The following is a 72,089-nucleotide window of genomic DNA, read 5'->3' as shown; positions in this document are numbered from 1 at the left end:
AAAAGCAAAAGCAAGGGCAAAAGCAAAACCCAAATTCCAGGAACGCCCGACGTTGGGCTCCAAGTAGAAGGAAACCCCTCGATCTAAGTTGAATAGGAGCTACTAAAGATGACCATTCCTGGGCCATTCTCTGCAACTAGAGGGCCAACCTTAAGCCTTCCGATAGGGGAGCCATGGAAGCGCATCAAGGCTCCCAACATCGTCCTTTCTCCTCCCTAGGATAGAGCAGCCCAGCCTCTCTCAATCACCTTGCCCCAAGTGTTCACTGAAACACAGCCCTGCGCCCAAACCACGGTGGCAATTTCTGTTTTCCCGGATTCCCAGAAAGCCCCCAAGGTGTTTGCCTGATCCCAGGACCGAGCAGACATACCACTTGACGTGCCGATCCAGTCCATGTAGGGAGAGTGGCCCGGATTCCACGGAGGCTCCTGGACAACTGGGCAGAACCAGGAAGGACAGAACTTACGGATGCATAGGATGCCCGAGCCCTGCTCACTTAAATACCTTCCTGCCGTAGCCCTTCATTAAATATTTAAGACCTTGTCTGCGGGGGGTGGGGTGGGGATTGTGAGCGCCAAGAACACGTGAGCCGAGCAGAAGAGCACACAGACACGACAGCTGGACCCGGGCAATGGAGACTCCCGTTGCCGGTCCCCTGTCTTGGGAATGGACAAAATTCTTGCCTTCCCTGACCCCAAGAAGCTGGCTTGACGTATAAACCTGGCATTGAGACGGTCTGGGCTGACTGCTGACAGTCTGACTGAATGCAGGTAGCAATAAGGCCTCCATGTAAATCTTCGATTCCCAGTGCGGCAGCGCGCCAACATGCTCGATGTGTCTTGGGCCCACCCGACACAAGTCTCCGCAGGAACGCCCATTGCTGCTCCCTTGGGATCCGTGCAGGCCTGCCTCCTCCTTCCGGGTCTCCTTGCCAGGGGCTTCTGGTCACTGGGGTCACATTACACACGGGAGGGCGCTGAGGATATTCCCAGCACAACCTTGAAGGAGTGCGCAAGTGAAATGTTCAGGGAAAGTGGGGTGCCTCCCAGGTTCCTTGGCCAATTTCACAATCCTCGTCGCAGTACCACTGTGCTGTACGGCTGCCTAGTTCCCATACGCAGAGTGTCTTTGCCCTCAGTTACATTCCAGCAACCCCGGCTCCTCAGGACCATGGAAGGCTACCTTAGCAGAAATGGGGAGAGCCTCCCTTCGCTCTCTTCGTGTTGCACATTTCACTCCTCATACCCTGGAATGCATTTCCTTCCATCCTCAAAACAGTTACCTTGCTGTAGGGTCGGGAATTGACCCTCAGCATTCCTATGAGGAGTTTGATATCTTGGTTGATCCCCTGGGTCGTGATCAACTGCATTGAATGCTGAGCTTGAGACAAGCACATCACGTGGTTGCAAAGAATGCTCAAGCAAGTTCTGCTGACTAAACCCCAAGGGAGGAGGCGAGGCATACCTCCTTTGTGCTTGGACAGAAAAGGAAGCAGGTGATGTCTAGTTGCTTGCCCTTGCCCTGGGCAGCATGTAGTCGGGGTAACCCCAGCGATCCTTGAGCTCAGAAAAACACCTTGGGAAGAGGGGAGAAATTCCTGGTAATGCGGCAAGTACGTTGGAAGTGCCACGCTAGTAGAGTGAGATCTCTCTTTCCTTTCCACATCGAGTGGAGACAAAACAGGGACTGGAAGTGCCGACGTGCAATCCTTCAAGAAAGAACACCAGACTATTGACGGTGGATGTGTTGCGGGTGCTGGAAAGCAGGCACTGGCAGGCAAATGCTACCTGTCCCAGATTTCAATTGAGTTTATGGTTCTAGACGGAAAGAGAAAGGAAAGGGAGGTGAAAGGAGGAAAGGCAGAGAGACAGAAAGAAGAGAGGAAGAACGGCTGAAAAACCAGAAAGGAAGAAAGAGCGAAAGGAAAAGGAAAGTCAAAAAGGTAAGAGAGAAAGGAAGTAGGAAGGAAGGAAAGAAGGAAAGAAACGAAGAAGCTGACGGAGAAACAAGCTATGCTAAGAACTCCAGAAGAAAAACCGAAGACCTAGTGTATGTTTTCCCCACCCACGCCTGTGAAATTCGAGCCTGTGTATTCAGACGCAGACAATGGGGCTGAAACAGGAATGATTCTGGATGGGACTGACGATAGCAGGAATTGAAGGCAAGCCTTTAGGAACAAAGAGCGCTAGGTGTGTCTCTGCGTGCGTGCGTGCGCACCTGGGAGTGTGTGTGAGTGAGTAAGTTGGGGTACCAACGTGGCTTCGCCCAAAGGTAACACGGTTAGTTTCAACGAAGGGAATGCCTGGGGAAGCACCCGTTGCGTTTGGGCAGCTAGAGAGATGTTCTCTCCCGAAGGTGGGTCCCACGTACGGCACATTCCGAGAAAGCATCAAATCTGTAACGCTTCCGTGAGCGAGGTGGCCATTTTTTGGCTCCAGGGGGCAAAACAGCCATCCTGGGGGCTGGGGTTGGGTTTCTTGTTTTCATGCTGCACCCAAGGTGATCGCCAGGTGGCGCCCTTGGCTGCGTCTGCCGGGGTGCGGAAGCAGCGTGGCCCCTCCCAGGATTCTCTGTTGAAGAGCTCCGGATCCAGAGCCCCAGGTTCCAGGCCCGGGAGGTCGCAGAGCAGTGCCGCCATGTTGCTGAGTCACGGCGCTGCTTCCGGGTGGGTGCGGCTGTCCTGGCCTGCAACGGCCACTGGAGCCGCAGCCTAGGGGGCTCCGGCCTCCAACACGTGAGCACCCACAGGCCCGCCGGCTCCCGTTCTGACTCCTCCTCAGGCACTCATTGTTGCTGAGGGTGGCAGCTCTGGTTTGGACAGCAGCCAGAGCCCCCTGCCAGCCCCCAGATGTGATTCCCAAAGGACACCCACGGACAAGGCAGGCTCCAGGTCCCAACCGCAGGCTCCGAGAGTCATCTGGGGTGGCCTGCATCGGACCTGCGTTGGGGTTGGGGTCGGTGTTGGATCGATCCCCAGCTCTCAGCTCCCTCCACGGTCTCTGAAAGTCCCAACCCCAGGGGACCTGAAGGTAGATGTCCAAAAGCCCGAGGCACATGTCGGCCCATCTTATTCCGAGGGTGTTCCTTTGCACAAGGCACTTCCCTTCCCAAGGATAAGGTCTCTGCTCTCCCGCGGCCGACTCGTGTCTCAGAAGACCACCTGCTCCTGAAACAGACCCTTGCCCTCTGCCTGCAGAAACTATTCATAGGTCGCTACTTGCAGAGATATGCTGGAAGAGAAGCCCAGGGTGGGAGCGATGAGGAGGGACTCAAGGACTAGATATGTCTGCACGCAGATGCAACCTACACGCACATGGAGGTGCATGCAGACGTTGATAGCGATACAGACACGTGGGTCTCTATGATTTCCGGTGGCGCATAACACACTCCTTTTCTTATTTTCTTACTTGTAGACTCTGGTCACAACATGTTGCAGCCACAGGCAGAGAAGAAGTGAGTCCGGCTTCCTTGGTGTGTCCTAGGGAAAGAACCAGGGCACGACAGAACCGTCCAGGGAAGGAACCGCAACCCAGCCTATTGCTCCACGTTTCCCTTTCTCCCACACTCCTTTCACGGGACCTGTGTCCCAGGGGCACATGTGTCTGAGTGTGTGCATGTGTGTCTGTGTGCGCTGGTCAGAGAGAGAGTGTGTGTGCATGGGAGAGGGGGAGAGGGAGAGAAGAGAATGAGGTATCGAAACCTACGTAATCGAATCAGCTCTAGGAGTTGCCAGGAACACCGGTGAGTATAGCGTGGTACCAAAGAGTCTGGATGTCTCTGACACATGGGCTCAAAGCATACACCCTTGAGGATGGCTTGCACGTCCTGCACCCAGAATCAAGTGTATGGCGTGTTGGCTTCAGGACAGTTCTTGTGATTGCACTCGGGGACCTTTGTGGCTAGCAGGCCTGAGCTAGGGCTGGGAATTCTGGCCTCCTCACCCACCCCCACAGGCCTGCAACGGCCACTGGAGCTGCAGGAAACACCGCACTGAGGCAACTTCTTGAAACAAATCACAAGCCAGAAGCCTCACCGGGCTCTCAAAGATACTTTTATTTTACGAACAGAAAGTCACATACAGCTTGCAAACCCAGGGCGTATGTTTGAAAGGTACCGCGGGGCTTGAAGAGAGGAGACCCTGATGAAGGGAGGATGGCTAAGGGGCTCAGAGACCACTTGCACTTTCCTCATCCAACACCAGGAAATCCTGGGGCAAAGTGGGCCAGCCTGTGTGGACAAAAGCGGACAGGCTATGGAAGCAGCAATAGCCCTGAAGTTCCCAGAGCGGCTGCCCAGAGGTGCTCTCGCACCTTGGCCTGCCATTCTCTCTGTGTGTTCGATGCTCCAAGGGAAAAATCTTGTGCAAAGCCTTCACAAACTTCCAATGCATCCTGGAAGAATGGCCCCCGAAGTCGCTTCCACGTAAAAGACCCCACGCTCAGAGGCAGGAGAACGCTCATGATCCTGGGCCCCCGTGTTCATGAAATGCAGCAACCCCTCCTTTTCTTCACTCCAAGCTCATGTCCGACTGGACTTGCGTTCTTGCCAGATGCAAAGCCCTTGTGGATCAGTCCTTCCTACACCTGATCTCCTTGTCCTGTTTGGGTTCTGGTTCCCGGATTGTCCAGACGGCTCGAGAGATGGGTGGTGATGCGAGGGAGGAGGTCATGTGCATCCCGCCGAGGCTTGGTTTCTCTCAGGCTTGTGGGAAGGTGTCCGATGCCAGGGAATCGCTGCCCGCCAGACAGTGCAGAAACTCTCCCTTTGTGTTTCCAAGGGGTGGATGCTTCCTCGCACATGTTGTTGCTGCCGAACGCCATCAGGGTTCCCGTGCTCATCATCCTTTCGATCACACTGGCCCTGCGGCAGAGAGTATGGGGCCTGGATGTCTTTGGGCAGAGTGAGGCCTTCTTCCGCCTACCGCGGAGGCCTTGGTGAGCACAGCAGCATGTCCAGCAGAGCCTGAAATTCGTCATGGCTGAGAGGCACTTCTGGTGTTCCTAGTGGCTCGACGGGCTGCAGATCACTGCTCAGGAAAGGGCATGCTGCTTGCCGAATCTCCGTGGATGAGAGGAGTTCATCCAAGAGGCCCCAGGTTTCTGAAGAGCTCTGCTGCTGTTGCGGCGGTAGAGGAGACGACTCCTCATTGGAAGGTGCCTGCCGCTGCCACAGGTGCGTCTCTGTGGGTGCAGGTGGCAGGCCTGCCCCTTCCCGAGGCTCCCCTCCGGCCCCACCCACCAGGGGCACCTGGGCCCAGCCTAGAAGGGTGGGGGAGGAGCCCAGCTGACCCACGTGCTGCCAGCGGTGCCCATGATTGTCAGGGTGAGGCCGAGGCGAGCCTTGGAAGGGCACGGATGCCTTGCCACGGGGCTCCCGGCGTGTTCCTTGCTCCGGGGTCCAGAGTGGTGTGTGAGTAGGAGAGACAGCCACACCCACAGTCGTTCCCGTGTGTGCGCGCCTCTGGAGGTTCTGAGGAGGGTGAGAGATTGGCCCCCCACACACACCCTGGGTGGGCTGGAACAGCGTGGCCACTGGGCACAGGCTCCCACAGGCCCCAGAGAGCCCCTGACGGGCCGAGATCCTGGCAGAGAGATGAGGAGGAGGTGCTGCAGCAAATGGCAGAGCGCTCCCGGGAGGGTTCCATGGAGGACAGCCGTGAGAGCTGCTGGGGACAGGGGACAGGTGGACCGGGACCTGCAGATCGGTCGGCTGTGGCCTGGGATCGGGAACGGCTGCCAGGGCACTCACGGGCCCACTGCTGCTCTGCTGAGCTGAGTGCCGAGCTCTTCGGTTCTGAAACCATATCTGGGAGACAAACGGGGACACGTGGGCTTCACAGGAAGAAAGACATTCCAGCTCTATCCCTTCCCTGATGGAGCACGCAGGGGGCAACGACCTTTAGGCCTCATCTCGGGGGCATTGTGCCTATTCTTTCACGTGGCCCTTGAAAATTAGGTGTGCATTCTGGGCAACTGCAAACACCTGGCTGGCAGTGTCTCCCACAGTAAAGGCCAGAAGCTCGAGCTCAACACCGCCTGCCCCCAACCTCCCTTGCCACCTCCCTTCCTGGAGATCGAGGCCTCCGTGCCACCAGCCCTGGGTCTACTGGGGCACATAGGGAGAGAGATGCCTCCCCTCCCCCCCCACCTCCTGGGAGATGCCAGGTCCTCAGGTGTACAGGCATGCCTCACAACCCTTCCCTGTGCCTAGTGAACACCTGTGTCTAGGCCTGGCACCCTATATTCAGGGAGGGACCAGGTAAAGAGCTCTCCTGACCATGCTGAGCTTGGTCTCCACACATGGACAGGAGACAGAGGCCCCCGGGGCCCTGCAAGCCAGTAGAGGCAGGGTCAAAACTTGTTGCACTCCCTCGTGAGGCTTTCAGAGTCACTGGCTCTCGTGTACCTATGCACCTGCTCCCTCATCCGCATTACAAAAGCTACTCTCTCCACAGTTCACAGAGAGCAACCGTTCCCTCTGCTAGGGACGCTGCCATACAGGGGCCCCTCAGAAGAGGTAGCGATGTTCACATTCCCCCACTTTCTGTCCCACCACTTTGGCTACAGGCATGCGAGATGCTGACGGTGTCCTTCCACAAGTCCTCCTTTGGGCGGACAATCACGTGCCAGGCCGAGAGCTTCCCCGCCATGCTAATGCCCCGGATCACTGGCAAGAGCCAAGAGAGCCCCCACACATGCAGCACCACCTCAGCGGCCACTACCCCTTCCACGCGGGACCACTCGTGTGCCCCATGCTGAGGACTTACCTGAATTCTGGATTCTGGAATGCCTGTTTGTCTAGCCAGTAATTCCCTGGCAGCCATGCCAGGGAATCGGTTCTTCTCAAAGGCTTCAACGAGGATACGGGTTTGGGATGGAGAGATGGGTGTCCGCTTTCTCCGGGACTGTTTTTGGAAACTTTCTGGAGAAGAGGGAAGGAAGAAGAGGGGGGTTGTACGCCAACTGCACATTCGAGGAGGAGCCAGGTATCTCTGGTGGGACTGTCTTTCGGGTGAGGGGGCCAGCCTTGCCCTCCACGCCCTCTCCTCCCACTGGATCCTCAGAGGGGGCTCATCGAGCAATGCCTGCGTGCCCTTGTGGAAAGGCCCCAAGCCGATGGAAGAAGGGGACTCTGCGCTTACAGTTTTGGGACCAGAAGGCGCAATGCCTTCCTGGCCAGGGAATGGCCCACCGGCCAAACGGTGGCACAGTGTCTGCTCCCGGGATAAACACTAAGGGGCCAGGGCTAGATGTCGCCGGTCACTCTCCTAAGCAATCTTGGCAAACAATGAGCACCCGCACGCAGAGCCACCTCCTTCCCCAGGATGTCCTGCGAGGAAGTGCATTTGGAGTGCTGTGTACTCACCTTGAGTCCAAGCATGAGTTTGCTGCTCCTGCCAATTCAACTGCTGTTCCCCTAAGGGGCTCATGGGCCCCAGTTGGCTCTGCCTCCGCTGTCTTGTTCGTTGGTTTTGAAACCAAACCTAAGTGCACAGGAAGAATGGGCTGTCAGGCAACGTTTGTCAGCATAGTTATACTGCAGGGCAATCAAACTGTGCTCACACACACACACACACACACACACACACACACACACACACGCATTTGGAAACACACACAAACACACGCCCTCCACCCGCACAGAGGAAAGAATGAAGTCCCATAGTCGGCTGTGCGCCCCCCGTGGAAATGTATGAGATTCTAAGGCACTGTACTGAGGGAAGAAGGAAGCTCTCCTGTCCAAACGAGAGCACATGTGCCATCAGTGAGCTTCATTTCTTCCTTGGTCCTCCTCATGCTGTCCGAAGGAAATAGGCCTCTTTGAGGAGACAATTATTACTTTCCTGGTGGCAGAAGGAGCTCATTTACATGCCCTCAGTCTGTGTCATCCTCTTCACTTCACCTCTGCCAATTTCTCTGTCTGTCTCTGGGAGACTCTCTTTCCTCTTGCACCCCTGCCTGTCTCCCACTCTGTGTCCATCTCTCTCCCTCTCTCTTCCTTTCTCGGGGTCCCTGTGTCTGTCTCTGCCAGCCACTGCCCAACTCCCGTCTCCCTCACGTGCTTTCTCTTACTCTACATGCCTCCTCTTGGTGTGGGCGTGGTCAGTGCCTGATTGCTGTTTCTCGGCCACCCCAGGTGGGCATGGGCCCTACAAATCCACAACACAGCAAACATGGGGTACCGTCCCTGCACAATGCCGACGGTTGACAGTGTGCTGATCTGCCTGGGAAGTACTCACTCCACTCAACGTTCCCTCTCACTCAGTCCCGCCACAGGCTCTTCCGCATAAGGAGGCACCTAGGTCCCCAATACATATCTTGGAAACCAGTGTCATTCTCATTAACGATAAACCATGTGTTTGCTTCCTCCCTGTGGGTGACAGAAGACCGGTAATGCGTGTTTTTTTCCTTTCAATAATTCCTGTGTGTTTCATGTGGAAAATGGGATTCTTGTTACTCAACTCCTATTGCGGAGGACAACCAATATCGGGTGTCCTCTTCTAATGTCCCGGGCATTGTGTGCACATGTTACCAGTGCTTCCTTCACCACTTAATTCAACCCTGACCACAGAGGCCTGTGACTTCCGCAGAGGTGGCTGCTCGGATGGAACCAGTAGGGGAACTGACAGTACACCCCTCCCAGCCTCAGCATTCCTTGTCTTGTGGTCTCCTCCATGACCATCAGTTCAAGTGGGCCCTGACCTACTGGGTTGCCATGACCAAGGGCTCCCAGGGGACACGCATTCATTGCTCTTGCTCACATTGTCGGGAATACTGTCTGACACATGCAGAAGTGGAGCCTCCAGAGAAGGAAATGTGTCTTCTGCCCTGTATGCCCTAAGATCGAGCACGTGGAAGCCCATGGCTTCCTGGGCTCCATCACATGTGAATAAAACCCTGGCCTCGGGCCCTTCCTCTAGGACATCGCCTCAACTGATTTGGGGCTCTTCCTTCTTCCTTCCCATTGCATGACCCAAACAGGCCAAACCTTGTCAGCCAGTGACCTGAGCTGAGAGGTCGACTCCAAATGGCTTAGCCCGGATTGTCTCTGCACCTCGACCCATAGAGACAAGGATAGACAGACTCAAGCCTACCTGGATCCTTGATTCAGGGACGTCAAGTTGTTGGGCCAGTCGTTCCCTGGTAGTTATGCCAGGGTAGGGGTTCTGTCGAAACACTGCTTTCAGTGCATCCCTTTGACTCGGCTTCAAAACAATCCTCCTTCGTCGGGATCCTCCTGGGACTGGGCCTGATGCTCACAAAAGGCGCAACGCATTAGGCGGCTTCCATGTGGATGCAAACCCAAACTGGCAGTGCAAGCCCAGCTCTGCCCTTCATGCACGTCCAGGGACTACTGTACTGCCCCTTGTGAGCCCACCGAATCCGCCACGTGCAGGCTGAGTGAGACACTGGCCGTCCAGCATATACCCATTAGGGGGGAACATAGCCAAAGGCCTGGGGATCTATCATAAGCAATCCCTATAACTGCATGCAAGGGAACCTGAGAAGCTATAGAGATAAAGGGATCTTGTTGCAAATAAAAACTGTCACATGTATAAACAAAAGCAAAAGCAAGGGCAAAAGCAAAACCCAAATTCCAGGAACGCCCGACGTTGGGCTCCAAGTAGAAGGAAACCCCTCGATCTAAGTTAAATAGGAGCTACTAAAGATGACCATTCCTGGGCCATTCTCTGCAACTAGAGGGCCAACCTTAAGCCTTCCGATAGGGGAGCCATGGAAGCGCATCAAGGCTCCCAACATCGTCCTTTCTCCTCCCTAGGATAGAGCAGCCCAGCCTCTCTCAATCACCTTGCCCCAAGTGTTCACTGAAACACAGCCCTGCGCCCAAACCACGGTGGCAATTTCTGTTTTCCCGGATTCCCAGAAAGCCCCCAAGGTGTTTGCCTGATCCCAGGACCGAGCAGACATACCACTTGACGTGCCGATCCAGTCCATGTAGGGAGAGTGGCCCGGATTCCACGGAGGCTCCTGGACAACTGGGCAGAACCAGGAAGGACAGAACTTACGGATGCATAGGATGCCCGAGCCCTGCTCACTTAAATACCTTCCTGCCGTAGCCCTTCATTAAATATTTAAGACCTTGTCTGCGGGGGGTGGGGTGGGGATTGTGAGCGCCAAGAACACGTGAGCCGAGCAGAAGAGCACACAGACACGACAGCTGGACCCGGGCAATGGAGACTCCCGTTGCCGGTCCCCTGTCTTAGGAATGGACAAAATTCTTGCCTTACCTGCCCCCAGGATACTCCAGGTGCAAGCCATAAATTATGTCTCTTAGTGAATTCATTTAATCAAATACATGATGAAGAGAACACGAAGGAAATAAATTCATTTTAGTGATATATCTTTATTCTTTTGTAATTTCGAAGCTCTCTGCCATATTATTCCAACATATGCTTCTATATTTGCGGTATTAAAACACAAAACCTACAAAATTAAATTGATAAATTTTATATTTGGCTCATGGTTTTCAGTTCTCAATGGTGGGTAAAAGAAAGGTTTCTTTCATTTAAAGGAAGCTATCTATGCTTAGGTATGTATAAATAACATATTTTAAGACTTTAAGCTACAGAGAAAATTCCAACCAGGTTGGAGTATAGGAACTCATGTTTCAGTTATCTGTAGAATTTTTGACAATCTACAAAGCCTTGTGAAAACATGTGAAGTCCTTATATCGTGATATATTTGCACATACCATCACTAATGTCCTAGTTGATAAACACTCTAGCTTGGCAATAGACCAACTTTTATTCTCAGTCGGTGTCTTATCTATTTTAAATCCAAAATGCATTCTTGATGACTTTTAAGTCTACCGACACTGCACACAAGATGAACAACACGTGCCCTAGTTCATCTGGAGGTGAATGAAGTATAATAGTGGGAAATGAGTCACATTGAGAAATGACATGAGAAAGCACATGTCATTTGGGCAGGCAGCACTGTTAACAGTTCTCAGACAGCTTGATGAGGCCATGGAGCCAAGCACTTACAGGAGGATTGGTCAGGCTTCCTCTTCAAAACCACTTAACCGGTAGGAATCTGAACTTCAGTTTCATTACTGAAATTGGCCTTAGGCAAATATTAGGGTCATATGCTTCATTTTCCCAAAACTATTTAAATTGTATCACTTTTATTGGTTTCAATGTGGGAGGAAAATTTCTCTGACAGTAATTCTCATCTCTTCCACATATGTGGCCAAAAATATCACGGATTTTCACTGCTGATGTGTTCCTCAGCTCTGGTGTCTTGATTAATGTTTCTTAACCTTGAACTTGCAATGAATCTGCCTAGTGATCTTGTTCACATGGGTATTTTCATTCAGGGTATCTGGGTGGGGCCTGGGATTCTGATTTCTAGCAAGTTCCTTGGTGATGCCACTGCTGCTAATCCATAGACCACACTCCAGCTGTCAATTATCTAGACTTTAGTCCATTACATGTGCGGTCTGTGGTCTTTGAGAGAATGTCAATATAAATTATTTTGTAGTGGGTCTAAAGCTTACAGTAATTCCATGTGCTAATGTAAAGGCTAGCATTGAAAGCACTTCCATTTTAATATAACTCACCTGTGATAACAGAAGGATGTGCAAGTATTTCAAAATAATTAGAATCTATCACTCTGGTCACTGTATTTAGATATAAAGATAAGTATATATTTTCCTTCTCTGCAGAGTTTATCTCCTGGCTTACTGTCAGTATCCCCAACACTACCTTTGTCATAAATCATGCTGATTTTCCTAATCTACCTACATGATTCCAGCTCCTTGACTTCTCCAATGAGGCTCTTCTACATTCTACCTCAATCTCATCCCTCCATAATCACAGTTTCAGTCATCTCATTCTCTAGCCACCACCTCTTATTTTCCCCTCATCCATGCTAGTCCATTGATGCCAAAGTCCTGCAATCTAAGGGCACATATCCTGCATTTTCCCAGGATACTTACTCTCTTCTTACTCTCGCATCCCTCCTCATCAGTTGAATTCAGTGTCTATTATACAATCAGTCCCTTGACCCTATGTTGTTCATTACACCAGTTTGGCAAAAACTGTGCTTCAGGTCGTAGGCTGAACAAAGCTCCCAAAAATACCCAATTCCTCATGTCAGGAATCTGGGACTGTCATCTGATATGGCAAAAGAGACTTTGCAGATATGACTAAGACTCTTGCGAGGATGTGATATTCTGCATTATATGAATGGACCCAAATGCAATTGCAAGTATCTTTCTAGGACAGAGGCAGAGGGAGATTTGACACAGAAATCTGGAGATTAAATGACAATAGAAGCAGAGAGGCATTTGAAGATGCTCTGCTACTGGCTTAAAAGATGGAGAAAGGGGACATGAACCACGGAATGACTCTCTAGAATCTGGAAACTGCAAGAAAACAGATTTCACCAGAGTCTACAGAGGGAAATTCAGGGAAAATCCTCTGCCAGAAATTCTCATGTCTCGCATCCTGCAGATGTGGCCAAAACTATTGTGGATCTTTGCTGCTGACATGTTCCTCAGTGGGTACATTGGCTGTAGTTCTGTGAAACTGACTTCAGGCTTCTGGCCTCCCAAACCATAAGAGAATATATTTGTGTTGGTTAAGCTACTGAATTAGTGATAATTTGCTATTGAAACCATAGGAAAACAATGCACTGCTCACATCAACTCCCTGCCGACACTGTGCTTACACCTGCACAGCTACACATGGGAGGGCAAATCACACAAGCATTCTGCACCATCTCACCTCAAATGAAAGGCTTCACATGAGCCTTCAGCTCTGCCTCAAATCCTATCACTGCGACTCTGCCAGCTCACACCCTCTCATTATCTTAAGGGATGTTTCATACCTTCTCTCTCCTCAACTGTACAATGCTTATAATCCACTTTAACTTAGAGTTGATGAGTTCATATTTTACTGAAAACAAAAACAGAATTAATAAGAAACAAACTGGAAAGACTTCATCAAGCCTCTGCCACCTTCCTGAGTCTCTGGCCATTCAACAACTATCCCCCTTACTATAAATGAACTGTTCGTACTCCGATTTTATACCATATATCTTCTCTTCTCCCTATATTTCCCTCTTTTGTACCTATTTTTCTTTTTTTGACCTGATCATCGCCAACAGCCTAAAAATCCTATTACTCTTCCTGCTCCAATCACAGCCATATTTATTGCCTCCATTTTACCAGAAAACATAAAATGTGTATGTTCTGGCTGCCTTTACTTCTTCCAGTATCTCTCAATCCTCCCCAAATGGGTTTTTATCGTATCACCCAATAAAAGTGTTCATGTAAAAGTCACTAATGGTTTTCTATTTTTACACCCAAAGGTAAGTCCTCATCTTTACTTGTCTCACTAGCAGGTTTTGACATAGCTGATCACTTTCTGCTCTCTGAAGCTCTTTCTTCACTTGGTTTTTGGAACAGTTTCTGCTGTTTTTTCTCCTATCTCATCAGCCAAACTCTCTCCCTGAGCTCCCAACCTTGGACTGGTCTGGAGTGAAGTCTTTGGATCTCATTTCTGTACCCACACTCACCCTATTTATTTTCTCCAATCTCATAGCTTTAGCACAACCTCAATACTGAAGAATTCCAACTGTATGTTTCCATTTTAGAGCTTCTCTCCTAATCCCCAGCCACCTCAAACTTAACATATTGACTGAAAGACTTGGTCTTCTTCACAAAAATCTGGTCTTTCTACAGTTTGTCCAATCCCAATAGATGGTTAACTCAGTTTGCCCATCTTAGAACAAAAATATGAGTCATTCTTGACCCCTCTGTTCTCACAGTTCACAGTCACTGCATCAACTAATCTGTCAGTTAAAACTTTAAGATTTTTCCATAATTTGACCGCTTCTCATCACAGTCACTTCTATGATAGTCTTACCACCAAGAGGTCTCACCTGGGCTATGATTACACTCCAATATTCCCATTACCAGAGTTTATTGTCAAAGCATTAACCAGAGTATGTTTTTAAGAACCTGATACAGATGATGCCACTCTTCTGCTTGAAACCCTTGATTCTGATCTTATCTACACAACTTTAGCCAAGCCAGCCCCTCTGCTATTCCGGGAACACTTCAGAGACATTCACACTCCAGTCTTTATTCAGGCTCTCTCCTTTACACTCCTCCTCAGGTAGCCATGTGTCAGTCCGGGGAAAGGAAATCCCGGTGCAAAATACGTCTAAAAACCAAAATCAGCCAAAGGGAGAAATAAAGGTTAAAACCCATTTATTTCTCACAAACTGCAGTCCCAGGCCGTCTTTCTTCTCTGCTCCAGCAGCAACCACACCAGCCCTCCCCTTCACCTCTCAGGTACAGGTAAGCCCTCTGTTGCCCAGGTAATCACCCATTGACTTGGAGATGAACTTCTCCACCCCTGAGGATAGATGCAAATGCACTAAAGCCATACTTCTTTCCACCTCTAAACGCCTATTGATATGCAGATACACCAAAGCCAGGCAAGATATTCTGGAAATGCTACAATTTTACCCACATTGTGTAATACACACCCATGTGCCTTTCTGAAATGAATGAGTCCTTCTCTGATAAATCAGTTTAAACATGCATCCACCTCAGATCAATTTCCATCATTTTTTCAATAGCACTCATGACTATCAAACAGTTTGTAATATTTTTACTTGTTTATTTTCTTTCTCCTTTACAAAAACAAAAAGCTCTTGAAATCAGGATGTTGCTTATGTTTTTTGCTGCAATACTTCCATGGATTAGAACAGTGCCTGATATATAATAAGCACTCAATGAACAATTTTTCCCTCAAAGTCCACAGCACAGGTCTGGCCCTACTTTCACTGGTTCCCCTTGTGTTTTGGGCAGTTTGGCTTCAGCAACTGGGAGGTGGACCCATTACCTCCTAGGAAGGCAATGGGAGGTAACCCATGTGATCATTTCAATAAGTGCTTTTTTAAAAATAAGAAGAAAACATGCTGTTTCATTCAATGGGAAAATAATGGTGTTTGAATAATTAGCTAGTCATTTGAGGAAAACATTAAAACGAGATGCTCAAAATATATTGCAAATAGATTCTAGAAGTAAACATAAAAAATAAAATGGTAAATGTAGTACAAAAAGATAAAAGAGAATATATTTATTGTTAGGGTCTGGGCTTCCGAGGCTTCTCTAGAGAACAAACTACACAGGCATAGAGATGTAAATTCAAGCAAAGTCTTTATTCAGCCAGCTAGTTGGGGTCCAAGTCAGCCTGACGCAGCGGGTCTCAACAAGGACTCCGAGCACTCAAAGCCAAGGGTTTATATAGCATTTTCAAAACACTTAACTCATAGTAATTTTCCACAGCTGCACATTATTCTTGCAAGACATACATCCTGGGGTTAGGCAGGAGCAAGATAAGACCACTCCTCAATTGTCAGGGAGGTTCTGCATGATAAGCTTGGTATGTAGGATTAGCTGAACAAGGTTAGCTGACTAAAGGCCACAGCTGCCCACCATCTGGTGTTCATGATTAGCTTGTTTTTCAAGGCCTTACCCAGTTCCAGTTTTTCTTTCTAAGTTACATACTCAGAAAATGGCTTCTAGGCCTTTAAGATGGCTATGCTTATGCTAACCTATTTCTATTCTTACATTCCCCTCTTCTTCTTGTATCTATTTCAATCATGAAATTAGGGGTCATCTGTTTGGTTAACACTCTGATAGTTCTGTCTCAACACTATGATTTGCATGGTGCTAATGCGTTCTTTGATAAAGGTAACACATGGAGTGACTCCGGTTTGGCAGGCCTACTACTTGTTAGAATAAGCTGGGGTGGTGCTGATTACTTCTGTCTTGTTGCAGAGGGAGGTGTAAGTTTTAGGAACTCTCTCAATGCAGGTTCTTTGCCTACTTGCAGAGGATAAAGTGAGTCTCGGTCTTTGTCTTCTGTTAGGGTCCAGGCTTCCAAGGCTTCCCCAGAGAACAAACTACACAGGCATAGAGATGTAAATTCAAGCAAAGTCTTTATTCAGCCAACTAGTTGGGGTCCAAGTCAGCCCGACGCAGCGGGTCTCAACAAGGACCCTGAGCACTCAGAGCCAAGGGTTTATATAGCAATTTCAAAGCACTTAACTCATAGCAATTTTCTATAACTATACATTATTCTTGCAAGACATATATCCTGGGGTTAAGCAAGGGCAGGGTAAGACTACTCCTCAATGGTTAGGGAGGTTCTGCACGATAAGCTTGGTATGTAAGATTTACTGACCAAGGTTAGCTGACCAAGGGTCACAGCTGCCCACCACCCGGTGCTCATGATTAACTTGTTTTTCAAGGCCTTACCCAGTTCCAGTTTTTCTTTCTAAGTCACATACTCAGAAAATGGCTTCTAGGCCTTTAAGATGGCTATGCTTATGCTAACCTATTTCTATTCTTATATTCCCCTCTTCTTGTATCTATTTCAATCATGAAATTAGGGGTCATCTGTTTGGTTAACACTCTGATAGTTCTGTCTCAACACTATGATTTGCACGGTGCTAATGCGTTCTTTGATAAAGGTAACACATGGAGTGACTCCGGTTTGGCGGGCCTACTACTTGTTAGAATAAGCTGGGGTGGTGCTGATTACTTCTGTCTTGTTGTAGAGGGAGGTGTAAGTTTTAGGAACTCTCTCAATGCAGGTTCTTTGCCTACTTGCAGAGGATAAAGTGAGTCTCGGTCTTTGTCTTCTACAGATAGGGACTCTAGCTGCTGCTAGGGAAAAGGGGCGATGACCGCTCTGGCTGCTTCGTGCTGAGAAGGGGGTGCAGTAAAGGGTGCAGCTAGGTCTCTATTACTGGTCAGTTGAGAGGGCTTCAGAAGGCTGGCGCTTCTATTACTATTTGCAGTTTTGTGGCTTCTAGGCAAGATAAAACAAATTGTGTTATTAGGTTATGTAGCAACATCTGGAGTTGGATTTTCTATTCTGGAGGCTGCAGTTATTGAAACAATACTTTTCTCTAAAATCACCCTCATTTTTATTAGAAGTAACCAGGTTAAGAAAATAATTAACAGCTAGCTTGATCATTTGCACAAGTGCAGCAAGAAGAGCAATTGATTACACAGGCTCTTTTAAATATGCTTTGCTGGAACTTTTTGTAAGGAATTTCAGATTGAACTTTTAAAGGCCTCTTGAGGCCAGACAGCCAAGCTAGACTTGCCATCAGGCTTTGCCTGCAGTACCTGTAGATTTGGATGAATTCTTCTCTTCTCGAGGTCTCTGAACCTGCCAGGAAGTGACCTTCTTTACTCACCTGGTAAGGCTGCTGGGAACTCTGTAAGCAAGGTACCAGGCCAGTTCTTCCAAGGGGCTTTGTTGGCTTTATAAAGTCAATCTTAGTTCCTTAAAGTTGTTCACATCTGAGTCCATGCACATGTCTCTCAGGTATGACATTCCAGTCAAAGCCCTGGCAGTATAACCAGTGTTCTTAAGTAGTCTTCTCACAAGGAAAGCAGATTCTTATTGAACTCATGCAAATAAACATACTGCCATGGAATACAAAAACAGTCACTGAAAGTTTTTAAACTCTGGAGGGATCAGGTAGAGAGAAGGAAGTTTCAATTCTGCTCATAAAGATAGTCATTTACTAAACTGTTGTCAGTTTAAGAGAACAAGGTTAAAACACTTTATCAGCAACATTTGAAACAAAAAGACACAAAATCATTTTCTTTAGTTTATGTAATCTTATGTAACTAATACCTGTTCTGCTGAAATCTAGTTCTTTACCAGTTTAGGGATAATACTATAAATGACAAAAGACTTACAAATGACAATGGTTAAAGATCTGATGAGAGCTTACTGTAAGACAGTTGACATAAGGAAATTCTGATATTTCTGTAATACAAAACATTTAGTAACAAAGTTTAGCATCATTCTCTTTGACAGTGCTTTCCTGGTAAATAAATAAATATATATCAGATAAATAAGCCAAATTAGTCAAATACTTTCTCTAATGAGAAAAAATTCTTCTGACATGTTCCAGGGGCCCTCTGGAAAATATCAGAGTTAACTAGAGGTAAAAGCACTTTTTTTGAACTTAGCATAAGTGTCCAAGACCAGATACAAAAAAAGCAGAGAAAGTGCCTAAGTCTACAGGTCTTCTCTGAAAGCTTCAAGAATGTTTTACTCTTTAATAGTAGATATAAGCTGCTATGCAAATTCTATTAAAAGCTCTAAGATCATTTGCATTAAAAAAATATGAAGAGTCCTCTGAAAGACTACTACTAGTAAGATGGCAAACTTCCGGCTTCTCTTCGGGGGGGGTCCTTGGTTTCCGCTGGCGCGACCTGAAGCCCAATCACCTCTCGCTCCCCTCCCAATCCCAGCACCTAGCCAACAGCCACCAGCTCCGTAGAAGTGACACCTCAATCAATTCATGCCCCTTCCTATATAACCTAGCACCTTCCCTAATAAAGCGGAACTCTCCGGTTAATTGCTGCTATGTGTGGCTCCTTTCCTTTCATCCCCCATGTTTTTTTTTTTAAAACATGCAGCATATAAATTAAACAAGAAGACCTGGTGGTTGTCAAAAAAATCTATTACAACCTTTCTCAAAAGTGGTCACACGTTTGTCCATTTAAACTTTTACAGTGAAACTTGTTTTTCTGGGAGAAACATAATCTTGTCTAGATTCTAGTTTAATTTTTAAGAATAAATTTTGGTTTGCTAACTAAGTGCATTTAATCAGCTGAAAAAAGCTTTGTTACCATTCTGCTTAGGAGGATAAATTAAGAAAACAAATAATCAGTAACAACTTTAATCATTTGTTGGTTAGAGATTTTTCCACTTATAAAAATATATGGAATAAATAATTCAATTTCTCAGGCCATGCAATCGTTTTCAATAACAAAATATTTCAAAGGCAAATAAAGCTTATACAGTTGTTAACAAACTTTAGCTTTTAGTCTTTTTAATATTACTATTTCATTTTTTTTTTTTTTAATATTCTGGCAACTCACTGAGACTTTAAGCATGAGAAACTGCTTTGATCTTTCAACATTAAGAGCAGACTAACAGTTAAAGAAAACTGTTTAACTAGAAACGAGATTCTAATTTTTCTGTGCACTTGATATCAAGACTCACTTGCTTTAATTTCACTAGGCATGACTATATCTGTAAGAATATAGTAATTTATTCTTCATTTGCCCTATGGTACCAAGCACATAAGCCAGTGAGAATTAGCCTGGGCTTGCCTGCGGCTTCACTGGGTTTATCTCACTTAATCTCTAAACATCCTGACCCTCCCCCCCAAAGCAACAGGCTGAGCAGGTCTTCCACAACAAAAGGCACCACGCTGTTTTCTCTCTTTAAACAAATAGCTGTACTTTAGAACAAAGTTACTTTCTTTATCACAAAACACATTCTTTAGCATGCAGAAGACTTTTCATTCTTTATACTTTTTCTTATTAAAACATACATTTTTTAGCATAGAGAAATGTTTTATTACTTTGAGTAGTTTTAATTAAAACTTAAAACCATTAGAAACTTTAATTTCCAGTGAACACCGAGAAGCAGGCCATTGTAAACTGTTAAACTAACATTCTTTAGATTGACAAATTTATGAACACATTTTATAATTTCTGTAACCATGAGCTTTACAGCACAATCTCTCATAGAGTATATCTTCTTAACTTAGCAAAACTTTAAGGTTTTAGGTTTCTTCAAAGATTCTCAGGCAGTAGGTAGGTATACACACTGTAACACACAATTAAAAAGAGGTTCACTTGCTTCAGTCATTTAGTTCACTCATTCGTAACAACTATTCTAGATTACTTACAAGACCTTTACTGAATATTAGACAAAGCCAAGCCTTTAAGCATTTTATTTTTAAAAGATTTAGCAGATAACATGACTTAAATGACCTCAGGTAAATTTAGGCAGCTGATAACTACAAGGACATGCCCGCCTCAGGCAAACTCAAATTAGCATTAATGCTTAACACTTTTTATCAGGTTTTCTGGAAGTTTTAGAATACCCAATTTTCACAAGCGCTTGTCTTTAAATCAATTTCATTAATACCATCCGGAGGTAGAAAGATATATTCATTTACACACTTAGGGGGTCGTCTGAGTCTGTCTCATAGTGAGAAAGAAGGAAAAAGAATATGAGGGAGACAAAGGCGAAGGATGAAGATGCCACTTCAAACAAAATGACTGTTGTATGTGCTTGTGAACGAGTGCCTGTCGTTGCACAGTTTTCCTTCCATGGGGGACGCGAATTTATCTGGGATTCGCGGCTGTGACCCCCTTATCCTGTCATGGGAGTCTTCTAGCGGCGGGCGCCCTAATGGCTCTTAATTGCCCGACCCGTGCCCGCGGGGAATGATGTAGTGGCAGAAAGGAGGAACGGAGAGAGCAGGAGAACCTTAGAACTGTTAGGGTGCAGGCTTCCGAGGCTTCCCCAGAGAACAAACTACACAGGCATAGAGATGTAAATTCAAGCAAAGTCTTTATTCAGCCAACTAGTTGGGGTCCAAGTCAGCCCCGACGCAGCGGGTCTCAACAAGGACCCCGAGCACTCTGAGCCAAGGGTTTATATAGCAATTTCAAAGCACTTAACTCATAGCAATTTTCTATAACTATACATTATTCTTGCAAGACATATATCCTGGGGTTAAGCAAGGGCAGGGTAAGACTACTCCTCAATGGTTAGGGAGGTTCTGCACGATAAGCTTGGTATGTAAGATTTACTGACCAAGGTTAGCTGACCAAGGGTCACAGCTGCCCACCACCCGGTGCTCATGATTAACTTGTTTTTCAAGGCCTTACCCAGGCCCAGGGTTTTTTTTTTTTTTTTTTTCCTCTGAGTCACACTCTCAGAAAATGGTTTCTAGGTTTCTAAGATGGCTATGCTTATGTTAATTTACTAATCTTACTAATGCTTAGATTCTACATTTCCCCACTTTCCTTTGACCATTCCAATCATGGAATGTTTGTTTCTTCCTGCTGTGTGAGTGAATGATACTGCGGTCTCAGCATTAGCACCTGAACAGCACTCACTCTTTCCCTAACAAAGGCTATTAGCCGGTTTAAGATACAGGGACCTAAAGTGAGAAGCAGTATAAAAATAAGCAAGGGCCCTGCCAGGGTGGATATCAGGGTTGTAAACCATGGGGATTTAGTAAACTAGGATTCAAATAGCCCTTGGCAGGCCTCTCGCTCTCTCTTCCTTTGATCTGGTCTCTCTCTAAGTTTAGACATTGAATCTCTTACTATTCCGGAATGGTCTGCTGTTAAGGTTTAGCTAAGTTTTATTAGTTCTTTTTCCTGACTCTTAATGCTCTCTGCACTCCTTTACATTTCCCCCCTTTTCTTGATTAGACTGTGGAATCTTCCACAGCGGCATCTGGGTCCTGATACCTTTGACGAAGGACTAAGAGTTGGACAGTGTCAATTCTTTCCTGCACAAACTTAGCAAGCCTGTTAATTATGCACGGGCCAATCGTAAACAGCAACAGCAGGATAACGAGCGGCCCCGCAACGGCCGAGAGAAGGGTAGCAAACCAAGGCTTGTATTTGAACCAAGACTCAAACCATCCTTCGCTACTTTCATATTCTTTACGCCTCTTCTCTAAATATTTTTTCAGTTTGGCCAAGGAATCTCTGACTGCACCTGTTTTGTCTACATAGAAACAGCACTCTTCTCTTAAGGCTGCACATAACCCACCTTCCTTTAAGAACAAGAGGTCCAGGCCTCTTTGGTTCTGTAGGACCACCTCGGACAAGGAGGTGAGGGATTGCTCTAGGTCTGATATTGTCTGTCGGAGTTGTTCTAGGTCTCTGTCGATTGCCAGCCTCAGGGCTGTGAGCCCCTTTTCTCGAGTTACAAGGGCTGCAACCCCCGTGCTTGCCCCTGCCATCCCTAGGGTGAAGAGGGTTCCAATGGTCAGGGCGGTAACAACCTCCCTCTTGCTCCGGTGGGGGCTCAGCCTTTCTTCCCAATAAGAAAGGAGAGATTCATGAGAATGATACATTAGGCGAGGTAGAAGGGCCACCAGCACACAAAACTCACTGTTAGCATTGAACACAGAGGTGGATAGGGCCGGAGTGAGGCCTGTCTTTGAGCAGAGCCACCAGCCCGAGGAGGGTATAATCCACTTTCCCTGCTCCCACGTAGTGTTATTATAGGAGGAGCATAACTGGCTCTGGGTCGTCGGGACTGTGCCTACACACGTACCAACGACTGAGACTTGAGCGATTGTAAGTCCCCACGGTCTCCCGTCCCAGTAAGTGGGATGGGAGTTGTTGATAGTGTAGGAGCCATTTATCCCAATTGCCTCATAGAAGGGGGGTGAACCTGGGTAGCATAGCCAACAGGGATCGGTGAGGGAGGAAGTGGTGTGGTTAAGAGTCTCTACAACTGCCTGCACCATTTCCCACATGGGATTATCTAACCCGGAGGGGGTGTGCTGGGCCCATAACCCAGAGGTCGATGGACTCGGTCCTCTCGTGGGCTCTGGAGCAAGCGTTCTGGTCGGCATTTTCTCATCCTTTTTGCTCAGGCCCTTGTCCTGGATTGAAGGTTTCTGGGGATTTATAACCGAGTTGGGACCTACGGCAGCGGTGGGAGTTGACACGGTTAATTTAATGATGAGGGTCGAGCCAGCATGCCCCCCATATTTATAATACACTATTCCCCACGCTAGTCCATTTATCCAGCGCGATACCTCAGTGTTTTTGCCTGTCTCGGTGAATTGAACTCTTACCCAATCCTGGTCCGTTTTGTCACAAGCCTTGGTTTTGTAAAGGGTCATAGGCTGGTGACGAGGGATGCCCTTGTTGACATAAGTAAATTTGACAGAATCGATTTTTGTAACTGTCCATCTCCAATCCCCATCGTTCGAGGTTACACAGTCCCAGCTGGCACAAAAGAAGTCATGCCCCCCCCCCCCACAGTGCCTTCCTTTACCTGTTCCTGGGCAAGCATAAAACCCATGGGAGCGAGCCAAATTTGGAGGGATGGATCGGTAAACGGGGTTGATCTGTCGAAAGCAGAAATACAGGTCAGGCCACCAGGTTCCGATTGGCGCACTGTGTTGTGTGGAGTTGATGACTTCCCCATTGTCACTATCAATCAGCATCCAGGTCAGGTTCCTTGGTTGATGGGGGTTGGTGCCTCTGATCCCCACAGATGTGGCTCTCGTGAAGATCCATACTAAGGAGCTTATTAGCAGGATCTCTTTCATCTTCGGCTTAAGTGTAGTTTTAGGGGATTGGCAGGATGCTGCTGCACCTTCCACTTTTCCTTACAGGCCCCTGGGTCTTTATGAGGCAGGACTTTTCGAACGTGGGTGTGGTGTACCCAGGGAGCGATACCATCAACCTTGAGAGCAGTGGGGGTGGTAAACAATACAACATAAGGTCCTTTCCACCTGGGCTCGAGAGTCTTCACTTGATGTCTTTTGACCCATACTATATCCCCTGGGACTATGCCATGTTCCGGGCTCGGAATTTTCCCGCCCTCATAATATGCTCTGATCAGGGGCCAGATTTCTTGCTGCACTTTAGCAAGAACTTGCAACACATTCAGATAGTCAGGGGCCGGGTCCTCTGCATCGGGAAGCTGCACTCGTCGAGTTATAGGTGGAGGGGCCCCATACATTATCTCAAATGGAGTTAAACCATGTACATAGGGGGAGTTCCGAGCGCGGAAGATGGCTAAGGGAAGGAGAGTCACCCAGTCCCCACCAGTCTCCAATACCAATTTAGAAAGGGTCTCTTTCAAGGTCCGATTCATTCTCTCTACCTGCCCAGAGCTTTGTGGGTTATAAGCACAATGTAACTTCCAATCTACTCCCAAAGGTAGGGCTAGTCCTTGCAGGACTTTGCTAATGAAAGCCGGGCCGTTATCGGAACCTATTGCTTCAGGGACCCCATATCTGGGGATGATTTCTTCAATTAATCTTTTTGCTACTACCTGGCTAGTCTCATGCTTGGTTGGAAAGGCCTCCACCCACCCAGAAAAAGTATCTACCATAACTAGCAAATACCTGTATCCATACTTCCCTGGTTTTATTTCGGTGAAGTCTATTTCCCAATTCCTCCCTGGAGCCCTCCCCCTTTCCCGGGTACCTGCTGGGTGCAGCCCTCTTGGGGCTGGTCTTAGCATTGCACAGCTACTGCATTCTTTCATGATCTGGCGAGTCACCTCATTCTGGTGGGGAAACACCAACTGCGCAGACTGGAAAAGGCTGAGCAGTTTTTTTCCACCTAGATGGGTGGACTTATGCAGATTAGCAAGCAGGTACTGTCCTAATGCTTCTGGCAAGATCAATCTACCCTCCTGGTCCCTACCCCAATGTCCCTCTCCAAACACTTCCCCCGGGACTTGTTTCCTAATCCACTCAAGATCTTGAGGGGAATACTCAGGTTTGGGCGGCAGTGTGGGCAGTTCAGGTATGGGTATTTCGAGGGCCGCAAGCACAAGAGAGTCCGAGAGGGCTGCCCTTTTAGCTTCTGCATCTGCATGGCTGTTGCCGATGGCCTCGGGTGTCTTCTTTGATTGGTGGCCCGGTACATGTATAACTGCTACTGCTTTAGGTTTTTCGACAGCAGCTAATAGTCTTTGGACTTCTTGCAGATTCCTCAGTCCCTTCCCTTCCGCGGAATGGAATCCTCTTTCTCGGTAGATGGCACCATGGATATGGACAGTGCCAAAGGCGTATCTGCTATCTGTGTAAATGTTGGCCCGCTTTCCTTCTGCTCTTTCCAGGGCCTCAGCGAGAGCAATAAGTTCCGCCTTCTGTGCTGAGGTGCCAGGGGGCAGAGCTGTGCTCCAGACAACTTCCCCATCGTGGGTTACTACTGCTGCCCCTGCTCTCCTGACCCCCTCCTGCACAAAGCTGCTCCCATCCATATACCAATTTAGCTCACAGTTCAGTAACGGTGTGTCTTTCAGGTCTGCTCGCACCTGGATAATTTCGGAAAGGATATCTCTACAGTCATGGATGGGGGTCGTCAGATCTGGGTCCGGCAGAAGGGTGGCAGGATTTAGGGTTACCGGGTCAGAAAAGGTGATTCGGGGAGAATCTAGTAGGAGCCCTTGATAGTGGGTGAGTCTTGCGTTCGTCATCCATTTGCCTGGAGGATGCTTGAGGATCCCCTCCATGGTATGTGGGGCTGTTATTCTCAGATTTTGGCCAAAAGTCAGCTTGTCTGCCTCTTTTACCAGTAGAGCGATGGCTGCTAGGATATGCAGACAAGGTGGCCACCCGGAGGCCACTGGGTCTAGCCGCTTGGACAAATAAGCCACAGGTCTCTTCCACAGGCCCAGCTGCTGAGCCAGAACTCCTTTAGCTACTCCCTTCTTTTCATCTACAAACAGGATAAAGGGTTTTTCTGGGTCTGGCAGAGATAGGGCGGGGGCCCGGAGGAGAGCTTCTTTTAATCTGTCAAACGCCTCTTGTTGTTCCTGCATCCATTGCCAGCCCGGCCCTTCTTTGGTTGCTTCATATAGTGGTCGGGCTATTTCTGCGTACCCTGGAATCCAGAGCCTGCAAAACCCGGCTGAGCCAAGAAATTCTCTCACTCCCCGGGGTGAGGAAGGGATGGGGATAGCCAGGACAGTTTGCTTCATGGCCTGTGTTAGCCACCTGGCCCCATTAGATACTGTGTACCCCAAGTAGACTACTGACCTCTGACAGATGTGGGCTTTCTTGGCGCTGGCTCGATATCCCAGTTCACCTAGTTCAGCCAGCAAGTTCCCCGTGGCTTCTTCGCACTCTTCACGGGTTTCTGTGGCCAGCAACAGGTCATCTACATACTGCAACAACGTCACGTGGGGGTGGCTCCTGCGAAAGGGCTCCAAGTCCTGGCTTAGGGCTTCATTGAATAAGGTGGGAGAGTTCTTGAAGCCCTGAGGCAGTCTAGTCCAGGTAAGCTGCCCTTTTCTTCCTCCCCCTGGCTCTTGCCACTCAAAGGCAAACAAAGGCTGACTAACTTCAGAGAGTGGAATACTAAAGAAGGCATCTTTCAGGTCCAGAGTAGTATACCACACATGCGTGGGTGGCAGGTGGCTGAGTAAGGTGTAAGGGTTAGGCACTGTAGGATGGATGTCTTCTACCCTCTCATTGACTTTCCGCAAGTCTTGCACTGGCCTATAATCTTTACTGCCAGGCTTCCTCACTGGAAGCAGAGGCGTATTCCATGCAGATTGGCAGGTCTTAAGGATTCCTGTCTCTAACAGTCTATGGATATGGGGTGCTATCCCTTTCCTAGCCTCTTCTGGCATTGGATATTGCCGGACCCGGATGGGTAGAGCTGCGGCTTTGAGTTGAACAACAACCGGGGATAGGTGTTTAGCGAGACCAATTCCTCCGGTCTCAGCCCATGTGGAAGGGAACTTCTGTACCCAAGAGTCTATCTCTCCCTGGCCCCCCTTTTCTTGATCCGCCTGAAACAGACGATGTTCATCGGCCAGGGAAAGAGTTAACACATGCGCCGGTTGTAGGGGCTGCCCTTCTTTGTCCATGATTTTTATCCCTTCAGGTTCAAAATGAATGCGAGCCCTGACCTTGGTTAATAAGTCTCTGCCCAGCAACGGTGCGGGGCTTTCGGGTACGACCAGGAATGAGTGAGAGACCTGATGCCTTCCTAGGTCCACTTTTCTGTTAGTAGTCCAGGCACATTTCCTGGACCCTGTCGCTCCCTGGACTATACTTGTGCGTCCTGGGTTTAGGGGGCCGTGGGCCTGGTTGAGAACTGAATACTGTGCCCCAGTATCTACCATAAACCCAATGGGAGTCCCCTCCACGCACAGGGTTACCCAGGACTCGGGGAGGGGTGCCGAGCCCCGTCTCCGTCAATCCTCCTCTCCTAGGTGCAGGGTCTTAACAGGGTTCCCTCTCCCTTGTTCCCTCCTTTGGGGGCACTCCCTCTTCCAATGTCCATATTTCTTACACAGGGCGCACTGATCTTGTCCTAGTCGGGATTGACGGGGTCCTGTTCCTTGAGGTGGCCTAGGGCCTTCCTTCACTCCGGCCAGGAATATCCTGGCCATCTCTTCCCTCTGCTTCTTGTTCTCCCTTTTCTGAAATTCCCTGTCTTCCTTCCTATTTTTCTCCTGCATTACCCATTTCTCTTTCCTCAGCCTTTCTTCTCTATCTTCCGGAGTTTCTCTAGCATTGAAGACCTTCTCTGCCTGCTGCAGCAGCTCTCTAATAGAGATCTCCCCTAGGTCCTCCCGCTTGTGGAGTTTTCTCCGGATATCGGGGGCTGCCTGGTTGATGAATGAGAGGACTACAGCTGACCTATGTTCCTCTGCTTCCGGGTTTATGGGGGTATACTGCCGGTAAGCATCAAACAGCCTTTCCAGATACGCGGCTGGGCTTTCCATTTCCCCCTGAACAATAGTTTTTACCTTAGCCAAGTTAGTGGGCCGTCTGGCGGCCGCCCGGAGACCGGTCATCAGAGTCTGGCGGTAGACCCGGAGACGCTCCCTACCTTCTGCAGTTCCGAAGTCCCAATCTGGGCGCGTAAGTGGGAACGCCTCGTCGATGATGGGCTGGAGGGTAGTGGGTCTTCCATTTTCTCCGAGGACATTTTTCCTGGCTTCATTGAGGATACGCTCTTGTTCTTCAGTTGTGAAGAGAGTGCGGAGTAATTGCTGGCAGTCGTCCCATGTGGGACGATGGGTAAACATAATGGACTCCACTAAACCTATAAGACACTTGGGGTCCTCTGAGAAGGGAGGATTCTGAGTCCTCCAATTATAAAGGTCACTAGATGAAAAGGGCCAATATTGATATTGCTGAGCAATGCCGGTACCGATGGCACGCACAGGCAGAACTGGCACTGCTCCTTCTGAGGTGGAGGAGGGAGCCTCCCCTTCTTGTTCCCTGGCCCCTCGAGACCTTAGCTGCATTCCTCCAGTTCTACCTAGCGCCCAGCGTGGGGCCAGGGCGGGGGAGTGTGAGGAAGCTCTTTCCGGCCTCCCGCCTCCCTCTGCTGAAGAATCTGGGGAAGCTGCAGCCGCCTGGTTCCCGCCGGGTTCCCTAGCCGCATTTTCTATCCCCCCGGCAGCTTCACCCCTCTCCTCTGCATACGGGGGTGGCTGCTCAATCGGCGGGAGGGGGTAAAGAGGAGAACTGTCGGGGAGGACAGGCGGCGCACTTGGGCGCACAGGATTTCTGGCCCTGCGATCAGAGGGCTTTGATTTTTCCTGGGCAACTAGGACGGAGGTCTTTTGTGGGTCAGTATGAGGTTTCTCCACCAAAAAGGGCTCCAACCAGGAAGGGGGATTCTCGGCCAAATTTTCCCAGACAAGAATATAGGGAAGTTGGTCAGGGTGGCCCTCAGGACCTGGCCGGGAGATAATGGCTTTGATCTTGCCAATAAGGTCCAAAGAAAGAGACCCCTGGGCCGGCCAGCCTACTCCGAAGGAAGGCCACTCGACTGAGCAAAAGGTGTCGAGCTTACCCTTGTTGATGCCAAGGCTCATACTTAAGGCCTGTTCCTTGACCTTGGGGAAATGGGAGAGGATCAGACTCTTAGGAGTAGCCTGAGTCTGACCCATGGTGAGAAAGAAGAAGAAAAAAGAATATGAGGGAGACAAAGGCGAAGGATAAAGATGCCACTTCAAACAAAATGACTGTTGTATGTGCTTATAAACGAGTGCCTGTCGTTGCACAGTTTTTCTTCCGCGGGGGACGCGAATTTATCTGGGATTCGCGGCTGTGACCCCCTTATCCTGTCACGGGAGTCTTCTAGCGGCGGGCGCCCTAATGGCTCTTAATTGCCCGACCCGTGCCCGCAGGAAATGATGTAGTGGCAGAAAGGAGGAACAGACAAACAAAATGACTGTTGTATGTGCTTGTGAACGAGTGCCTGTCGTTGCACAGTTTTTCTTCCGCGGGGGACGCGAATTTATCTGGGATTCGCGGCTGTGACCCCCTTATCCTGTCACGGGAGTCTTCTAGCGGCGGGCGCCCTAATGGCTCTTAATTGCCCGACCCGTGCCCGCGGGGAATGATATAGTGGCAGAAAGGAGGAACGGAGAGAGCAGGAGAACCTTAGAACAAGGAAACTTAAAATGAGAAGTGCAAAAAGAAATATAAACCAAAACCAAAACACAGTAAAACAATCAATGATAACACCAAACATACACACCACATCTGATCGCACTCGTTCGGACCGGTCCTTCTCTCACTCTGGTGCGCACCACACTCACCACTTTCAGGGTCCTCAAAAACTCTCGTAATTCTCCCAAAGGGCGTCCACTCGGACTGCCGCAGGGTGACGAGCTCGATCTTTTCCTTCTCGGGTGCCAGTTTTCTGCCGATCGGATTTGCCTTCCTAAGGCCGAGTCACTCGGACCCTAGGGCCAGGATTGGTTACCTGGACTTTTACCCAGGGTCACTAACCTGGGGGCCGGGACTACCAGCCCGGACTTCCTCACTCGGGACCACTAACCCGAGACCATACACGGGATGGCGACTCCCGCTTTATAATGGATTTATGCAGACACGAAGGGGCGACCTTCGAATTACACTGCCCGTCCGGACAATTAGACCTTGCCTCCAGCTGTCCTTTGTTCTCAGGGAAGCCGCTCGAATCCCGGACGAGCCCCCAAATGTTAGGGTGCAGGCTTCCGAGGCTTCCCCAGAGAACAAACTACACAGGCATAGAGATGTAAATTCAAGCAAAGTCTTTATTCAGCCAACTAGTTGGGGTCCAAGTCAGCCCCGACGCAGCGGGTCTCAACAAGGACCCCGAGCACTCTGAGCCAAGGGTTTATATAGCAATTTCAAAGCACTTAACTCATAGCAATTTTCTATAACTATACATTATTCTTGCAAGACATATATCCTGGGGTTAAGCAAGGGCAGGGTAAGACTACTCCTCAATGGTTAGGGAGGTTCTGCACGATAAGCTTGGTATGTAAGATTTGCTGACCAAGGTTAGCTGACCAAGGGTCACAGCTGCCCACCACCCGGTGCTCATGATTAACTTGTTTTTCAAGGCCTTACCCAGGCCCAGGGTTTTGTTTTTTTTTTTTTTTCCTCTGAGTCACACTCTCAGAAAATGGTTTCTAGATTTCTAAGATGGCTATGCTTATGTTAATTTACTAATCTTACTAATGCTTAGATTCTACATTTCCCCACTTTCCTTTGACCATTCCAATCATGGAATGTTTGTTTCTTCCTGCTGTGTGAGTGAATGATACTGCGGTCTCAGCATTAGCACCTGAACAGCACTCACTCTTTCCCTAACAAAGGCTATTAGCCGGTTTAAGATACAGGGACCTAAAGTGAGAAGCAGTATAAAAATAAGCAAGGGCCCTGCCAGGGTGGATATCAGGGTTGTAAACCATGGGGATTTAGTAAACTAGGATTCAAATAGCCCTTGGCAGGCCTCTCGCTCTCTCTTCCTTTGATCTGGTCTCTCTCTAAGTTTAGACATTGAATCTCTTACTATTCCGGAATGGTCTGCTGTTAAGGTTTAGCTAAGTTTTATTAGTTTTTTTTTCCTGACTCTTAATGCTCTCTGCACTCCTTTACAGAACAAGGAAACTTAAAATGAGAAGCGCAAAAAAATATAAACCGAAACCAAAACACAGTAAAACAGTCAATGATAACACTAAGCACACACACACCACATCTGATCGCACTCGGTTGGACCGGTCCTTCTCTCACTCTGGTGCGCACCACACTCACCACTTTCAGGGTCTTCAAAAACTCTCGTAATTCTCCTGAAGGGCGTCCACTCGGACTGCCGCAGGGTGACGAGCTCGATCTTTTCCTCCTCAGGCGCCAGTTTTCTGCCGATCGGATTTGCCTTCCTAAGGCAGAGTCACTCGGACCCTAGGGCCAGGATTGGTTACCTGGGCTTTTACCCAGGGTCGCTAACCTGGGGGCCGGGACTACCAGCCCGGACTTCCTCACTCGGGACCACTAACCCGAGACCATACACGGGATGGCGACTCCCGCTTTATAATGGATTTATGCAGACACGAGGGGGCGACCCTCGAATTACACTGCCCTGTCCGGACAATTAGACCTTGCCTCCAGCTGTCCTTTGTTCTCAGGGAAGCTGCTCGTATCCCGGACGAGCCCCCAAATGTTAGGGTCCAGGCTTCCAAGGCTTCCCCAGAGAACAAACTACACAGGCATAGAGATGTAAATTCAAGCAAAGTCTTTATTCAGCCAACTAGTTGGGGTCCAAGTCAGCCCGACGCAGCGGGTCTCAACAAGGACCCTGAGCACTCAGAGCCAAGGGTTTATATAGCAATTTCAAAGCATTTAACTCATAGCAATTTTCTATAACTATACATTATTCTTGCAAGACATATATCCTGGGGTTAAGCAAGGGCAGGGTAAGACTACTCCTCAATGGTTAGGGAGGTTCTGCACGATAAGCTTGGTATGTAAGATTTACTGACCAAGGTTAGCTGACCAAGGGTCACAGCTGCCCACCACCCGGTGCTCATGATTAACTTGTTTTTCAAGGCCTTACCCAGTTCCAGTTTTTCTTTCTAAGTCACATACTCAGAAAATGGCTTCTAGGCCTTTAAGATGGCTATGCTTATGCTAACCTATTTCTATTCTTACACTTCTACAGATAGGGACTCTAGCTGCTGCTAGGGAAAAGGGGCAATGACCGCTCTGGCTGCTTCGTGCTGAGAAGGGGGTGCAGTAAAGGGTGCAGCTAGGTCTCTATTACTGGTCAGTTGAGAGGGCTTCAGAAGGCTGGCGCTTCTATTACTATTTGCAGTTTTGTGGCTTCTAGGCAAGATAAAACAAATTGTGTTATTAGGTTATGTAGCAACATCTGGAGTTGGATTTTCTATTCTGGAAGGAGGCTGCCGTTATTGAAACAATACTTTTCTCTAAAATCACCCTCATTTTTATTAGAAGTAACCAGGTTAAGAAAATAATTAACAGCTGGCTTGATTATTTGCACAAGTGCAGCAAGAAGAGCAATTGATTACACAGGCTCTTTTAAATATGCTTTGCTGGAACTTTTTGTAAGGAATTTCAGATTGAAATTTTAAAGGCCTCTTGAGGCCAGACAGCCAAGCTAGACTTGCCATCAGGCTTTGCCTGCAGTACTTGTAGATTTGGATGAATTCTTCTCTTCTCGAGGTCTCTGCACCTGCCAGGAAGTGACCTTCTTTACTCACCTGGTAAGGCTGCTGGGAACTCTGTAAGCAAGGTACCAGGCCAGTTCTTCCAAGGGGCTTTGTTGGCTTTATAAAGTCAATCTTAGTTCCTTAAAGTTGTTCATATCTGAGTCTATGCACATGTCTCTCAGGTATGACATTCCAGTTAAAGCCCTGGCAGTATAACCAGTGTTCTTAAGTAGTCTTCTCACAAGGAAAGCAGATTCTTATTGAACTCGTGCAAATAAACATACTGCCTTGGAATACAAAAACAGTCACTGAAAGTTTTTAAACTCTGGAGGGATCAGGTAGAGAGAAGGATGTTTTAATTCTGCTCATAAAGATAGTCATTTACTAAACTGTCAGTTTAAGAGAACAAGGTTAAAACACTTTATCAGCAACATTTGAAACAAAAAGACACAAAATCATTTTCTTTAGTTTATGTAATCTTACGTAACTAATACCTGTTCTGCTGAAATCTAGTTCTTTACCAGTTTAGGGATAATACTATAAATGACAAAAGACTTACAAATGACAATGGTTAAAGATCTGATGAGAGCTTACTGTAAGACAGTTGACATAAGGAAATTCTGATATTTCTGTAATACAAAACATTCAGTAACAAAGTTTAGCATCATTCTCTTTGACAGTGCTTTCCTGGTAAATATATATATATATATCAGATAAATAAGCTAAATTAGTCAAATACTAAAAGCAATTTTTTTGAACTTAGCATAAGTGTCCAAGACTAGATACAAAAAAAAAAAAAAAAAAACAGAAAGTGCTTAAGTCTACAGGTCTTCTCTGAAAGCTTCAAGAATGTTTTACTCTTTAATAGTAGATATAAGCTGCTATGCAAATTCTATTAAAAGCTCTAAGATCATTTGCATTAAAAAATATGAAGAGTCCTCTGAAGGACTACCACTAGTAAGATGGCAAACTTCCGGCTTCTCTTCGGGGGTCCTTGGTTTCTGCTGGCGCCACCTGAAGCCCAATCACCTCTCGCTCCCCTCCCAATCCCAGCACCTTGCCAACAGCCACCAGCTCCGTAGAAGTGACACCTCAATCAATTCATGCCCCTTCCTATATAACCTAGCACCTTTCCCTAATAAAGCGGAACTCTCCGGTTAATTGCTGCTATGTGTCGCTCCTTTCCTTTCATCCCTCATGTTTTTTAAAACATACAGCATATAAATTAAACAAGAAGACCTGGTGGTTGTCAAAAAAATCTATTACAACCTTTCTCAAAAGTGGTCACACGTTTGTCCATTTAAACTTTTACAGTGAAACTTGTTTTTCTGGGAGAAACAATCTTGTCTAGATTCTAGTTTAATTTTTAAGAATAAATTTTGGTTTGTTAACTAAGTGCATTTAATCAGCTGAAAAAAGCTTTGTTACCATTCTGCTTAGGAGGATAAATTAAGAACACAAATAATCAGTAACAACTTTAATCATTTGTTGGTTAGAGATTTTTCCACTTATAAAAATATATGGAATAAATAATTCAATTTCTCAGGCCATGCAATCGTGTTCAATAACAAAATATTTCAAAGGCAAATAAAGCTTATACAGTTGTTAACAAACTTTAGCTTTTAGTCTTTTTAATATTACGATTTCATTTTTTTAAAAATATTCTGGCAACTCACTGAGACTTTAAGCATGAGAAACTGCTTTGATCTTTCAACATTAAGAGCAGACTAACAGTTAAAGAAAACTAACTAGAAACGAGATTCTAATTTTTCTGTGCACTTGATATCAAGACTCACTTGCTTTAATTTCACTAGGCACGACTATATCTGTAAGAATATAGTAATTTATTCTTCATTTGCCCCATGGTCCCAAGCACATAAGCCGGTGAGAATTAGCCTGGGCTTGCCTGCAGTTTGACTGGGTTTATCTCACTTAATTTCTAAACATCCTGACCCTCCTCCCAAAGCAACAGGCTGAGCGGGTCTTCTACAACAAAAGGCACCACGCTGTTTTCTCTCTTTAAACAAATAGCTGTACTTTAGAAAGAAGTTACTTTCTTTATCACAAAACACATTCTTTAGCATGCAGAAGACTTCTCATTCTTTATACTTTTTCTTATTAAAACATACATTTTTTAGCATAGAGAAATGTTTTATTACTTTAAGTAGTTTTAATTAAAACTTAAAACCATTAGAAACTTTAATTTCCAGTGAACACCGAGAAGCAGGCCATTGTAAACTGTTAAACTAACATTCTTTAGATTGACAAATTTATGAACACATTTTATAATTTCTGTAACCATGAGCTTTACAGCACAATCTCTCATAGAGTATATCTTCTTAACTTAGCAAAACTTTAAGGTTTTAGGTTTCTTCAAAGATTCTCAGGCAGTAGGTAGGTATACACACTGTAACACACAATTAAAAAGAGGTTCACTTGCTTCAGTCATTTAGTTCACTCATTCGTAACAACTATTCTAGATTACTTACAAGACCTTTACTGAATATTAGACAAAGCCAAGCCTTTAAGCATTTTATTTTTAAAAGATTTAGCAGATAACATGACTTAAATGACCTCAGGTAAATTTAGGCAGCTGATAACTACAAGGACATGCCCGCCTCAGGCAAACTCAAATTAGCATTAATGCTTAACACTTTTTATCAGGTTTTCTGGAAGTTTTAGAATACCCAATTTTCACAAGCGCTTGTCTTTAAATCAATTTCATTAATACCATCCGGAGGTAGAAAGATATATTCATTTACACACTTAGGGGGTCGTCTGAGTCTGTCTCATAGTGAGAAAGAAGGAAAAAGAATATGAGGGAGACAAAGGCGAAGGATGAAGATGCCACTTCAAACAAAATGACTGTTGTATGTGCTTGTGAACGAGTGCCTGTCGTTGCACAGTTTTCCTTCCATGGGGGACGCGAATTTATCTGGGATTCGCGGCTGTGACCCCCTTATCCTGTCATGGGAGTCTTCTAGCGGCGGGCGCCCTAATGGCTCTTAATTGCCCGACCCGTGCCCGCGGGGAATGATGTAGTGGCAGAAAGGAGGAACGGAGAGAGCAGGAGAACCTTAGAACTGTTAGGGTGCAGGCTTCCGAGGCTTCCCCAGAGAACAAACTACACAGGCATAGAGATGTAAATTCAAGCAAAGTCTTTATTCAGCCAACTAGTTGGGGTCCAAGTCAGCCCCGACGCAGCGGGTCTCAACAAGGACCCCGAGCACTCTGAGCCAAGGGTTTATATAGCAATTTCAAAGCACTTAACTCATAGCAATTTTCTATAACTATACATTATTCTTGCAAGACATATATCCTGGGGTTAAGCAAGGGCAGGGTAAGACTACTCCTCAATGGTTAGGGAGGTTCTGCACGATAAGCTTGGTATGTAAGATTTACTGACCAAGGTTAGCTGACCAAGGGTCACAGCTGCCCACCACCCGGTGCTCATGATTAACTTGTTTTTCAAGGCCTTACCCAGGCCCAGGGTTTTTTTTTTTTTTTTTTTCCTCTGAGTCACACTCTCAGAAAATGGTTTCTAGGTTTCTAAGATGGCTATGCTTATGTTAATTTACTAATCTTACTAATGCTTAGATTCTACATTTCCCCACTTTCCTTTGACCATTCCAATCATGGAATGTTTGTTTCTTCCTGCTGTGTGAGTGAATGATACTGCGGTCTCAGCATTAGCACCTGAACAGCACTCACTCTTTCCCTAACAAAGGCTATTAGCCGGTTTAAGATACAGGGACCTAAAGTGAGAAGCAGTATAAAAATAAGCAAGGGCCCTGCCAGGGTGGATATCAGGGTTGTAAACCATGGGGATTTAGTAAACTAGGATTCAAATAGCCCTTGGCAGGCCTCTCGCTCTCTCTTCCTTTGATCTGGTCTCTCTCTAAGTTTAGACATTGAATCTCTTACTATTCCGGAATGGTCTGCTGTTAAGGTTTAGCTAAGTTTTATTAGTTCTTTTTCCTGACTCTTAATGCTCTCTGCACTCCTTTACATTTCCCCCCTTTTCTTGATTAGACTGTGGAATCTTCCACAGCGGCATCTGGGTCCTGATACCTTTGACGAAGGACTAAGAGTTGGACAGTGTCAATTCTTTCCTGCACAAACTTAGCAAGCCTGTTAATTATGCACGGGCCAATCGTAAACAGCAACAGCAGGATAACGAGCGGCCCCGCAACGGCCGAGAGAAGGGTAGCAAACCAAGGCTTGTATTTGAACCAAGACTCAAACCATCCTTCGCTACTTTCATATTCTTTACGCCTCTTCTCTAAATATTTTTTCAGTTTGGCCAAGGAATCTCTGACTGCACCTGTTTTGTCTACATAGAAACAGCACTCTTCTCTTAAGGCTGCGCATAACCCACCTTCCTTTAAGAACAAGAGGTCCAGGCCTCTTTGGTTCTGTAGGACCACCTCGGACAAGGAGGTGAGGGATTGCTCTAGGTCTGATATTGTCTGTCGGAGTTGTTCTAGGTCTCTGTCGATTGCCAGCCTCAGGGCTGTGAGCCCCTTTTCTCGAGTTACAAGGGCTGCAACCCCCGTGCTTGCCCCTGCCATCCCTAGGGTGAAGAGGGTTCCAATGGTCAGGGCGGTAACAACCTCCCTCTTGCTCCGGTGGGGGCTCAGCCTTTCTTCCCAATAAGAAAGGAGAGATTCATGAGAATGATACATTAGGCGAGGTAGAAGGGCCACCAGCACACAAAACTCACTGTTAGCATTGAACACAGAGGTGGATAGGGCCGGAGTGAGGCCTGTCTTTGAGCAGAGCCACCAGCCCGAGGAGGGTATAATCCACTTTCCCTGCTCCCACGTAGTGTTATTATAGGAGGAGCATAACTGGCTCTGGGTCGTCGGGACTGTGCCTACACACGTACCAACGACTGAGACTTGAGCGATTGTAAGTCCCCACGGTCTCCCGTCCCAGTAAGTGGGATGGGAGTTGTTGATAGTGTAGGAGCCATTTATCCCAATTGCCTCATAGAAGGGGGGTGAACCTGGGTAGCATAGCCAACAGGGATCGGTGAGGGAGGAAGTGGTGTGGTTAAGAGTCTCTACAACTGCCTGCACCATTTCCCACATGGGATTATCTAACCCGGAGGGGGTGTGCTGGGCCCATAACCCAGAGGTCGATGGACTCGGTCCTCTCGTGGGCTCTGGAGCAAGCGTTCTGGTCGGCATTTTCTCATCCTTTTTGCTCAGGCCCTTGTCCTGGATTGAAGGTTTCTGGGGATTTATAACCGAGTTGGGACCTACGGCAGCGGTGGGAGTTGACACGGTTAATTTAATGATGAGGGTCGAGCCAGCATGCCCCCCATATTTATAATACACTATTCCCCACGCTAGTCCATTTATCCAGCGCGATACCTCAGTGTTTTTGCCTGTCTCGGTGAATTGAACTCTTACCCAATCCTGGTCCGTTTTGTCACAAGCCTTGGTTTTGTAAAGGGTCATAGGCTGGTGACGAGGGATGCCCTTGTTGACATAAGTAAATTTGACAGAATCGATTTTTGTAACTGTCCATCTCCAATCCCCATCGTTCGAGGTTACACAGTCCCAGCTGGCACAAAAGAAGTCATGCCCCCCCCCCCCCCCCGTGCCTTCCTTTACCTGTTCCTGGGCAAGCATAAAACCCATGGGAGCGAGCCAAATTTGGAGGGATGGATCGGTAAACGGGGTTGATCTGTCGAAAGCAGAAATACAGGTCAGGCCACCAGGTTCCGATTGGCGCACTGTGTTGTGTGGAGTTGATGACTTCCCCATTGTCACTATCAATCAGCATCCAGGTCAGGTTCCTTGGTTGATGGGGGTTGGTGCCTCTGATCCCCACAGATGTGGCTCTCGTGAAGATCCATACTAAGGAGCTTATTAGCAGGATCTCTTTCATCTTCGGCTTAAGTGTAGTTTTAGGGGATTGGCAGGATGCTGCTGCACCTTCCACTTTTCCTTACAGGCCCCTGGGTCTTTATGAGGCAGGACTTTTCGAACGTGGGTGTGGTGTACCCAGGGAGCGATACCATCAACCTTGAGAGCAGTGGGGGTGGTAAACAATACAACATAAGGTCCTTTCCACCTGGGCTCGAGAGTCTTCACTTGATGTCTTTTGACCCATACTATATCCCCTGGGACTATGCCATGTTCCGGGCTCGGAATTTTCCCGCCCTCATAATATGCTCTGATCAGGGGCCAGATTTCTTGCTGCACTTTAGCAAGAACTTGCAACACATTCAGATAGTCAGGGGCCGGGTCCTCTGCATCGGGAAGCTGCACTCGTCGAGTTATAGGTGGAGGGGCCCCATACATTATCTCAAATGGAGTTAAACCATGTACATAGGGGGAGTTCCGAGCGCGGAAGATGGCTAAGGGAAGGAGAGTCACCCAGTCCCCACCAGTCTCCAATACCAATTTAGAAAGGGTCTCTTTCAAGGTCCGATTCATTCTCTCTACCTGCCCAGAGCTTTGTGGGTTATAAGCACAATGTAACTTCCAATCTACTCCCAAAGGTAGGGCTAGTCCTTGCAGGACTTTGCTAATGAAAGCCGGGCCGTTATCGGAACCTATTGCTTCAGGGACCCCATATCTGGGGATGATTTCTTCAATTAATCTTTTTGCTACTACCTGGCTAGTCTCATGCTTGGTTGGAAAGGCCTCCACCCACCCAGAAAAAGTATCTACCATAACTAGCAAATACCTGTATCCATACTTCCCTGGTTTTATTTCGGTGAAGTCTATTTCCCAATTCCTCCCTGGAGCCCTCCCCCTTTCCCGGGTACCTGCTGGGTGCAGCCCTCTTGGGGCTGGTCTTAGCATTGCACAGCTACTGCATTCTTTCATGATCTGGCGAGTCACCTCATTCTGGTGGGGAAACACCAACTGCGCAGACTGGAAAAGGCTGAGCAGTTTTTTTCCACCTAGATGGGTGGACTTATGCAGATTAGCAAGCAGGTACTGTCCTAATGCTTCTGGCAAGATCAATCTACCCTCCTGGTCCCTACCCCAATGTCCCTCTCCAAACACTTCCCCCGGGACTTGTTTCCTAATCCACTCAAGATCTTGAGGGGAATACTCAGGTTTGGGCGGCAGTGTGGGCAGTTCAGGTATGGGTATTTCGAGGGCCGCAAGCACAAGAGAGTCCGAGAGGGCTGCCCTTTTAGCTTCTGCATCTGCATGGCTGTTGCCGATGGCCTCGGGTGTCTTCTTTGATTGGTGGCCCGGTACATGTATAACTGCTACTGCTTTAGGTTTTTCGACAGCAGCTAATAGTCTTTGGACTTCTTGCAGATTCCTCAGTCCCTTCCCTTCCGCGGAATGGAATCCTCTTTCTCGGTAGATGGCACCATGGATATGGACAGTGCCAAAGGCGTATCTGCTATCTGTGTAAATGTTGGCCCGCTTTCCTTCTGCTCTTTCCAGGGCCTCAGCGAGAGCAATAAGTTCCGCCTTCTGTGCTGAGGTGCCAGGGGGCAGAGCTGTGCTCCAGACAACTTCCCCATCGTGGGTTACTACTGCTGCCCCTGCTCTCCTGACCCCCTCCTGCACAAAGCTGCTCCCATCCATATACCAATTTAGCTCACAGTTCAGTAACGGTGTGTCTTTCAGGTCTGCTCGCACCTGGATAATTTCGGAAAGGATATCTCTACAGTCATGGATGGGGGTCGTCAGATCTGGGTCCGGCAGAAGGGTGGCAGGATTTAGGGTTACCGGGTCAGAAAAGGTGATTCGGGGAGAATCTAGTAGGAGCCCTTGATAGTGGGTGAGTCTTGCGTTCGTCATCCATTTGCCTGGAGGATGCTTGAGGATCCCCTCCATGGTATGTGGGGCTGTTATTCTCAGATTTTGGCCAAAAGTCAGCTTGTCTGCCTCTTTTACCAGTAGAGCGATGGCTGCTAGGATATGCAGACAAGGTGGCCACCCGGAGGCCACTGGGTCTAGCCGCTTGGACAAATAAGCCACAGGTCTCTTCCACAGGCCCAGCTGCTGAGCCAGAACTCCTTTAGCTACTCCCTTCTTTTCATCTACAAACAGGATAAAGGGTTTTTCTGGGTCTGGCAGAGATAGGGCGGGGGCCCGGAGGAGAGCTTCTTTTAATCTGTCAAACGCCTCTTGTTGTTCCTGCATCCATTGCCAGCCCGGCCCTTCTTTGGTTGCTTCATATAGTGGTCGGGCTATTTCTGCGTACCCTGGAATCCAGAGCCTGCAAAACCCGGCTGAGCCAAGAAATTCTCTCACTCCCCGGGGTGAGGAAGGGATGGGGATAGCCAGGACAGTTTGCTTCATGGCCTGTGTTAGCCACCTGGCCCCATTAGATACTGTGTACCCCAAGTAGACTACTGACCTCTGACAGATGTGGGCTTTCTTGGCGCTGGCTCGATATCCCAGTTCACCTAGTTCAGCCAGCAAGTTCCCCGTGGCTTCTTCGCACTCTTCACGGGTTTCTGTGGCCAGCAACAGGTCATCTACATACTGCAACAACGTCACGTGGGGGTGGCTCCTGCGAAAGGGCTCCAAGTCCTGGCTTAGGGCTTCATTGAATAAGGTGGGAGAGTTCTTGAAGCCCTGAGGCAGTCTAGTCCAGGTAAGCTGCCCTTTTCTTCCTCCCCCTGGCTCTTGCCACTCAAAGGCAAACAAAGGCTGACTAACTTCAGAGAGTGGAATACTAAAGAAGGCATCTTTCAGGTCCAGAGTAGTATACCACACATGCGTGGGTGGCAGGTGGCTGAGTAAGGTGTAAGGGTTAGGCACTGTAGGATGGATGTCTTCTACCCTCTCATTGACTTTCCGCAAGTCTTGCACTGGCCTATAATCTTTACTGCCAGGCTTCCTCACTGGAAGCAGAGGCGTATTCCATGCAGATTGGCAGGTCTTAAGGATTCCTGTCTCTAACAGTCTATGGATATGGGGTGCTATCCCTTTCCTAGCCTCTTCTGGCATTGGATATTGCCGGACCCGGATGGGTAGAGCTGCGGCTTTGAGTTGAACAACAACCGGGGATAGGTGTTTAGCGAGACCAATTCCTCCGGTCTCAGCCCATGTGGAAGGGAACTTCTGTACCCAAGAGTCTATCTCTCCCTGGCCCCCCTTTTCTTGATCCGCCTGAAACAGACGATGTTCATCGGCCAGGGAAAGAGTTAACACATGCGCCGGTTGTAGGGGCTGCCCTTCTTTGTCCATGATTTTTATCCCTTCAGGTTCAAAATGAATGCGAGCCCTGACCTTGGTTAATAAGTCTCTGCCCAGCAACGGTGCGGGGCTTTCGGGTACGACCAGGAATGAGTGAGAGACCTGATGCCTTCCTAGGTCCACTTTTCTGTTAGTAGTCCAGGCACATTTCCTGGACCCTGTCGCTCCCTGGACTATACTTGTGCGTCCTGGGTTTAGGGGGCCGTGGGCCTGGTTGAGAACTGAATACTGTGCCCCAGTATCTACCATAAACCCAATGGGAGTCCCCTCCACGCACAGGGTTACCCAGGACTCGGGGAGGGGTGCCGAGCCCCGTCTCCGTCAATCCTCCTCTCCTAGGTGCAGGGTCTTAACAGGGTTCCCTCTCCCTTGTTCCCTCCTTTGGGGGCACTCCCTCTTCCAATGTCCATATTTCTTACACAGGGCGCACTGATCTTGTCCTAGTCGGGATTGACGGGGTCCTGTTCCTTGAGGTGGCCTAGGGCCTTCCTTCACTCCGGCCAGGAATATCCTGGCCATCTCTTCCCTCTGCTTCTTGTTCTCCCTTTTCTGAAATTCCCTGTCTTCCTTCCTATTTTTCTCCTGCATTACCCATTTCTCTTTCCTCAGCCTTTCTTCTCTATCTTCCGGAGTTTCTCTAGCATTGAAGACCTTCTCTGCCTGCTGCAGCAGCTCTCTAATAGAGATCTCCCCTAGGTCCTCCCGCTTGTGGAGTTTTCTCCGGATATCGGGGGCTGCCTGGTTGATGAATGAGAGGACTACAGCTGACCTATGTTCCTCTGCTTCCGGGTTTATGGGGGTATACTGCCGGTAAGCATCAAACAGCCTTTCCAGATACGCGGCTGGGCTTTCCATTTCCCCCTGAACAATAGTTTTTACCTTAGCCAAGTTAGTGGGCCGTCTGGCGGCCGCCCGGAGACCGGTCATCAGAGTCTGGCGGTAGACCCGGAGACGCTCCCTACCTTCTGCAGTTCCGAAGTCCCAATCTGGGCGCGTAAGTGGGAACGCCTCGTCGATGATGGGCTGGAGGGTAGTGGGTCTTCCATTTTCTCCGAGGACATTTTTCCTGGCTTCATTGAGGATACGCTCTTGTTCTTCAGTTGTGAAGAGAGTGCGGAGTAATTGCTGGCAGTCGTCCCATGTGGGACGATGGGTAAACATAATGGACTCCACTAAACCTATAAGACACTTGGGGTCCTCTGAGAAGGGAGGATTCTGAGTCCTCCAATTATAAAGGTCACTAGATGAAAAGGGCCAATATTGATATTGCTGAGCAATGCCGGTACCGATGGCACGCACAGGCAGAACTGGCACTGCTCCTTCTGAGGTGGAGGAGGGAGCCTCCCCTTCTTGTTCCCTGGCCCCTCGAGACCTTAGCTGCATTCCTCCAGTTCTACCTAGCGCCCAGCGTGGGGCCAGGGCGGGGGAGTGTGAGGAAGCTCTTTCCGGCCTCCCGCCTCCCTCTGCTGAAGAATCTGGGGAAGCTGCAGCCGCCTGGTTCCCGCCGGGTTCCCTAGCCGCATTTTCTATCCCCCCGGCAGCTTCACCCCTCTCCTCTGCATACGGGGGTGGCTGCTCAATCGGCGGGAGGGGGTAAAGAGGAGAACTGTCGGGGAGGACAGGCGGCGCACTTGGGCGCACAGGATTTCTGGCCCTGCGATCAGAGGGCTTTGATTTTTCCTGGGCAACTAGGACGGAGGTCTTTTGTGGGTCAGTATGAGGTTTCTCCACCAAAAAGGGCTCCAACCAGGAAGGGGGATTCTCGGCCAAATTTTCCCAGACAAGAATATAGGGAAGTTGGTCAGGGTGGCCCTCAGGACCTGGCCGGGAGATAATGGCTTTGATCTTGCCAATAAGGTCCAAAGAAAGAGACCCCTGGGCCGGCCAGCCTACTCCGAAGGAAGGCCACTCGACTGAGCAAAAGGTGTCGAGCTTACCCTTGTTGATGCCAAGGCTCATACTTAAGGCCTGTTCCTTGACCTTGGGGAAATGGGAGAGGATCAGACTCTTAGGAGTAGCCTGAGTCTGACCCATGGTGAGAAAGAAGAAGAAAAAAGAATATGAGGGAGACAAAGGCGAAGGATAAAGATGCCACTTCAAACAAAATGACTGTTGTATGTGCTTATAAACGAGTGCCTGTCGTTGCACAGTTTTTCTTCCGCGGGGGACGCGAATTTATCTGGGATTCGCGGCTGTGACCCCCTTATCCTGTCACGGGAGTCTTCTAGCGGCGGGCGCCCTAATGGCTCTTAATTGCCCGACCCGTGCCCGCAGGAAATGATGTAGTGGCAGAAAGGAGGAACAGACAAACAAAATGACTGTTGTATGTGCTTGTGAACGAGTGCCTGTCGTTGCACAGTTTTTCTTCCGCGGGGGACGCGAATTTATCTGGGATTCGCGGCTGTGACCCCCTTATCCTGTCACGGGAGTCTTCTAGCGGCGGGCGCCCTAATGGCTCTTAATTGCCCGACCCGTGCCCGCGGGGAATGATATAGTGGCAGAAAGGAGGAACGGAGAGAGCAGGAGAACCTTAGAACAAGGAAACTTAAAATGAGAAGTGCAAAAAGAAATATAAACCAAAACCAAAACACAGTAAAACAATCAATGATAACACCAAACATACACACCACATCTGATCGCACTCGTTCGGACCGGTCCTTCTCTCACTCTGGTGCGCACCACACTCACCACTTTCAGGGTCCTCAAAAACTCTCGTAATTCTCCCAAAGGGCGTCCACTCGGACTGCCGCAGGGTGACGAGCTCGATCTTTTCCTTCTCGGGTGCCAGTTTTCTGCCGATCGGATTTGCCTTCCTAAGGCCGAGTCACTCGGACCCTAGGGCCAGGATTGGTTACCTGGACTTTTACCCAGGGTCACTAACCTGGGGGCCGGGACTACCAGCCCGGACTTCCTCACTCGGGACCACTAACCCGAGACCATACACGGGATGGCGACTCCCGCTTTATAATGGATTTATGCAGACACGAAGGGGCGACCTTCGAATTACACTGCCCGTCCGGACAATTAGACCTTGCCTCCAGCTGTCCTTTGTTCTCAGGGAAGCCGCTCGAATCCCGGACGAGCCCCCAAATGTTAGGGTGCAGGCTTCCGAGGCTTCCCCAGAGAACAAACTACACAGGCATAGAGATGTAAATTCAAGCAAAGTCTTTATTCAGCCAACTAGTTGGGGTCCAAGTCAGCCCCGACGCAGCGGGTCTCAACAAGGACCCCGAGCACTCTGAGCCAAGGGTTTATATAGCAATTTCAAAGCACTTAACTCATAGCAATTTTCTATAACTATACATTATTCTTGCAAGACATATATCCTGGGGTTAAGCAAGGGCAGGGTAAGACTACTCCTCAATGGTTAGGGAGGTTCTGCACGATAAGCTTGGTATGTAAGATTTGCTGACCAAGGTTAGCTGACCAAGGGTCACAGCTGCCCACCACCCGGTGCTCATGATTAACTTGTTTTTCAAGGCCTTACCCAGGCCCAGGGTTTTGTTTTTTTTTTTTTTTCCTCTGAGTCACACTCTCAGAAAATGGTTTCTAGATTTCTAAGATGGCTATGCTTATGTTAATTTACTAATCTTACTAATGCTTAGATTCTACATTTCCCCACTTTCCTTTGACCATTCCAATCATGGAATGTTTGTTTCTTCCTGCTGTGTGAGTGAATGATACTGCGGTCTCAGCATTAGCACCTGAACAGCACTCACTCTTTCCCTAACAAAGGCTATTAGCCAGTTTAAGATACAGGGACCTAAAGTGAGAAGCAGTATAAAAATAAGCAAGGGCCCTGCCAGGGTGGATATCAGGGTTGTAAACCATGGGGATTTAGTAAACTAGGATTCAAATAGCCCTTGGCAGGCCTCTCGCTCTCTCTTCCTTTGATCTGGTCTCTCTCTAAGTTTAGACATTGAATCTCTTACTATTCCGGAATGGTCTGCTGTTAAGGTTTAGCTAAGTTTTATTAGTTTTTTTTTCCTGACTCTTAATGCTCTCTGCACTCCTTTACAGAACAAGGAAACTTAAAATGAGAAGCGCAAAAAAATATAAACCGAAACCAAAACACAGTAAAACAGTCAATGATAACACTAAGCACACACACACCACATCTGATCGCACTCGGTTGGACCGGTCCTTCTCTCACTCTGGTGCGCACCACACTCACCACTTTCAGGGTCTTCAAAAACTCTCGTAATTCTCCTGAAGGGCGTCCACTCGGACTGCCGCAGGGTGACGAGCTCGATCTTTTCCTCCTCAGGCGCCAGTTTTCTGCCGATCGGATTTGCCTTCCTAAGGCAGAGTCACTCGGACCCTAGGGCCAGGATTGGTTACCTGGGCTTTTACCCAGGGTCGCTAACCTGGGGGCCGGGACTACCAGCCCGGACTTCCTCACTCGGGACCACTAACCCGAGACCATACACGGGATGGCGACTCCCGCTTTATAATGGATTTATGCAGACACGAGGGGGCGACCCTCGAATTACACTGCCCTGTCCGGACAATTAGACCTTGCCTCCAGCTGTCCTTTGTTCTCAGGGAAGCTGCTCGTATCCCGGACGAGCCCCCAAATGTTAGGGTCCAGGCTTCCAAGGCTTCCCCAGAGAACAAACTACACAGGCATAGAGATGTAAATTCAAGCAAAGTCTTTATTCAGCCAACTAGTTGGGGTCCAAGTCAGCCCGACGCAGCGGGTCTCAACAAGGACCCTGAGCACTCAGAGCCAAGGGTTTATATAGCAATTTCAAAGCATTTAACTCATAGCAATTTTCTATAACTATACATTATTCTTGCAAGACATATATCCTGGGGTTAAGCAAGGGCAGGGTAAGACTACTCCTCAATGGTTAGGGAGGTTCTGCACGATAAGCTTGGTATGTAAGATTTACTGACCAAGGTTAGCTGACCAAGGGTCACAGCTGCCCACCACCCGGTGCTCATGATTAACTTGTTTTTCAAGGCCTTACCCAGTTCCAGTTTTTCTTTCTAAGTCACATACTCAGAAAATGGCTTCTAGGCCTTTAAGATGGCTATGCTTATGCTAACCTATTTCTATTCTTACACTTCTACAGATAGGGACTCTAGCTGCTGCTAGGGAAAAGGGGCAATGACCGCTCTGGCTGCTTCGTGCTGAGAAGGGGGTGCAGTAAAGGGTGCAGCTAGGTCTCTATTACTGGTCAGTTGAGAGGGCTTCAGAAGGCTGGCGCTTCTATTACTATTTGCAGTTTTGTGGCTTCTAGGCAAGATAAAACAAATTGTGTTATTAGGTTATGTAGCAACATCTGGAGTTGGATTTTCTATTCTGGAAGGAGGCTGCCGTTATTGAAACAATACTTTTCTCTAAAATCACCCTCATTTTTATTAGAAGTAACCAGGTTAAGAAAATAATTAACAGCTGGCTTGATTATTTGCACAAGTGCAGCAAGAAGAGCAATTGATTACACAGGCTCTTTTAAATATGCTTTGCTGGAACTTTTTGTAAGGAATTTCAGATTGAAATTTTAAAGGCCTCTTGAGGCCAGACAGCCAAGCTAGACTTGCCATCAGGCTTTGCCTGCAGTACTTGTAGATTTGGATGAATTCTTCTCTTCTCGAGGTCTCTGCACCTGCCAGGAAGTGACCTTCTTTACTCACCTGGTAAGGCTGCTGGGAACTCTGTAAGCAAGGTACCAGGCCAGTTCTTCCAAGGGGCTTTGTTGGCTTTATAAAGTCAATCTTAGTTCCTTAAAGTTGTTCATATCTGAGTCTATGCACATGTCTCTCAGGTATGACATTCCAGTTAAAGCCCTGGCAGTATAACCAGTGTTCTTAAGTAGTCTTCTCACAAGGAAAGCAGATTCTTATTGAACTCGTGCAAATAAACATACTGCCTTGGAATACAAAAACAGTCACTGAAAGTTTTTAAACTCTGGAGGGATCAGGTAGAGAGAAGGATGTTTTAATTCTGCTCATAAAGATAGTCATTTACTAAACTGTCAGTTTAAGAGAACAAGGTTAAAACACTTTATCAGCAACATTTGAAACAAAAAGACACAAAATCATTTTCTTTAGTTTATGTAATCTTACGTAACTAATACCTGTTCTGCTGAAATCTAGTTCTTTACCAGTTTAGGGATAATACTATAAATGACAAAAGACTTACAAATGACAATGGTTAAAGATCTGATGAGAGCTTACTGTAAGACAGTTGACATAAGGAAATTCTGATATTTCTGTAATACAAAACATTCAGTAACAAAGTTTAGCATCATTCTCTTTGACAGTGCTTTCCTGGTAAATATATATATATATATCAGATAAATAAGCTAAATTAGTCAAATACTAAAAGCAATTTTTTTGAACTTAGCATAAGTGTCCAAGACTAGATACAAAAAAAAAAAAAAAAAAACAGAAAGTGCTTAAGTCTACAGGTCTTCTCTGAAAGCTTCAAGAATGTTTTACTCTTTAATAGTAGATATAAGCTGCTATGCAAATTCTATTAAAAGCTCTAAGATCATTTGCATTAAAAAATATGAAGAGTCCTCTGAAGGACTACCACTAGTAAGATGGCAAACTTCCGGCTTCTCTTCGGGGGTCCTTGGTTTCTGCTGGCGCCACCTGAAGCCCAATCACCTCTCGCTCCCCTCCCAATCCCAGCACCTTGCCAACAGCCACCAGCTCCGTAGAAGTGACACCTCAATCAATTCATGCCCCTTCCTATATAACCTAGCACCTTTCCCTAATAAAGCGGAACTCTCCGGTTAATTGCTGCTATGTGTCGCTCCTTTCCTTTCATCCCTCATGTTTTTTAAAACATACAGCATATAAATTAAACAAGAAGACCTGGTGGTTGTCAAAAAAATCTATTACAACCTTTCTCAAAAGTGGTCACACGTTTGTCCATTTAAACTTTTACAGTGAAACTTGTTTTTCTGGGAGAAACAATCTTGTCTAGATTCTAGTTTAATTTTTAAGAATAAATTTTGGTTTGTTAACTAAGTGCATTTAATCAGCTGAAAAAAGCTTTGTTACCATTCTGCTTAGGAGGATAAATTAAGAACACAAATAATCAGTAACAACTTTAATCATTTGTTGGTTAGAGATTTTTCCACTTATAAAAATATATGGAATAAATAATTCAATTTCTCAGGCCATGCAATCGTGTTCAATAACAAAATATTTCAAAGGCAAATAAAGCTTATACAGTTGTTAACAAACTTTAGCTTTTAGTCTTTTTAATATTACGATTTCATTTTTTTAAAAATATTCTGGCAACTCACTGAGACTTTAAGCATGAGAAACTGCTTTGATCTTTCAACATTAAGAGCAGACTAACAGTTAAAGAAAACTAACTAGAAACGAGATTCTAATTTTTCTGTGCACTTGATATCAAGACTCACTTGCTTTAATTTCACTAGGCACGACTATATCTGTAAGAATATAGTAATTTATTCTTCATTTGCCCCATGGTCCCAAGCACATAAGCCGGTGAGAATTAGCCTGGGCTTGCCTGCAGTTTGACTGGGTTTATCTCACTTAATTTCTAAACATCCTGACCCTCCTCCCAAAGCAACAGGCTGAGCGGGTCTTCTACAACAAAAGGCACCACGCTGTTTTCTCTCTTTAAACAAATAGCTGTACTTTAGAAAGAAGTTACTTTCTTTATCACAAAACACATTCTTTAGCATGCAGAAGACTTCTCATTCTTTATACTTTTTCTTATTAAAACATACATTTTTTAGCATAGAGAAATGTTTTATTACTTTAAGTAGTTTTAATTAAAACTTAAAACCATTAGAAACTTTAATTTCCAGTGAACACCGAGAAGCAGGCCATTGTAAACTGTTAAACTAACATTCTTTAGATTGACAAATTTATGAACACATTTTATAATTTCTGTAACCATGAGCTTTACAGCACAATCTCTCATAGAGTATATCTTCTTAACTTAGCAAAACTTTAAGGTTTTAGGTTTCTTCAAAGATTCTCAGGCAGTAGGTAGGTATACACACTGTAACACACAATTAAAAAGAGGTTCACTTGCTTCAGTCATTTAGTTCACTCATTCGTAACAACTATTCTAGATTACTTACAAGACCTTTACTGAATATTAGACAAAGCCAAGCCTTTAAGCATTTTATTTTTAAAAGATTTAGCAGATAACATGACTTAAATGACCTCAGGTAAATTTAGGCAGCTGATAACTACAAGGACATGCCCGCCTCAGGCAAACTCAAATTAGCATTAATGCTTAACACTTTTTATCAGGTTTTCTGGAAGTTTTAGAATACCCAATTTTCACAAGCGCTTGTCTTTAAATCAATTTCATTAATACCATCCGGAGGTAGAAAGATATATTCATTTACACACTTAGGGGGTCGTCTGAGTCTGTCTCATAGTGAGAAAGAAGGAAAAAGAATATGAGGGAGACAAAGGCGAAGGATGAAGATGCCACTTCAAACAAAATGACTGTTGTATGTGCTTGTGAACGAGTGCCTGTCGTTGCACAGTTTTCCTTCCATGGGGGACGCGAATTTATCTGGGATTCGCGGCTGTGACCCCCTTATCCTGTCATGGGAGTCTTCTAGCGGCGGGCGCCCTAATGGCTCTTAATTGCCCGACCCGTGCCCGCGGGGAATGATGTAGTGGCAGAAAGGAGGAACGGAGAGAGCAGGAGAACCTTAGAACTGTTAGGGTGCAGGCTTCCGAGGCTTCCCCAGAGAACAAACTACACAGGCATAGAGATGTAAATTCAAGCAAAGTCTTTATTCAGCCAACTAGTTGGGGTCCAAGTCAGCCCCGACGCAGCGGGTCTCAACAAGGACCCCGAGCACTCTGAGCCAAGGGTTTATATAGCAATTTCAAAGCACTTAACTCATAGCAATTTTCTATAACTATACATTATTCTTGCAAGACATATATCCTGGGGTTAAGCAAGGGCAGGGTAAGACTACTCCTCAATGGTTAGGGAGGTTCTGCACGATAAGCTTGGTATGTAAGATTTACTGACCAAGGTTAGCTGACCAAGGGTCACAGCTGCCCACCACCCGGTGCTCATGATTAACTTGTTTTTCAAGGCCTTACCCAGGCCCAGGGTTTTTTTTTTTTTTTTTTTCCTCTGAGTCACACTCTCAGAAAATGGTTTCTAGGTTTCTAAGATGGCTATGCTTATGTTAATTTACTAATCTTACTAATGCTTAGATTCTACATTTCCCCACTTTCCTTTGACCATTCCAATCATGGAATGTTTGTTTCTTCCTGCTGTGTGAGTGAATGATACTGCGGTCTCAGCATTAGCACCTGAACAGCACTCACTCTTTCCCTAACAAAGGCTATTAGCCGGTTTAAGATACAGGGACCTAAAGTGAGAAGCAGTATAAAAATAAGCAAGGGCCCTGCCAGGGTGGATATCAGGGTTGTAAACCATGGGGATTTAGTAAACTAGGATTCAAATAGCCCTTGGCAGGCCTCTCGCTCTCTCTTCCTTTGATCTGGTCTCTCTCTAAGTTTAGACATTGAATCTCTTACTATTCCGGAATGGTCTGCTGTTAAGGTTTAGCTAAGTTTTATTAGTTCTTTTTCCTGACTCTTAATGCTCTCTGCACTCCTTTACATTTCCCCCCTTTTCTTGATTAGACTGTGGAATCTTCCACAGCGGCATCTGGGTCCTGATACCTTTGACGAAGGACTAAGAGTTGGACAGTGTCAATTCTTTCCTGCACAAACTTAGCAAGCCTGTTAATTATGCACGGGCCAATCGTAAACAGCAACAGCAGGATAACGAGCGGCCCCGCAACGGCCGAGAGAAGGGTAGCAAACCAAGGCTTGTATTTGAACCAAGACTCAAACCATCCTTCGCTACTTTCATATTCTTTACGCCTCTTCTCTAAATATTTTTTCAGTTTGGCCAAGGAATCTCTGACTGCACCTGTTTTGTCTACATAGAAACAGCACTCTTCTCTTAAGGCTGCACATAACCCACCTTCCTTTAAGAACAAGAGGTCCAGGCCTCTTTGGTTCTGTAGGACCACCTCGGACAAGGAGGTGAGGGATTGCTCTAGGTCTGATATTGTCTGTCGGAGTTGTTCTAGGTCTCTGTCGATTGCCAGCCTCAGGGCTGTGAGCCCCTTTTCTCGAGTTACAAGGGCTGCAACCCCCGTGCTTGCCCCTGCCATCCCTAGGGTGAAGAGGGTTCCAATGGTCAGGGCGGTAACAACCTCCCTCTTGCTCCGGTGGGGGCTCAGCCTTTCTTCCCAATAAGAAAGGAGAGATTCATGAGAATGATACATTAGGCGAGGTAGAAGGGCCACCAGCACACAAAACTCACTGTTAGCATTGAACACAGAGGTGGATAGGGCCGGAGTGAGGCCTGTCTTTGAGCAGAGCCACCAGCCCGAGGAGGGTATAATCCACTTTCCCTGCTCCCACGTAGTGTTATTATAGGAGGAGCATAACTGGCTCTGGGTCGTCGGGACTGTGCCTACACACGTACCAACGACTGAGACTTGAGCGATTGTAAGTCCCCACGGTCTCCCGTCCCAGTAAGTGGGATGGGAGTTGTTGATAGTGTAGGAGCCATTTATCCCAATTGCCTCATAGAAGGGGGGTGAACCTGGGTAGCATAGCCAACAGGGATCGGTGAGGGAGGAAGTGGTGTGGTTAAGAGTCTCTACAACTGCCTGCACCATTTCCCACATGGGATTATCTAACCCGGAGGGGGTGTGCTGGGCCCATAACCCAGAGGTCGATGGACTCGGTCCTCTCGTGGGCTCTGGAGCAAGCGTTCTGGTCGGCATTTTCTCATCCTTTTTGCTCAGGCCCTTGTCCTGGATTGAAGGTTTCTGGGGATTTATAACCGAGTTGGGACCTACGGCAGCGGTGGGAGTTGACACGGTTAATTTAATGATGAGGGTCGAGCCAGCATGCCCCCCATATTTATAATACACTATTCCCCACGCTAGTCCATTTATCCAGCGCGATACCTCAGTGTTTTTGCCTGTCTCGGTGAATTGAACTCTTACCCAATCCTGGTCCGTTTTGTCACAAGCCTTGGTTTTGTAAAGGGTCATAGGCTGGTGACGAGGGATGCCCTTGTTGACATAAGTAAATTTGACAGAATCGATTTTTGTAACTGTCCATCTCCAATCCCCATCGTTCGAGGTTACACAGTCCCAGCTGGCACAAAAGAAGTCATGCCCCCCCCCCCCACAGTGCCTTCCTTTACCTGTTCCTGGGCAAGCATAAAACCCATGGGAGCGAGCCAAATTTGGAGGGATGGATCGGTAAACGGGGTTGATCTGTCGAAAGCAGAAATACAGGTCAGGCCACCAGGTTCCGATTGGCGCACTGTGTTGTGTGGAGTTGATGACTTCCCCATTGTCACTATCAATCAGCATCCAGGTCAGGTTCCTTGGTTGATGGGGGTTGGTGCCTCTGATCCCCACAGATGTGGCTCTCGTGAAGATCCATACTAAGGAGCTTATTAGCAGGATCTCTTTCATCTTCGGCTTAAGTGTAGTTTTAGGGGATTGGCAGGATGCTGCTGCACCTTCCACTTTTCCTTACAGGCCCCTGGGTCTTTATGAGGCAGGACTTTTCGAACGTGGGTGTGGTGTACCCAGGGAGCGATACCATCAACCTTGAGAGCAGTGGGGGTGGTAAACAATACAACATAAGGTCCTTTCCACCTGGGCTCGAGAGTCTTCACTTGATGTCTTTTGACCCATACTATATCCCCTGGGACTATGCCATGTTCCGGGCTCGGAATTTTCCCGCCCTCATAATATGCTCTGATCAGGGGCCAGATTTCTTGCTGCACTTTAGCAAGAACTTGCAACACATTCAGATAGTCAGGGGCCGGGTCCTCTGCATCGGGAAGCTGCACTCGTCGAGTTATAGGTGGAGGGGCCCCATACATTATCTCAAATGGAGTTAAACCATGTACATAGGGGGAGTTCCGAGCGCGGAAGATGGCTAAGGGAAGGAGAGTCACCCAGTCCCCACCAGTCTCCAATACCAATTTAGAAAGGGTCTCTTTCAAGGTCCGATTCATTCTCTCTACCTGCCCAGAGCTTTGTGGGTTATAAGCACAATGTAACTTCCAATCTACTCCCAAAGGTAGGGCTAGTCCTTGCAGGACTTTGCTAATGAAAGCCGGGCCGTTATCGGAACCTATTGCTTCAGGGACCCCATATCTGGGGATGATTTCTTCAATTAATCTTTTTGCTACTACCTGGCTAGTCTCATGCTTGGTTGGAAAGGCCTCCACCCACCCAGAAAAAGTATCTACCATAACTAGCAAATACCTGTATCCATACTTCCCTGGTTTTATTTCGGTGAAGTCTATTTCCCAATTCCTCCCTGGAGCCCTCCCCCTTTCCCGGGTACCTGCTGGGTGCAGCCCTCTTGGGGCTGGTCTTAGCATTGCACAGCTACTGCATTCTTTCATGATCTGGCGAGTCACCTCATTCTGGTGGGGAAACACCAACTGCGCAGACTGGAAAAGGCTGAGCAGTTTTTTTCCACCTAGATGGGTGGACTTATGCAGATTAGCAAGCAGGTACTGTCCTAATGCTTCTGGCAAGATCAATCTACCCTCCTGGTCCCTACCCCAATGTCCCTCTCCAAACACTTCCCCCGGGACTTGTTTCCTAATCCACTCAAGATCTTGAGGGGAATACTCAGGTTTGGGCGGCAGTGTGGGCAGTTCAGGTATGGGTATTTCGAGGGCCGCAAGCACAAGAGAGTCCGAGAGGGCTGCCCTTTTAGCTTCTGCATCTGCATGGCTGTTGCCGATGGCCTCGGGTGTCTTCTTTGATTGGTGGCCCGGTACATGTATAACTGCTACTGCTTTAGGTTTTTCGACAGCAGCTAATAGTCTTTGGACTTCTTGCAGATTCCTCAGTCCCTTCCCTTCCGCGGAATGGAATCCTCTTTCTCGGTAGATGGCACCATGGATATGGACAGTGCCAAAGGCGTATCTGCTATCTGTGTAAATGTTGGCCCGCTTTCCTTCTGCTCTTTCCAGGGCCTCAGCGAGAGCAATAAGTTCCGCCTTCTGTGCTGAGGTGCCAGGGGGCAGAGCTGTGCTCCAGACAACTTCCCCATCGTGGGTTACTACTGCTGCCCCTGCTCTCCTGACCCCCTCCTGCACAAAGCTGCTCCCATCCATATACCAATTTAGCTCACAGTTCAGTAACGGTGTGTCTTTCAGGTCTGCTCGCACCTGGATAATTTCGGAAAGGATATCTCTACAGTCATGGATGGGGGTCGTCAGATCTGGGTCCGGCAGAAGGGTGGCAGGATTTAGGGTTACCGGGTCAGAAAAGGTGATTCGGGGAGAATCTAGTAGGAGCCCTTGATAGTGGGTGAGTCTTGCGTTCGTCATCCATTTGCCTGGAGGATGCTTGAGGATCCCCTCCATGGTATGTGGGGCTGTTATTCTCAGATTTTGGCCAAAAGTCAGCTTGTCTGCCTCTTTTACCAGTAGAGCGATGGCTGCTAGGATATGCAGACAAGGTGGCCACCCGGAGGCCACTGGGTCTAGCCGCTTGGACAAATAAGCCACAGGTCTCTTCCACAGGCCCAGCTGCTGAGCCAGAACTCCTTTAGCTACTCCCTTCTTTTCATCTACAAACAGGATAAAGGGTTTTTCTGGGTCTGGCAGAGATAGGGCGGGGGCCCGGAGGAGAGCTTCTTTTAATCTGTCAAACGCCTCTTGTTGTTCCTGCATCCATTGCCAGCCCGGCCCTTCTTTGGTTGCTTCATATAGTGGTCGGGCTATTTCTGCGTACCCTGGAATCCAGAGCCTGCAAAACCCGGCTGAGCCAAGAAATTCTCTCACTCCCCGGGGTGAGGAAGGGATGGGGATAGCCAGGACAGTTTGCTTCATGGCCTGTGTTAGCCACCTGGCCCCATTAGATACTGTGTACCCCAAGTAGACTACTGACCTCTGACAGATGTGGGCTTTCTTGGCGCTGGCTCGATATCCCAGTTCACCTAGTTCAGCCAGCAAGTTCCCCGTGGCTTCTTCGCACTCTTCACGGGTTTCTGTGGCCAGCAACAGGTCATCTACATACTGCAACAACGTCACGTGGGGGTGGCTCCTGCGAAAGGGCTCCAAGTCCTGGCTTAGGGCTTCATTGAATAAGGTGGGAGAGTTCTTGAAGCCCTGAGGCAGTCTAGTCCAGGTAAGCTGCCCTTTTCTTCCTCCCCCTGGCTCTTGCCACTCAAAGGCAAACAAAGGCTGACTAACTTCAGAGAGTGGAATACTAAAGAAGGCATCTTTCAGGTCCAGAGTAGTATACCACACATGCGTGGGTGGCAGGTGGCTGAGTAAGGTGTAAGGGTTAGGCACTGTAGGATGGATGTCTTCTACCCTCTCATTGACTTTCCGCAAGTCTTGCACTGGCCTATAATCTTTACTGCCAGGCTTCCTCACTGGAAGCAGAGGCGTATTCCATGCAGATTGGCAGGTCTTAAGGATTCCTGTCTCTAACAGTCTATGGATATGGGGTGCTATCCCTTTCCTAGCCTCTTCTGGCATTGGATATTGCCGGACCCGGATGGGTAGAGCTGCGGCTTTGAGTTGAACAACAACCGGGGATAGGTGTTTAGCGAGACCAATTCCTCCGGTCTCAGCCCATGTGGAAGGGAACTTCTGTACCCAAGAGTCTATCTCTCCCTGGCCCCCCTTTTCTTGATCCGCCTGAAACAGACGATGTTCATCGGCCAGGGAAAGAGTTAACACATGCGCCGGTTGTAGGGGCTGCCCTTCTTTGTCCATGATTTTTATCCCTTCAGGTTCAAAATGAATGCGAGCCCTGACCTTGGTTAATAAGTCTCTGCCCAGCAACGGTGCGGGGCTTTCGGGTACGACCAGGAATGAGTGAGAGACCTGATGCCTTCCTAGGTCCACTTTTCTGTTAGTAGTCCAGGCACATTTCCTGGACCCTGTCGCTCCCTGGACTATACTTGTGCGTCCTGGGTTTAGGGGGCCGTGGGCCTGGTTGAGAACTGAATACTGTGCCCCAGTATCTACCATAAACCCAATGGGAGTCCCCTCCACGCACAGGGTTACCCAGGACTCGGGGAGGGGTGCCGAGCCCCGTCTCCGTCAATCCTCCTCTCCTAGGTGCAGGGTCTTAACAGGGTTCCCTCTCCCTTGTTCCCTCCTTTGGGGGCACTCCCTCTTCCAATGTCCATATTTCTTACACAGGGCGCACTGATCTTGTCCTAGTCGGGATTGACGGGGTCCTGTTCCTTGAGGTGGCCTAGGGCCTTCCTTCACTCCGGCCAGGAATATCCTGGCCATCTCTTCCCTCTGCTTCTTGTTCTCCCTTTTCTGAAATTCCCTGTCTTCCTTCCTATTTTTCTCCTGCATTACCCATTTCTCTTTCCTCAGCCTTTCTTCTCTATCTTCCGGAGTTTCTCTAGCATTGAAGACCTTCTCTGCCTGCTGCAGCAGCTCTCTAATAGAGATCTCCCCTAGGTCCTCCCGCTTGTGGAGTTTTCTCCGGATATCGGGGGCTGCCTGGTTGATGAATGAGAGGACTACAGCTGACCTATGTTCCTCTGCTTCCGGGTTTATGGGGGTATACTGCCGGTAAGCATCAAACAGCCTTTCCAGATACGCGGCTGGGCTTTCCATTTCCCCCTGAACAATAGTTTTTACCTTAGCCAAGTTAGTGGGCCGTCTGGCGGCCGCCCGGAGACCGGTCATCAGAGTCTGGCGGTAGACCCGGAGACGCTCCCTACCTTCTGCAGTTCCGAAGTCCCAATCTGGGCGCGTAAGTGGGAACGCCTCGTCGATGATGGGCTGGAGGGTAGTGGGTCTTCCATTTTCTCCGAGGACATTTTTCCTGGCTTCATTGAGGATACGCTCTTGTTCTTCAGTTGTGAAGAGAGTGCGGAGTAATTGCTGGCAGTCGTCCCATGTGGGACGATGGGTAAACATAATGGACTCCACTAAACCTATAAGACACTTGGGGTCCTCTGAGAAGGGAGGATTCTGAGTCCTCCAATTATAAAGGTCACTAGATGAAAAGGGCCAATATTGATATTGCTGAGCAATGCCGGTACCGATGGCACGCACAGGCAGAACTGGCACTGCTCCTTCTGAGGTGGAGGAGGGAGCCTCCCCTTCTTGTTCCCTGGCCCCTCGAGACCTTAGCTGCATTCCTCCAGTTCTACCTAGCGCCCAGCGTGGGGCCAGGGCGGGGGAGTGTGAGGAAGCTCTTTCCGGCCTCCCGCCTCCCTCTGCTGAAGAATCTGGGGAAGCTGCAGCCGCCTGGTTCCCGCCGGGTTCCCTAGCCGCATTTTCTATCCCCCCGGCAGCTTCACCCCTCTCCTCTGCATACGGGGGTGGCTGCTCAATCGGCGGGAGGGGGTAAAGAGGAGAACTGTCGGGGAGGACAGGCGGCGCACTTGGGCGCACAGGATTTCTGGCCCTGCGATCAGAGGGCTTTGATTTTTCCTGGGCAACTAGGACGGAGGTCTTTTGTGGGTCAGTATGAGGTTTCTCCACCAAAAAGGGCTCCAACCAGGAAGGGGGATTCTCGGCCAAATTTTCCCAGACAAGAATATAGGGAAGTTGGTCAGGGTGGCCCTCAGGACCTGGCCGGGAGATAATGGCTTTGATCTTGCCAATAAGGTCCAAAGAAAGAGACCCCTGGGCCGGCCAGCCTACTCCGAAGGAAGGCCACTCGACTGAGCAAAAGGTGTCGAGCTTACCCTTGTTGATGCCAAGGCTCATACTTAAGGCCTGTTCCTTGACCTTGGGGAAATGGGAGAGGATCAGACTCTTAGGAGTAGCCTGAGTCTGACCCATGGTGAGAAAGAAGAAGAAAAAAGAATATGAGGGAGACAAAGGCGAAGGATAAAGATGCCACTTCAAACAAAATGACTGTTGTATGTGCTTATAAACGAGTGCCTGTCGTTGCACAGTTTTTCTTCCGCGGGGGACGCGAATTTATCTGGGATTCGCGGCTGTGACCCCCTTATCCTGTCACGGGAGTCTTCTAGCGGCGGGCGCCCTAATGGCTCTTAATTGCCCGACCCGTGCCCGCAGGAAATGATGTAGTGGCAGAAAGGAGGAACAGACAAACAAAATGACTGTTGTATGTGCTTGTGAACGAGTGCCTGTCGTTGCACAGTTTTTCTTCCGCGGGGGACGCGAATTTATCTGGGATTCGCGGCTGTGACCCCCTTATCCTGTCACGGGAGTCTTCTAGCGGCGGGCGCCCTAATGGCTCTTAATTGCCCGACCCGTGCCCGCGGGGAATGATATAGTGGCAGAAAGGAGGAACGGAGAGAGCAGGAGAACCTTAGAACAAGGAAACTTAAAATGAGAAGTGCAAAAAGAAATATAAACCAAAACCAAAACACAGTAAAACAATCAATGATAACACCAAACATACACACCACATCTGATCGCACTCGTTCGGACCGGTCCTTCTCTCACTCTGGTGCGCACCACACTCACCACTTTCAGGGTCCTCAAAAACTCTCGTAATTCTCCCAAAGGGCGTCCACTCGGACTGCCGCAGGGTGACGAGCTCGATCTTTTCCTTCTCGGGTGCCAGTTTTCTGCCGATCGGATTTGCCTTCCTAAGGCCGAGTCACTCGGACCCTAGGGCCAGGATTGGTTACCTGGACTTTTACCCAGGGTCACTAACCTGGGGGCCGGGACTACCAGCCCGGACTTCCTCACTCGGGACCACTAACCCGAGACCATACACGGGATGGCGACTCCCGCTTTATAATGGATTTATGCAGACACGAAGGGGCGACCTTCGAATTACACTGCCCGTCCGGACAATTAGACCTTGCCTCCAGCTGTCCTTTGTTCTCAGGGAAGCCGCTCGAATCCCGGACGAGCCCCCAAATGTTAGGGTGCAGGCTTCCGAGGCTTCCCCAGAGAACAAACTACACAGGCATAGAGATGTAAATTCAAGCAAAGTCTTTATTCAGCCAACTAGTTGGGGTCCAAGTCAGCCCCGACGCAGCGGGTCTCAACAAGGACCCCGAGCACTCTGAGCCAAGGGTTTATATAGCAATTTCAAAGCACTTAACTCATAGCAATTTTCTATAACTATACATTATTCTTGCAAGACATATATCCTGGGGTTAAGCAAGGGCAGGGTAAGACTACTCCTCAATGGTTAGGGAGGTTCTGCACGATAAGCTTGGTATGTAAGATTTGCTGACCAAGGTTAGCTGACCAAGGGTCACAGCTGCCCACCACCCGGTGCTCATGATTAACTTGTTTTTCAAGGCCTTACCCAGGCCCAGGGTTTTTTTTTTTTTTTTTTTTCCTCTGAGTCACACTCTCAGAAAATGGTTTCTAGATTTCTAAGATGGCTATGCTTATGTTAATTTACTAATCTTACTAATGCTTAGATTCTACATTTCCCCACTTTCCTTTGACCATTCCAATCATGGAATGTTTGTTTCTTCCTGCTGTGTGAGTGAATGATACTGCGGTCTCAGCATTAGCACCTGAACAGCACTCACTCTTTCCCTAACAAAGGCTATTAGCCAGTTTAAGATACAGGGACCTAAAGTGAGAAGCAGTATAAAAATAAGCAAGGGCCCTGCCAGGGTGGATATCAGGGTTGTAAACCATGGGGATTTAGTAAACTAGGATTCAAATAGCCCTTGGCAGGCCTCTCGCTCTCTCTTCCTTTGATCTGGTCTCTCTCTAAGTTTAGACATTGAATCTCTTACTATTCCGGAATGGTCTGCTGTTAAGGTTTAGCTAAGTTTTATTAGTTTTTTTTTCCTGACTCTTAATGCTCTCTGCACTCCTTTACAGAACAAGGAAACTTAAAATGAGAAGCGCAAAAAAATATAAACCGAAACCAAAACACAGTAAAACAGTCAATGATAACACTAAGCACACACACACCACATCTGATCGCACTCGGTTGGACCGGTCCTTCTCTCACTCTGGTGCGCACCACACTCACCACTTTCAGGGTCTTCAAAAACTCTCGTAATTCTCCTGAAGGGCGTCCACTCGGACTGCCGCAGGGTGACGAGCTCGATCTTTTCCTCCTCAGGCGCCAGTTTTCTGCCGATCGGATTTGCCTTCCTAAGGCAGAGTCACTCGGACCCTAGGGCCAGGATTGGTTACCTGGGCTTTTACCCAGGGTCGCTAACCTGGGGGCCGGGACTACCAGCCCGGACTTCCTCACTCGGGACCACTAACCCGAGACCATACACGGGATGGCGACTCCCGCTTTATAATGGATTTATGCAGACACGAGGGGGCGACCCTCGAATTACACTGCCCTGTCCGGACAATTAGACCTTGCCTCCAGCTGTCCTTTGTTCTCAGGGAAGCTGCTCGTATCCCGGACGAGCCCCCAAATGTTAGGGTCCAGGCTTCCAAGGCTTCCCCAGAGAACAAACTACACAGGCATAGAGATGTAAATTCAAGCAAAGTCTTTATTCAGCCAACTAGTTGGGGTCCAAGTCAGCCCGACGCAGCGGGTCTCAACAAGGACCCTGAGCACTCAGAGCCAAGGGTTTATATAGCAATTTCAAAGCATTTAACTCATAGCAATTTTCTATAACTATACATTATTCTTGCAAGACATATATCCTGGGGTTAAGCAAGGGCAGGGTAAGACTACTCCTCAATGGTTAGGGAGGTTCTGCACGATAAGCTTGGTATGTAAGATTTACTGACCAAGGTTAGCTGACCAAGGGTCACAGCTGCCCACCACCCGGTGCTCATGATTAACTTGTTTTTCAAGGCCTTACCCAGTTCCAGTTTTTCTTTCTAAGTCACATACTCAGAAAATGGCTTCTAGGCCTTTAAGATGGCTATGCTTATGCTAACCTATTTCTATTCTTACACTTCTACAGATAGGGACTCTAGCTGCTGCTAGGGAAAAGGGGCAATGACCGCTCTGGCTGCTTCGTGCTGAGAAGGGGGTGCAGTAAAGGGTGCAGCTAGGTCTCTATTACTGGTCAGTTGAGAGGGCTTCAGAAGGCTGGCGCTTCTATTACTATTTGCAGTTTTGTGGCTTCTAGGCAAGATAAAACAAATTGTGTTATTAGGTTATGTAGCAACATCTGGAGTTGGATTTTCTATTCTGGAAGGAGGCTGCCGTTATTGAAACAATACTTTTCTCTAAAATCACCCTCATTTTTATTAGAAGTAACCAGGTTAAGAAAATAATTAACAGCTGGCTTGATTATTTGCACAAGTGCAGCAAGAAGAGCAATTGATTACACAGGCTCTTTTAAATATGCTTTGCTGGAACTTTTTGTAAGGAATTTCAGATTGAAATTTTAAAGGCCTCTTGAGGCCAGACAGCCAAGCTAGACTTGCCATCAGGCTTTGCCTGCAGTACTTGTAGATTTGGATGAATTCTTCTCTTCTCGAGGTCTCTGCACCTGCCAGGAAGTGACCTTCTTTACTCACCTGGTAAGGCTGCTGGGAACTCTGTAAGCAAGGTACCAGGCCAGTTCTTCCAAGGGGCTTTGTTGGCTTTATAAAGTCAATCTTAGTTCCTTAAAGTTGTTCATATCTGAGTCTATGCACATGTCTCTCAGGTATGACATTCCAGTTAAAGCCCTGGCAGTATAACCAGTGTTCTTAAGTAGTCTTCTCACAAGGAAAGCAGATTCTTATTGAACTCGTGCAAATAAACATACTGCCTTGGAATACAAAAACAGTCACTGAAAGTTTTTAAACTCTGGAGGGATCAGGTAGAGAGAAGGATGTTTTAATTCTGCTCATAAAGATAGTCATTTACTAAACTGTCAGTTTAAGAGAACAAGGTTAAAACACTTTATCAGCAACATTTGAAACAAAAAGACACAAAATCATTTTCTTTAGTTTATGTAATCTTACGTAACTAATACCTGTTCTGCTGAAATCTAGTTCTTTACCAGTTTAGGGATAATACTATAAATGACAAAAGACTTACAAATGACAATGGTTAAAGATCTGATGAGAGCTTACTGTAAGACAGTTGACATAAGGAAATTCTGATATTTCTGTAATACAAAACATTCAGTAACAAAGTTTAGCATCATTCTCTTTGACAGTGCTTTCCTGGTAAATATATATATATATCAGATAAATAAGCTAAATTAGTCAAATACTAAAAGCAATTTTTTTGAACTTAGCATAAGTGTCCAAGACTAGATACAAAAAAAAAAACAAAAACAGAAAGTGCTTAAGTCTACAGGTCTTCTCTGAAAGCTTCAAGAATGTTTTACTCTTTAATAGTAGATATAAGCTGCTATGCAAATTCTATTAAAAGCTCTAAGATCATTTGCATTAAAAAATATGAAGAGTCCTCTGAAGGACTACCACTAGTAAGATGGCAAACTTCCGGCTTCTCTTCGGGGGTCCTTGGTTTCTGCTGGCGCCACCTGAAGCCCAATCACCTCTCGCTCCCCTCCCAATCCCAGCACCTTGCCAACAGCCACCAGCTCCGTAGAAGTGACACCTCAATCAATTCATGCCCCTTCCTATATAACCTAGCACCTTTCCCTAATAAAGCGGAACTCTCCGGTTAATTGCTGCTATGTGTCGCTCCTTTCCTTTCATCCCTCATGTTTTTTAAAACATACAGCATATAAATTAAACAAGAAGACCTGGTGGTTGTCAAAAAAATCTATTACAACCTTTCTCAAAAGTGGTCACACGTTTGTCCATTTAAACTTTTACAGTGAAACTTGTTTTTCTGGGAGAAACAATCTTGTCTAGATTCTAGTTTAATTTTTAAGAATAAATTTTGGTTTGTTAACTAAGTGCATTTAATCAGCTGAAAAAAGCTTTGTTACCATTCTGCTTAGGAGGATAAATTAAGAACACAAATAATCAGTAACAACTTTAATCATTTGTTGGTTAGAGATTTTTCCACTTATAAAAATATATGGAATAAATAATTCAATTTCTCAGGCCATGCAATCGTTTTCAATAACAAAATATTTCAAAGGCAAATAAAGCTTATACAGTTGTTAACAAACTTTAGCTTTTAGTCTTTTTAATATTACGATTTCATTTTTTTAAAAATATTCTGGCAACTCACTGAGACTTTAAGCATGAGAAACTGCTTTGATCTTTCAACATTAAGAGCAGACTAACAGTTAAAGAAAACTAACTAGAAACGAGATTCTAATTTTTCTGTGCACTTGATATCAAGACTCACTTGCTTTAATTTCACTAGGCACGACTATATCTGTAAGAATATAGTAATTTATTCTTCATTTGCCCCATGGTCCCAAGCACATAAGCCGGTGAGAATTAGCCTGGGCTTGCCTGCAGTTTGACTGGGTTTATCTCACTTAATTTCTAAACATCCTGACCCTCCTCCCAAAGCAACAGGCTGAGCGGGTCTTCTACAACAAAAGGCACCACGCTGTTTTCTCTCTTTAAACAAATAGCTGTACTTTAGAAAGAAGTTACTTTCTTTATCACAAAACACATTCTTTAGCATGCAGAAGACTTCTCATTCTTTATACTTTTTCTTATTAAAACATACATTTTTTAGCATAGAGAAATGTTTTATTACTTTAAGTAGTTTTAATTAAAACTTAAAACCATTAGAAACTTTAATTTCCAGTGAACACCGAGAAGCAGGCCATTGTAAACTGTTAAACTAACATTCTTTAGATTGACAAATTTATGAACACATTTTATAATTTCTGTAACCATGAGCTTTACAGCACAATCTCTCATAGAGTATATCTTCTTAACTTAGCAAAACTTTAAGGTTTTAGGTTACTACAAAGATTCTCAGGCAGTAGGTAGGTATACACACTGTAACACACAATTAAAAAGGTGTTCACTTGCTTCAGTCATTTAGTTCACTCATTCGTAACAACTATTCTAGATTACTTACAAGACCTTTACTGAATATTAGACAAAGCCAAGCCTTTAAGCATTTTATTTTTAAAAGATTTAGCAGATAACATGACTTAAATGACCTCAGGTAAATTTAGGCAGCTGATAACTACAAGGACATGCCCGCCTCAGGCAAACTCAAATTAGCATTAATGCTTAACACTTTTTATCAGGTTTTCTGGAAGTTTTAGAATACCCAATGTTCACAAGCGCTTGTCTTTAAATCAATTTCATTAATACCATTCGGAGGTAGAAAGATATATTCATTTACACACTTGGGGGTCGTCTGAGTCTGTCCCATCGTGAGAAAGAAGAAGGAAAAAGAATATGAGGGAGACAAAGGTGAAGGATGAAGATGCCACTTCAAACAAAATGACTGTTGTATGTGCTTGTGAACGAGTGCCTGTCATTGCACAGTTTTCCTTCCACGGGGGACGCGAATTTATCTGGGATTCGCGGCTGTGACCCCCTTATCCTGTCATGGGAGTCTTCTAGCGGCGGGCGCCCTAATGGCTCTTAATTGCCCGACCCGTGCCCGCGGGGAATGATGTAGTGGCAGAAAGGAGGAACGGAGAGAGCAGGAGAACCTTAGAACAAGGAAACTTAAAATGAGAAGCGCAAAAAAAATATAAACCGAAACCAAAACACAGTAAAACAGTCAATGATAACACCAAGCACACACACCACATCTGATCGCACTCATTCGGACCGGTCCTTCTCTCACTCTGGTGCGCATCACACTCACCACTTTCAGGGTCTTCAAAAACTCTCGTAATTCTCCTGAAGGGTGTCCACTCGGACTGCCGCAGGGTGACGAGCTCGATCTTTTCCTCCTTGGGCGCCAGTTTTCTGCCAATCGGATTTGCCTTCCTAAGGCAGAGTCACTCGGACCTTAGGGCCAGGATTGGTTACCTGGGCTTTTACCCAGGGTCGCTAACCTGGGGGCCGGGACTACCAGCCCGGACTTCCTCATTCGGGACCACTAACCCGAGACCATACACGGGATGGCGACTCCCGCTTTATAATGGATTTATGCAGACATGAGGGGGCGACCCTCGAATTACACTGCCCCGTCCGGACAATTAGACCTTGCCTCCAGCTGTCCTTTGTTCTCAGGGAAGCTGCTCGTATCCCGGACGAGCCCCCAAATGTTAGGGTCCAGGCTTCCGAGGCTTCTCTAGAGAACAAACTACACAGGCATAGAGATGTAAATTCAAGCAAAGTCTTTATTCAGCCAACTAGTTGGGGTCCAAGTCAGCCCGACGTAGCGGGTCTCAACAAGGACCCCGAGCGCTCAAAGCCAAGGGTTTATATAGCATTTTCAAAACACTTAACTCATAGTAATTTTCCACAGCTGCACATTATTCTTGCAAGACATACATCCTGGGGTTAGGCAGGAGCAAGATAAGACCACTCCTCAATTGTCAGGGAGGTTCTGCACGATAAGCTTGGTATGTAGGATTAGCTGACCAAGGTTAGCTGACTAAAGGCCACAGCTGCCCACCATCTGGTGTTCATGATTAACTTGTTTTTCAAGGCCTTACCCAGTTCCAGTTTTTCTTTCTAAGTCACATACTCAGAAAATGGCTTCTAGGCCTTTAAGATGGCTATGCTTATGCTAACCTATTTCTATTCTTACATTTATAAAGGACGCCAAAAGACAAAAACAATATATAAAGGAAAGATAAATGTGATCACATCAAGTAAACAACACACATGATGTTAAGCCAATTGATAGCTGAGGAAGAAACTGTAACATACAAAAAAAAAAGGAATATGGAATATAGAATCATACATGTTAGAAGGAAGAAAATAAACTATCCATAGAGAAATAAACTAAGGATATAATACTGCAATGTGCGGAAGGGAAAACGTAGTCAATAAACACGTGGAAAGATGGTTAACCTCCCAGATGACCAAGGAAAAGAAGATAAAATGACACATTGCTTCTGTAAGATAAATTCTAGTTTAAGATAAATTCTAACCAAAATAAGAAGGTGATGAGAGGCAACAAAGGGCCAGGCAGTTTATTTGAATGCAATTCCCAGGTGATGTTCCTCAGTCTGAAACACAGGCTGGGGAACTCACACCCAGTCAGGGAGGTGGGGGCTTATAAGGGGTTAGGAGGGGGAGGAGTGGGCAAACTATCCTAGGGGGCGTGGAGAGGTATGATTGGCTAAAGGTGACATAATAGACAACTAGAAACTTTTTTTCCTTCTAAAAGGGAGGAGGCTGACATCCGGGTCTTAGTTGGCACATCAGAAGGATGGAATTCAGGAAGAGTTGTCCCCTTTCCATATAAGGCAGGGACCTTGGGGTTTAGTCTGTTCTCCTTTTATGGTATCTCTCTGTTCTGTTGTTCTGTTTGCATGTCCTTGTTTTTCTTTCTTCCAGCCTAACATTCCAGCCTTTTGGTCATAATGGGCGATGACTCGATCTGGCTACTTCTGGCTGACAAGGGGCATCGTGGGGGTTTGAGGCTGGTATTAGGCTGAAGGAGGGGGTTCAGTGGGAAGAGGTGCATAACAGCGAAGTGACATTTGGTTGGTGGTGACCCAGGTAATCTGGGTTAGCCGCTGTTGGAGGAACCTGAGGACACAAGGGGCAACTAAGAGTAAACCACAAACTGTTATTGAGGGGACCAGTAGGGGCATTAGCCAGGCCATTATGAGGGACTGGAATTCTGGATTGAATTTACATCTCAATGACTAGTATTGGGATTTCGTATAGATAAGACTGCATTACTGAAACAATACTTTTCTCTAAAATCACCCTCATTTTTATTAGGAGTAGCTAGATTAAGAAAATGATTAACAATTATATGCATAAGTGCAGCAGGAAGAACAATTGATTACATAGGCTCTTTTAAATATGCTTTGTTGGAACTTTTTATAAAGAATTTCAGATTGGACTTTTAAAGGCTTCTTGAGGTCAGAAAGCTAAGCCAGACTTGCTATCAGGTTGTGCCTGCAGTACCTGTAGATTTGGCTGAATTCCTCTCTTCTTGAGGTTCCCAAGACATTCCTGAGGTTCCTGCACCTGCCAGGAAGTGACCTTCCTTTCTCACCTGGTAAAGCTGCTGGGAACTCTGTAAGCAAGGTACCAGGCCAGTTCTTCTAAGGGGCTTTGTTGGCTTTATAAACTCAATCTTAGTTCCTTAAGGCTGTCTGTTCATATCTGAATTTACAAACGTGTCTCTCAAGTATGATGTTCCAGTCAAATCCTTGGTAATATAACCAGTGTTTTTAATTGGTCCTCTTACAAGGAAAGCAGATTCTTATTGAACTTGTGCAAATAAACATACTGCCATGAAATATAAAAATAGTTACTGAGAGTTTTTAAATTCTGGAGGGATCAGGTAGAGAGAAACATAAAGTTTCAATTCTGCTTGTAAAGGCAGTCATTTACTAAACTGTTGTCAGCTTAAGAGAAAAAGCTTAAAACACATTATCAACAACATTTGAAACAAAAAGCTACAAAATCATCTTCTTTAGTTTACTTAGTCTTATGTAACTAATACTTGTTCTGCTGAAATCTAGTTTCTTACTAGTTGAGGAGTAATAAACAGTGAGTGAAGGGCCCCCACCCATAAGATGGCGAACCTCCTGCTTCTCTTCCTGGTCTTCAGTTCCCGCTGGCGCCACCTGAAGCCCAATCACCTCTCGCCCCCCTCCAAATCCCAGCACCTAGCCAATAGCCACCAGCCCCGTAGAAGTGACACCTCAATCAGTTCATGCCCCTTCCTATATAACCCAGCACCTTTCCCTAATAAAGCGGAACTCTCCAGTGAATTGCTGCTGTGTGTCGCTCCTTCCTTTCAGTGAGTATAGATGAAAAAAGACTTACAAATGACAATGGTTAAAGATCTGATAAGAGCTTACTGTAAGACAGTTGTCATAAGGAAATTTGGATATTTCTGTAACACAAAACATTCACTAACAAAGTTTGGCATTATTCTTTTTGACAGTGCTTTTTAGGTAAATATATCAGATAAATAAGCCAAATTGGCTAAATATTTTCTCTAATGAGAAAAGTTCCTCTGACATGTTCCAAGGGCTCTCTGGAAAATATCAGAGCTAACGAGGTAAAAGTACCTTTCTGAATCTGATTTTGGGAAGTTGTCAGAAGAAAGTTTCTTTGGCACTTGCTTAAATAGGATGATAGGTTGCCATGAAGCAATACTTATCCATTTAACTAGAATGACAACAAAGTACTTCAAAGGCAAATAAAGAAGGTTACACAGTTGTTAGCAAAGTTTAGCTTTTAGTCCTTTTAATATTAAGATCTCATTTTCTTAAAGACTCTGACAACTCACTGAGATTTTAAGCATGAGGAACTGCTTTGATAAAACAATTAGAACTCTGCAATCTTTCAATGTTAAGAGCAGACTAACAGTTAAGAAAACTTTGTCTTTTTATCTGAAAACAAAATTCTAATTTTGCTATGTACTTGATACTGAGACTCATTTGCTTTAATTTTATATAGCATGACCATACTAAATTCTTCTACAAACTTTTTACAACGTTCTTTTTACATTTAGATTTATCCCTCTAAATAAACAGCTGTACTTTAGAAAAAAAGTTACTTTCTTTTATCAAAAGACACATTTTTAGCATGCAGAAATGTTTTCCTTATTACTTTAAGTAGTTTTGATTAGAACTTAAAACCATTACTTTAACTTTCAGTGAACACTGAAAAATAGGCCACTGTAAACTGTTACAGTAGCATTCTTCAGATTGATACATCTATGAACGTATATTATCATTTTTGGAAATGTGCTTTACAGCACAATTTCTTATTAGGCACAAAATATGTTTATATAACTTAGAAAACTTTAAGAATTTTGGTTACTACAAAAATCCTCAGGCTGTTTGCATATATATATACTGTTACACATTAATACAGTATTACTATTAAGATGTTCATTTGCTATGCTTGTTTACTTATTTTTAGCAACCATGCTAGATTACTTACAAAACTTTTACTGAATCTTAGACAAAGCGAAGCCTTTAAGCATTTTATTCTTAAAAGATTTAGCAGATAATATCAATTTAAATGACCTTAGGTAAACTTAGGCAGCTGATAACAACAAGGATATGCCCACCTCAGCCAAACACAAATTAGCATTAATGCTTAACATTTTATCAGATTTTCTGAAAGTTTTAGAATGCCCAATTTTCACAAGTGCTTGTCTTTAAGTCAATTTTTATTAATACCATCTGGAGGTAGAAAATATTTTTCATTTACACACTTAGACACACAAACATACAGATTAAGACAATGACTACAGTTAGCAAAATTTTTTATATAAAAACATATACACAGACAGACAGACTGATATAAAGATTTGAGTTACTGATATTTAATTGCTTTCTTTCTTTTTAGCTTCTTGTCTGTGGCTTCCGGAACCAGAGGGCGGGAGGAGCATGTTCTGGTGGGAGAAGAGGGTGGTGAAGGTGGAAGGAGAGGGGGAAGGGATAGTCAGCTGAGAGAGGTGGGAGACTAAGGTCCTCCAGTGGATCTGAAAAGGAAGAAGGACTGGGAAGAGTAAGAGGCTGACAATTTTTAAGTGGAGATTGGGCCAGGAGAACCTGAGTCACTGAACACTTAACATAAAGGTCTGGGCAGGAGCGCAAAGTCCAAAAAACCTGCAAATATGGGATTTCACCCTACTCTCCACTCTGGTGGCAATAATTAATCAAGTTGGTGAGGAGGCTAAAATCAAAAGTTCCCTCAGGGGGCCAGTGAGATTGATTGTCCAAGGGATACTGAGGCCAGGCCTGAGAGCAAAGGAAGACCAGCTTCCATTTGTGAACTTCCCGGGACAAATATAGAGTAGCCAGATTAGAAATGAGACACCGCAACGGGGTCTGGGCCTCTGCTTTTGAGGGCTGGTTCCCCATGTCTGTGCCACTCCCCAACTAATCCCACTGAGAGGAGCACCCAGTGTCCCAAGCATGCCAAGTCAAGGGAGACGTCCTGGGAGCCTGGGTGAGGGACGTCTCCCACACTGCAGGGCCAGGGTTGGGCCAGATGCCCGCAGACGTCCTGGGGCCTGGGGTAGGGACATCTCCCATACCACAGGGCCAGGGGCGGGCGGTATGCCAGCAGAGGGTGGGATGAATGCCCAGGGGCCAGATGCCCCACCTGGATGTAGCTACGATTTCTAACGGACCAGGTGAAATGGAGTTAGGAAGGGAAACATACTTGGGGAAACTGAGGAACTAACCAGAAAATAGTCCATGCAGTGGAGAGGAGACTGGGTTGGGGAAGGAGGGAGCAGGGCCACCAGTGGCTGGTCGGGGCCCCATGCTCATGCTCCTTCTCGGGTTTTGGCACCAAATGTAAGATAAATTCTAGTTTAAGATAAAGTCTAACCAAAATAAGCAGGTGACGAGAGGCAACAAAGGGCCAGGCAGTTTATTTGAACGCAATTCCTGGGTGATGTTCCTCGGTCTGAAACACAGGCTTGGGAAGTCACACCCAGTCAGGGAGGTGGGGGCTTATAAGGGGTTAGGAGGGGGAGGAGTGGGAAAGCTATCCTAGGGGTCATGGAGAGGTATGATTGGCTAAAGCTGACATGATAGACAACTAGAAACTTTTTTCCTTCCAAGAGGGAGGAGGCTGACATCTGGATCTTAGTTGGCACATCAGAAGGATAGAATTCAGGAAGAGCTGTCCCCTTTCCATATAAGGCATGGACCTTGGGGTCTGGTGTTTTTCTCCTTTTATGGTATCTCTCTGTTCTGTTTGCATGTCCTTGTTTTTCCTTCCTCCAGCCTAACAGCTTCCACTCATCAGATTGGCCAAACCATCAAAGACAGGGTGTCAAGTGTGCTGAGGGCACTGGGAGATGGCACTCTTCTCCTTGCTGGTGAGACCAGCCTGGGGACAGCCTCTTGGGTGGGCAAACTAGCAACTGCACAGTGACTTCACAGCAACCTCCAGACTCAAGCCTGCCCAAATTTCTGGGGACCATCACCCTTCCCAATGACACTTAAAATCAGCCATCTCAGGCTCAGTGCAAATGAGAGATGACCAAGCTGTGGTGGTGAAAGGTATTGGGCCGAGAGCTGTGATGCAAAGCCACTTTTGTTGGGTAAAGAATAGCACAAAACAAAACTATGCATGTTTTTGAGTGAAGACATAGGAAAGGGACAGTGGGTGTCTCTGAATTGACCCTGGCGGCTTTAGCCCTGAGGAAGGGAGTTGTTTCTTGGAAAGAGAGTACAAATGGGTCTTTGCTTGATCCTCACTGCTTGTCACCTAACACCATAAGGATGCATTCATCTATAACTTGTGTCACGATGTGTTCATTCATTTGGACATCTCATTTATTGTGTGCTTGCTCTGTGCCATGTGCTGTCCTTAGTGCTGAGAACAGAGAGGGGACCCAAGAAATTTCCTTGACCTCTGGGTACACACCATGCTGATGTGGAGAGACAGTAAATGAGACCAACAAACACAGGGTAGTAGTATGTCAGGTGGCAGTGAATACTACTGAGAAATAAATCAGGTATGTACTAGGAGAGGTCGGTTTCACTTCAATTTTGGACAATGGCAGGCTTGACTGAGAGGGTGACATTCCAGCCAAGTTCAGACAAGTGGTGGAGCCTTGAACACATCTGGAGAAAGCTTATAGGGAAGGGGACACAAAATACATAACAGGACATGTAAACCACAATAAATTCCCATAACTTTAAAAATAAAAACACAATATGCAAGTTTTTAAGCCTCCTTCTTCCAGGATCTCACCTTCACCACTTCGTAGGAGTATTCTGATCCACAGTGTGGAGGTGGGAAAGTGAGCAGGGAGAGATGGGAAGGCTCCCCACATGGTGGATGGTTGATTCCACATGAGACTTGGTGTCCTGGCTGTTCCTTAAACAATGAGCTTCTCAGGCATGATAGGGTTTTTTGTTCAGAAATGCAGTCCTTCACCCCAGAAGCTTCCCTGGAAGTCAAACTGACACCCAGG

At 46.8% G+C, this 72,089-nt stretch overlaps 1 long non-coding RNA gene across 2 annotated transcripts; it reads right to left on the bottom strand.

Moving 5' to 3' along the window:
- Positions 1-16,008: 16,008 nt before the first annotated feature.
- LOC140845079 (uncharacterized) lies at positions 16,009-65,060 on the bottom strand. Of its 2 annotated transcripts, none has more exons than XR_012123725.1 (5): positions 64,857-65,060; positions 60,210-62,253; positions 45,431-46,498; positions 30,651-31,718; positions 16,009-17,484 (listed from the first exon to the last, which is right to left on the bottom strand). It is a non-coding gene; the product is annotated as an uncharacterized lncRNA (long non-coding RNA). The 2 variants fall into 2 exon arrangements; XR_012123724.1 differs by having other exon boundaries at positions 16,013-17,484; positions 60,210-61,277.
- Positions 65,061-72,089: the final 7,029 nt, after the last annotated feature.

The sequence above is a fragment of the Manis javanica genome, chromosome 12 (assembly GCF_040802235.1).
Source record: "Manis javanica isolate MJ-LG chromosome 12, MJ_LKY, whole genome shotgun sequence".
Lineage (NCBI taxonomy): Eukaryota > Metazoa > Chordata > Mammalia > Pholidota > Manidae > Manis > Manis javanica.
This window is presented reverse-complemented; position numbering and strand designations above follow the sequence as displayed.